The sequence below is a fragment of the Pinus tabuliformis genome, chromosome 4_1, assembly GCF_031772625.1.
Source record: "Pinus tabuliformis cultivar Carrire ecotype Pingquan chromosome 4_1, CPIR1, whole genome shotgun sequence".
NCBI classification, from domain to species: domain Eukaryota; kingdom Viridiplantae; phylum Streptophyta; class Pinopsida; order Pinales; family Pinaceae; genus Pinus; species Pinus tabuliformis.
In genome coordinates, this window is record NC_142303.1 from 664,179,542 (window position 1) to 664,251,630 (window position 72,089).

The following is a 72,089-nucleotide window of genomic DNA, read 5'->3' on the forward strand; positions in this document are numbered from 1 at the left end:
TCAGGATTATGAGCACACCATGATTGCCCCTCTCCAATGTGACCATCACATTGAGCAGCATGTTTCTTGCACTCCTTCCTTCCTTCAGTCTTCTTTGCCCTCCCACCATGACCTTGTGGCATCCACAAAGCATAATATTACGAACAATGACCATGATAGGGAGTTCCTGAGTTTGGTCATACATTCATCCATTTTGTGTCTAAAAGAAAGGATCTTGATCTCTAAAAAGGTGTCCTTCCCATCATCCAAGAATCATTTCTATGTCATATGGATATCATACTTTCCTCCTCCCACCCGCATCATCCTCCATGTGATTGTGTCTATGTTTGATTTGGGTTTTACCACATGAGTAATAATTTAGGCAAACATATTTATATTGATCTAATGATATGTTGGTTGCACTAGCTCTATGATTACATTTAGAATTTACCTGAAATGATATGCATGTTAGGGCAGGGTGCATTAAATAATTATTTTCTCATTAGAAATAACATCATATGATATTATCATGCTAGATTAGATGCATTTAGATTAAATTGTTTTCTTGTTGATTTTATTGCCTAATATTAAGCACAGGTGATCATAGGAAATGACAAAAAGATGCTTCCCTATCTGCTTGGTATTTCATATGTGCATGTAACAGGTCTGCAGCCCCAAGAGATTGTTGGTGCTCCCATGACCTCCCCATTCGAGTATGTTTGTGCACTCTTCTGAGAGATCATGTCGCAATAGGAGCTAGATGTTACCCACCACATATGCGTAGTATCCATAGGAGATTTTTTTTCTTCTAGATGGTGCTTAACCGACAGCAAGAAACCCCTTGTAGCCGCTAGATAGCTCGATGTGCCACTATCTCTGCCACCCGAGCCAACCATATGCTCCCTTGCCCATCTGTTATGATCGTATGTTTGAAGTTTGGCCTACAAACCCCGAAGGTATGAATTTTCATTGTGTAGTTGGGTATTTTTGTTACTTATCATGGACAATTTTGGGCATGGATTGGTGGGGGGATTTGGCAGAAAGAGTGGGCTTGGTTTGTACTCTTGTCTCCTCTATCCAATTTGATGGTTAACCTTGTATCTTAGTCTCATGGGATCTCCTTTATTAGCTACTAACTTTAGGGGTGGCACTACATGGGAAACCTCAATTTTGGTTGTGTGGTCCTGCTTCCCAACACCATATACATCACTCCACTTCTTCTTGTTATAACATCGTTCACCATATTTACCATCTGGGTGCACATTTGTCCATTGGGTCCACAAGGAGTTAGCTTCCCCCTCCCCTTGTCCACACTTTGGGTTGGGCCTGGAACAATGCCTTGGAGTTTGATGTAGCTAGAAAGAAAAGGAAAAGCATAATTTGGCCACTCTCAACATAAAATTTACCATAAAATTCAAAAGATGGCTAGAACATACAAATTTAGCATGTGAAAAAAAGCCAAGCATGAGCTCTAACCCTATCATCATGGCCATCACCCGGTTCGTAGGATCCCTCAGATTGACCTCTTACATCATTAAGGAACCCATGATTGTCCAAACCCCTTTTGGGCAATAAACTGCCCCACCTTAAGGGGTTATTCACGGCCATATATTACATATCATGCTCTCATCCCCTGGATCCCCAAGCGGTGATAAAAGAAAAATCAATAAAAGGAAAAAGGCATATGAAGAATGTTGTAAAAAAAAAAAGTGGGGGTAACGTATGTACCACAATTTCTCCCTCCTACATTTATATACCCAGGCATGGGCTTCCCTTATTTTAGCTACCCTTGTACTATGGCATGTGGCTTATAGCCTTCCCCTAATACCCCACTCCTTTCCATCATTATTTCACATACCACCTTCCATTTGATGGATGTACCATGGACATGTCACCCCCTTAGAGGCTTAAGCCACCTAATAAGGTCCTTAGTTAATCTTCTTCTTGAACTTGGAAACACTTGTATGTTCTGAAGCTCATTATGGAAGGGAATGCTACTATGAAATTTACACTTGGTACAATTATATTTGTAATCTCATTTACTCAATTGCACTAATGTTTGGTTGTACCAGAAGTTGAGGAGATGCATTGGATCTTATACAGGATTGCAGGTGGGTCTTCATTTAGGACTTGGTCTCCCTATACGGGGTCCAAGCCCTTTAGAGGGTCATATTGGCATTTGTAGGGTGAGCGTTGAGAACCACAGGTCTCCAACATAGAGGAGATGAGTTACAATAATGTAAGCATCATTTTGAACTAGTTTTTGTTCAGAACAATCCTTTATTTGAGTTCAAGACAAACTCCCATGAATTGAAAAATGCAACTAGTATCAATATTCATAATTGTGTTTGAGTCACAATGTAATGTATTTGTCAAAAAAAAGAAAAGTAAAATTGATTATAAAATTAATTGACTTATTAAAGCATGGGTTTCATGCTTGGATCAATGATTTTTAGGTTATATCCTCCATTGTAGGTTTTTAGGGTTTATGCCAAGAGTCCTTGTCCTTGTCATCATGTAAAAGACCCTTCTTGGGATTTATCTATTAAGAAAGAAATTTATTTCAATGTAAATTAGGTCATTTAGGTCTCCTCCACCAAGTCAGCCTCATCCAGGGAATTCAACCTCATGGAAGTAGTATAAATAGAGGGATCTCGATTCATTTGGAAACACACTCACTCAAGTTTGATCTGTAGTAGCTGGAAGCTGTAAAAGGATGCAAAATTAAAGCAAGGAGGAGGAAATCCTAGTGAAGGAGCAAGAAGTCTTTATCAAGAAAAAAAAGTCGAATTTTTTCTCGTTGTCTCACAAATGTGAAGGAGCTGAAGCTGCAGAGGGCCAAAGTTGCAGACTTGAAGCTAGGCTGAAATTCTAAAGCAGTAAGGCCAAAATTCTGCCTTTGATACAATGTTGTTGTAGTTGATATTTGAATTTTCAAAGGACAGTTTGAGGGCTGACTTGTTGGAGGAGGAAGGTTATTTGTCTGGTCCAAGGTCTTGGTCTATCCCAATTTAAATTTTTTAGTGGAAGTGTTTGACTAGGTTTTCCCCTATAGAGGGGTTTTATCCCTAGCTAAGTGCCTACATCTGGTGTTGTTGATCTTCATGTTTTGATTTTATGATTGCTTGATGAAAATAAGATAAAAGAAGAACATAAAAAGTCAATAAGACTATAAGAATATCACAAGTAATTATTAACATAAGATAATCTTTCTACCTTTCTTATTTTCTAGCATGGAATCAGAGCTAAGGTGAAGGAGGAAAGAAAAAGGAAGCTTGAAGGTCTATTGAAAGAAGGGTTAAGGAGGAAGGAACAAAAGAAGATCATCGAGGAAAGGATCATATAATAAGAAAAGCCTACTATCTATATCAAGTGAAGGAGATAATATAAATTCTATGGAAATATCAATGAAGATAGAAAATAAGCTAGAAGGAGCCTCCAACTATAGGACATGGAAGAAGAGGATATATCTTATTCTTGCTAAGCATAAAGATTTGGATTTTATTCGACGAAAAGTATCCTACAGATGATGCAGGAAAGGAGAAGTACCTGGAAACCAACATCTTGGCCATGAATCTAATAGTATATGGACTGAAGCAAAATCTAATCCCATATATATCTAATATAGATTCTGCACAAGAAATGTATGAATCCCTCTCAAAGTTATTTACCATTAAGAACATTGGTCATATAATTAATCTCAAGAATGAAATAATAATAATAATAATAAAGATGATGAAATATGATATTTCTTCATCATATTTTGTAAGAATATCTAGAATAAGAGATGAACTCCAAGATATTGATGAAGTTGTGATATAGAAAGAACTCGTGATTGCTTCCCTTCTAGGTCTACCAAAATATTGGAGCTCTTTTGCATTAGGAATTAGTAGTTTGAAGGCACACCAACCATTGAACAAATGTGGAATGTGCGCAATCAATAAGAAGCCCACATATCATTAGTAAGTGAAAAAAAGGAGGATGAAGAAAACAACACTTCAAATGCCTACTTTTCTCATCATAAGAGGAAGGGAGTTTACAAAAAGTTCAAAGGACCAAAGAAGAAGGTTTATATATCAAATATTGAATGCTACAATTGTCATAAGATGGGACACTACAAAAGTCAATGTCCTAAAATTCAAGGAATAAGAAGAGAGAAAGAGAACATGCAATTGTTGCCAATGAAGCTCAACCTAAGAAGAACAAGATACAAGAATCTGAAGTCAAATACTTATACTATTGAATCTTCTCTTACATATCCTTCTAGTTCTACTAATTTAAGTTTTGCAATGTTTTCTTTTATGTTTTGATTTCTAGAGTTTGTAGATCTAATATATCTTGTTAGAACTTGTTGGATTGTTTAAGTTGTAGGTATCCCTAAAAAAGACTAGATTAAGATGTAGACTTCACACCAAAACATAAATATATTGTGCTTTGTTTCATCTTTAATGCTTTGTTTCCTCCTCACATCAAAATTGTTTGTATTATATACTCATAACATTTTTTTTATTTTTTACTTGGTAGGAAAGCTTGCAGAATACACAAAGGTTATGGAGGAAAATTCAAAGGATAGACTTGAGTCATGAAAGAATTTTTTTTGCAAAGGAATCCCTTCGAAATGATACTCTACAAGTTTTGTTAAAGAAAAACTCAAGGTATGTCATAGACTACAAGATTTTTTGCAAGGTTGTCTTCTTCTTTTTTCCGTGGAGAAAAATCCATAATTTTCATTAATTTCATAAAATTACATGTTGTAGATGCTAAAATCATATTCAGAAGTGTGGGCAAAGCCACTTAGAAAACAATACTCCAAAAGAAGTATTCCAAAAAATCCCACAGACTGGGCAGCAAGCAAATGGGTATGTATACCCCAGCAAGTCTGCAGAAACAAACAGACTTGTAGAGGATACCCAAACCCATTACAAAAAACAGCAAATAAAAACTCCTGATGAGGGAAAACGAGAACAGTAAGCTCTAGATCTGGCCGCCCAGACAAGTACGAGAGGCACGAAATGAGGAAGAGAGCAACCAGGGAAGCCACTCCTCCCCCGCCACCTCAAACTCTCCTCCTGAATCAAACGAAACCAGAGGTAGAAACAAAACTGCCCCATACTTCCTCAGCAGCCTGCAGAAACCCCATAGAACCCAACCATGATGAAGCGACATGAAACAATGCAGAGACAGTCGCCTCCACATCCCAGTTCCCTCAACACTCCAAATAACCACAGTGGATAAGCCAGCGAGCGACCAAAAACAGCACCATCTGCCGTAGCATAGGAACCCATCTGGTCCCAACCAGAGTAGAGGCGAGCCCAGGGGCAGAGGCGGCTAGGGTAGCCACCTCGCCCCCGCGCAGTGAAAACCTAAAGACCAAAAATTCCCCGCTCCCGCTCCGCAGCTTAGATCAGAAACGCTAAAGGCCTTTTGCTTTGCTTGTCTGCCAAAGTAGAATGACACAAATGGGATTCAAGCTGTAGACTTCCGAAATCAACAAAACACAGACTCTCTTCTCAGCCTCCCGACTCTATACTCATTGCAAGTTGTCCCAATACTCTCTGTTGTTCTCAGAGCCAAAGACAAGTGGTCCTCCAACCTGGGTTCTCAGAGCCAAAGACGAGAAAAGGACTTTAGTGCTACACTTTGGTGAATGATTGTTTATTAGCGCATCGCAAGGGTTCAGATCTGCGTTAATGGGGAAGCGGGGGCCAAAGATGTAGCTCTGCCTTAGGCTGTGCTGGAAAACCTCAAAGATTTCGGCCAGGACTTTGCAAGGTTGTCTTCATACAAAAGGTATGATCATTATTCTTTTGAAATTTTCTTTACACTACTAACATCTTTATGTCTAAGGTTTTGAATCAAAAAGATTCTTGTTAGGGTGATTAATCATTAGATTAAATCTACCCCCATTATTCAATCTCTTGTCATTATATTATTGTTTTGAAACCTTAACCTTTAGGGTTCACTGTAAAGCCCTATCCTCTTGTTGCTAAGGGTATGGAAATGTTAATAATGAAACCCTAGTCTACTTAAGGGTTATTGATAAATCCTAGAACATATGATGAAATCCTATTCTTTTGAAGTTTAGGATTTTGATAAATGTCATGGTAAAAACCTTAGTCCTTTAGGGTTTGCTTCTAATGTCTAGGTTATATAATGAAACCCTAGATTTTTAGGGTTTGGTGAATTAAGGTTTATGAACAAAACCCTTATAATAGCTAAAGTAAGATCCTAGGAATGAATCCCTAGGTGTATATTCTTCTGTATGATCGAAACCCTTTGCCGCTTAAAATTGTTGTATATCTACCTTTGATGTTTCAATGTTTGTATATTGGGTTTACATAGTAGATATTGATATTAAATGCTAGTGCATGATAATGAAATCCTAGATATGTATATGCGAGCATGCTAAGTTGATTGTTGATTAATGAAATATAGGGTTTGTAACAAAACCCTAGTAGAATGCGTTATGAACTCTAGTACATAATATTGAAGCCATAGACATATATTGTTATGATTGGATTGATCTCTTGATTAAATTGTTGAGTCCTTTCTGGTCAACATAACCTTCCCCAAACGACTTCCTCTGGTTCAATTCCAGTGAGGAGAGCTTTCCTTGGCTCTTCCTTTGGAATGGTCACTATCACTGAAAGGCTAGGATGTGTTTTCCTTGTCTTGGACTTGTCACTTGAATACTCTCATGTCTCTTCCTTTCTGACATAGCCCAATCCTGCATATTGAGGTAATTCCACCAGTTGGATAGGATTCACAATTCCTTGGGCCATTAACACCTAGGCCCTTCCCTTAATACCCCATATTCTTCATTAGCTTCAAACCAATGCCTGTACTGTGATTTTCAAAAGCACCAAAATAATCATCATAATCAAAACATGAAAGTAAAGAATTACTGACACTTTTTATGTCAACTGCTGATTTTGGAGTGGGTGATGATGGATTTGATAAGCCTTCGCTGCACTTCAAATTTTCCAATGCCTTTTTCTATGGCTTGTAGGTGAAGTTGCAAGCCCTGTTGAGTTTGGTAGCTAGAGGTACTCCAATCCTTAGTGTTTGGTATTTTGGAGGAAGGGGCACCAAAAAAGTGGTTTATGTGCTTAGAACTCAAGCTGTGTGCTTTGCACCCAATATTATGGGTGTGAAACCACAAGGAGTTTCATTTATTTGAAAATTAGAGGATGTAGGGGACATTTAGAGCATTAAGAGATGTCAAGTAGCTTTGGAGTTATTAATTTATTTTAATGTTGGTGAGTTTGCACAAAGAAAGAGTCAATTCGACTTTGACCACTTTGTTGGCACCGATGGATTAGCATATAAATATAAGGTATGATGAGGCTCATTTGGCATCCAAGGTGCGACAAAACATAAGGAGTTTACCTCTGAATTGGACACAGGGATTTGGAGCTCAACAAAAGGAGTAAAATAACACTTTGTATAGGGTTATTGTCTGTGTTTATTGAGAATACTCAAATCAGGTGAAGGGTTGAGTATTTGAGAGAGTTTTGGGATGATTTATGTGCCAATTTTATGGTGTTATTTCTCTAAAATCAGGCTGAGTCCTATTGTTGTATAGGAAAGAAGGTTGAGCCTATAGTTCAGTCTGGAGAGGGTCATAAGGTCTAAAATAGGTGTTGGAAGAGGCCTACCAATTAGTAAAGCGAAGGAACTTGGCGAAGAAGGAATGCCACAACTCTAGAAGGGATTTTTGTAGCAAATTTGGGGGGTTGATGTGCATTGCAGGTGTGCCCTAACTAGGCCAAGTTCCAACATCAGAGTCACAATTCCATGAAGGTGTGTGATTTGGTATTCTCAAGTTGCTTTGTTACTAGTGGATAGGTCCAGATTGGATAGATTGGTATTGGACATTTGTGGACTATTGGAGGGCAGTGATAAAGTGGTCCAAGAATGTCTGAAGTGTAGAAATAGGAAGGAATCTAGGTCTAATACAAGTGGTACAGAGGAAGAAACGTTCAAGGTTCGATCAACTAAGAATAGCAAAGTAAACAACCCAAATTAAATATGAAAAGAAGGATGTTTGACAGTGATAGGTGGCAACCCTGAGACCAAGGCTTCCAAGACTAGTAACTCAACCCAAGCTAAGGAAACATCAGAACCAACCAAAAACAAATAATGAAAGTAAACCCACAAGCACCATGGCTAGCTAGAAAATGGAAAGGCTAGGCAATCCACTCTCAATCCCAACCATCCTCCATGCCAATGATAAATCACAACCAAGAAACCACATGCATGTGCCATGCATGCCAAAACTAGTGAAGGAAACATACATGCAACTTAGTACCTGCAAGCAAATCTGATGTAGTTGATGATCTCGATGCCTTCTTGTGCTTTCCTTCTCTTCCTTTGCCTTCTTGCTCCAAGAATCCAAATATGCCACACCCTCCAACAGTGCTCCAAGCAAACTCTAAGTCTCCAAGAGTATGGGAGAGAGAGAGAGAGAGAATATTGAGAGAGAGCTCCAACACTAGACTGACCAAGTCTTGCCCACTGATCCTCATAAGCCTTTTTATTAATGAGGCCTCCATTTTCTTCATTTTCCATTATTTTCCTTCAATTTCCTCCTCACATGCAACCTGTGATGTTTCACCTTCCTTTTCTCGTAATTTCCATTATTTTCATAAATAAAATGCCAATAAATGCCTCATGCCTTTCCAAAGTCTTTGCCATTGCCTTTGCCAATTTCCTTAGCCATAATAAACCGAATCAACACCCATTAGGATGTTTCCCCCACCATTCAGCTTGGAATACGTGTCCCATCATCATGGCCTTATATATTTTTACATGGATTTTTAAATAGGGCTATTACAGGTTCGGGGGAAACGCCCACAAAAACAAATTTTAGAGAAAATTTGTCTTGTAAAATATTGTAATTTCGTAGTCAATTTTGGTTGTTCATTAGACGGAAGATATAACAATAGAAGTTAAGTTGATTTAGGGATTTTTTCGTTAGAAGGCAACCCTCATTTTTTATGAGGGAATTGTATTGTGGCTATGCATTATTCTGTGTGAGGAAAATAGAGAATACAATGTGAGAGGGAAGAGAAAGTTACAATGTATTTGTTGTAGGTTGTATCCCTTCACTTTGCCGGATAATATAAAATGAGGGACTAGTTATTTCTCCATGGATGTGAACCAAATTGGGTGAACCACATATATCCGTGTCTATCTTGCTTTATTGTTTTCTGTGTTTGTGTTCCAACAATATTTTATGTGTTCCACTTCTCTATTATTTCAATTTTGACAGAGGGTTGATAATATAGATTTAATTAAAATGAGCCTGCCTAAAAGGTTTAATCAATGCATTCCCCGTTGTTGAAGAGTCCTCTTCATTTTGTCTATAGTCTTTGACCAGACCTCAGTCTTCATATTTTTCTTGGACATTAGCATTCCAAAATATTTGAAATGTGTCCACTCCAATTTTCAAGGAACCTCGAAGATTTTTGAGATGTGTTGGAGGATTCTAGAGGAGTATTCCAACCATAAATACTGCTCTTTAGCATGTTGAGTAGGCCTCCTGGTGCTTCAAGGAACTCATCCAAGGTGGTTTTGGATCTTCTATCCGCAATGGGAGAAGCTCATCTTATTAATAAGGTGTCTTCAGCAAACTGAGAACATTTCATACTCTTAACTCCTCTGTTGTACAACATGAGTTGGGAGCTAGTCGTAGGGACATGTAGAGCCCCTTAGGACAAGAAGAAAGAAAAAATGGGGTAGATGGGAGCAAATCCTGAAAGAGATATAAAATTCCAAGTGAACATACAATGAAATGAGGTATTATACTAGATATTCCAGAGAAGAGGACCAACACCCATGAGCAGCAGCTTGAAGACACTCATAAAAGGCATTATCATCATCATCATCATCATAGAATAAGGAAAAAAGAATATGTACCAAAGAAATTTAAGAAATTTAAGCCTCCTACATTTGATCATGAAGTAAAGGAAGCATAAGATGTTGAATCATGGTTGTTGGGGACGAAAATGTTCTTCATAATTCATAATTTCTTTAAGAATATGAAAGCAAGGGTGGCAACCTTCAACTTGAAAGGAAAGGTCGATATCTACTGTGAGAATCTAAATAATGTATATGGCATAAGAAAAGAGAAGTTATCATGGAAAGAATTTGAGGAACAACTTAGGGATAAATACCTACCTGAAAGTTATTTTGACAACAAGGCAAAGAAGTTCTATGAACTCAAAATGCGACAGATGTTTGATGATAGTATGTCACTAAATTCCTAGAGCTACTTCTGTATATTCCCTACCTAAAGGAAGAAAAGGTAAAATTCCAAATATTTATCAGTGGTTTGCCACAGTCCTTCAAAGATAGGATTGAATTTGATGAGTCGCGTACCTTGGAGGACGTAGTCATAAATATAAAGCACGGTTATGAACAATCTAGGTACAAGCCAGAGCTTAAGACTGATCTGAATGAAAAATGAAATTTTGGAACAGGAGGAAATAGGCAAGGAAATTTGCGACATCAGCCTGGGAAGAAAGTAAGAAGCTTCACCACCAACAAAGATAAAACTCAACAGAAGTAACACAAATTATGAATGCTTCTTTATTTAGGCTAATGAAGGGTATGGGTCTCGAAAGAAGCTCATAGTATGTTGGAAATGTTGGGAGAACCATTTGTGTAGAGACTACCCCTAGATACAAAAAAATCAACCGGGACTGCACATTGTGCAAGAAGCACAAACAATGGAGGACGTAGCTCGAAACATGCCTAGGACCTAAGAAGTTGTGGAAACAGGCACGTTGGTCACCTAGCATCAAATCACATGGTATGTGATTTGGCAGCCACGTGGGCGTCATGTGGTAGGTTAAGTTGACGTGGCTCAATATGATTGACCAAGACTTTAATTGACCATATCTCTCAATATAATAGTCGGATTTTGATAAGTCTTATATCACTGGAAAGGTATTGATGAGACAAACACAATGATGCTATCTATTTTACGTTTTCAATAAGTCATAAAATACTGAAAAATTTAGACCCCATTTCCATAATAGGACATTGGAGGTCAGGTTAGTTCAGTAATTGCTTCCTACTAACTTTGCTCGAGGTTGGGGTTAGAAGGGGATATGGTACCCCCCCCCCCCCCCCAACTTATTGTTCCAGGTGTATACACCATTAATTGTTGGAACATCTATGGTATACATGTCTCTTATGGTGTCCTAGAAGAGGATAAAGTCACTATCCAATTTGTGAATCCCTCCCTTTTTTCCTCTAAAGATACAATCAAATTGAAATCACCTGCTATGATGCAAGGTTCATTAATGCATAGTCTGTGGTTATGAGCTACAATATTCAAAAAAAATTCTTATCACTAGCCTGATGAAGCCCATAGACTGCTACCAAGAAACACGATCCTTTGGATCCAATAGGATATAGGGCTGCCAAAATGCGAGGTGTTGTGTTCTAGTATTGGAACTCTATGTCGTTGGGATTCAATAGGATTGATAATTCCCCTGCTAATCCAATGGTGTCTAGAAATTAAACTTGGCATCCCTTCCAGATTAACAAATAGAGGGTTTCCATGTTTTCATTAGTGCATTTTATTTCCTATAAGATTACAATGTTGGTATTTTCCTTTTAAATACAACTTTTAAGGAGAGGGGTGAAGAGAATGTCTCCGAAAGCAATTGAAACTTACTCGAGTTAGCCAAGAAGTTTCCCGCTTGTTGAATGAGCTCTTTGTTGATTTTTATAGTGGAATAGATACAAGCACAATATTTATGAAAACTAATAATTACTTCTATAATGTTTATCTTCTTTTAATTTTTCCAATATATCGTTAAGTAATTATACATATGAAATTAAACCATAAAATAGTAGGACAATAAAGATCACGATGCACAAAGAGAGTAAAATATTTAGCTTGGGAAAACCCACTTCTGGGAATATCCCAACAACTTTTTCAATAGAAAATTCTTCTTTTAAACAAGAGACACACTTAGACTTCTAGTCAACAACTAGGTCAAATTGAAGTTCAACAATTCTATGGTCAAACCTAGTCAATACCCTCCAATTCAAGCCTTCGATATGATCCAATGAGTCAGCCCTATTGTTTTGCTCGGGGCCAAATTTCAGCCTTGCATCCCACTCATAATTTTGGCCTTGCAATCTGCCTAAAAATTTTTTCCTTACAACTGCAACTGCCTAAGAAAATATGCAAATTGGAGAGAGATATTTCCTCCATGGTCCTCCTTAACTAGGGGGTAATTAATAGTGATTGTCTTGGATGTTCTCAAGCTCACAAATTTCTCTATGAAAAGGTTATAACAAATTATCATCATCATCGACATCATCATTAACCTAGTCAACAATTCTAACATAAGGAAAATCATCAGCCACAATTGGTCGCTACCACTGACCCATAAATCTTGGTCAGTACTCCTGACATATGGCACAACATTTAGCATCAACTAGTCACCATAACTTCGGTCAGTACCATTAACCCATAATCTTGGTTGGTACTCCTGACCTAGATTAGTCTTGGTTCACCAACCCAGTCAATCCCTTTGACTTGTGGTGAAACTCTAAAGACCATACTCTACATGAGAAATTGGTCCTGATGCTAAATGAGCTCCTCATCCTATCTAGAGAAACTGAGCCTGATATTGAAAGCCACACACCCAACTGAGTGATTATGGGCTTCTAGGAACATTCTCCCCAACTGGTCAACATCTTTGACATAGAGAGAACGATTTTCCTTTGTTAAACCATTCTCCCCAACTGATCAAAATATTTGACACAGGGAGAATGACCATCCATGATGCTATCAGATAAACACTCTCTCTTAACGAGAGAGGAAATGTCCACAAGCCCAAGCTTCTCCCTTTAGTTTATTCCTCATTTTCCATTCTTTCGTACACATTTCCAAGTTCTTTTTGAATGTCATTTTTCTCCTGCATTGGCTTTCTATAAATCAATTTTGCCAAGCAATTTCGAGTTGCTTTAATGAGCTTCAACTTTGTCTTCTATACATAGTCAAGAGATCCATTAATTTTAGGCTGCTAAGGAAGATGTATTAGATGTTTTGCCTCTTCATTGATGGACCAAAGGGGATTATATCAAAATGTTAGTGGTCCCAGATTTATGCTTTCACCAAAACTTAAGATAATGGGCTTGTGATCACATGCAACTACTAAAATGTTTTTAGACGAAGTCGTTCCAACACCTATGATGAAGCTTGCATGGATTAAGAATTGGTCCAGCCTTTATTTTATATTTCCTAGCCCTATCTCACTATTGCTCAAAGTAAACTTTCCATTCTTTAGTTTAATATCCATTAAGTTGTGTTAGGCTATTATGGTCTCAAACTTATCCCTGATTGGATTTGGAAGATATAAACCACCTTGATTTTCCCTAATGTTCATTACTAAATTGATATCACCACCTAATATGCCATGTTTATTGCCTTTTACTTCTAGTTTGGTTGCTAGTGAGCTCCAACATTAGTCTTTGTATTCATAATGTGCAGGGGCATAAATGTTATATATTGTGAGGCATTTCCTAGTGTCTTTATTATGAACATTGGCCTTGATCCAATCTTGATCCCTGTAAATATCTTATAGATCCATGATTGTTTGGTTCCAAATAGTGAAAACACCTCCTAATGCTCCTCTTGCACTAATTGTTGCTTCTTTGAAACTATCAATGTCATTTCTTCCTTGCTAAGCTTGGCATCCTAGAGTAGAATGATTACCAAGATTTCTGATATGATTAGGTATTTTAATACATTTGTTTTGGATGCATTCCCAAGACCTCTACAATTCCAGGAAATAAAATTCATAATTTACCTTGTGAGGGGGTAGCAGAGCCCTTACCACTCCTTGCCTGGGTTTGTATTTCCTTCATTATTGTTCCTTTATCTAAATATGTGTCCAATTGTTTTTAAACTCTCATTTCCATATAATTTTGTGTTGTGTCATCTTAAATCTCTTTGTTTGACTGTCTTCCATATTTCTTTTGAATAATTTTTGGAGATGCCAAACCCTCTTTAGCTTTAGTTCTAGTTATAATCCATGCAAAGGATGTCGCAAAAATATTTAAAGGTGCACAAACTGATTAAGATGGGAGGGTGGAAGGATTTATAGGAGTGAGATCAAAAGTTGGAGGATTTGATAATAGAGGGGAGGATGACATAATGGAATGGTCTAAATCAACAGAGTGAATATTAGGTTGGATTGCATTAGGTTGATCTATGAGGGCCTCCTCCTCTTCATGTTCATGAGTGGTAGCATGGGGTTCATTTTGTTCTAGATCAATGTGCATATTGGCCAGGGATTCAATGGAGTTGATGGAAGAGGATTGAGAGATCCAATTTTGAGGTAAGGGATTAACCAGTGGAGGGTAAGCAAACAGATGGAGAGGACCTGACATAAGGATGCATGGATTGTTTATAGGATTTGTTGGTATTATTGGAACTTTTGTATTTGATAGTTCCCAATATGCTTCTTGAGCCCCTTGTGATTCTTCTAATTATTGCTTTGGGAAATTGTTAGTAAACTTATTGTATTCATGACATACCTTACATTTGAATGGAAGTTGTTCATAGTCTATCTACTGGATATGCGTCCAACATTCTACTTTAATATTCACTGACTCTGGTAACCCTTTGGCTAAAATCGACTTCTACGCAGACCCATGTGCATGCCATGTGAATTCTCCTTTGGTTCACTTCTATCAATGTAATTTCCAATTGCATTGCTAAGGGCTCTTACCGAATCATCTCCCCAACAATGAAGAGGGAGCTGGGGAACGCGAACCCAAACCGGGACTGCACTAGGTATGTTAAGTTCAAGATTGAAGTCTGGAGTCCATCGATTTAAATAAACGCCCCTTGAATCCATGAAGTATGGTCCATTGCTGTAAAGATCGAATCATGATCTTCTTCGAACTTGAAGTAAGAGGTGAAATAACCTCTGCCACATAATTAAACTAAGATTTGGCCTTGAATTTTTGGAGCCCAGTTGCCCTTTATCCATTTATGCATTGTTTTTCACGAGGCCAAAATCTCGTGAAATGTCTAACCAATCCTCGTTTAGCAAGAGAGAGGGCTAGTTTGCGAGGAATTGTGGGAGGCAGATATATCTCAGGAATTGAGTCTAGACTCTTAACAAACATGGAAACTGAAGGGCGCTCCCGTGGAGGTCCAAGTGCGGTGATGAAGTTAAAGAAAGCACAAGCAGCCAGATTAGGTGGAGGTAGAGGAGAAGGAGCATGGGTTTACATTTAACTATGATGTAAAAAGTAATAATATTACTAGCAATGTTATTACATAATTTTTAGTTTTTCTTTATTGTAATATACTTTTAAGGATATTACATAGTTCATAGAAACTTGTGATATTTGTAGTGATGAATTTTTCTAGTGAAATACCCATGAAAAACTAGATACCAATTTGCTTTGGATTCCCCCTCCCCGCCCCAACCATCCCCCTTCTCTAATGGAGGCATTTGGTGCTAAGATTCTTCCCAAAATTTTGTTGGTTTCCCATCCCATCTATCCCATAAACTATACATTTAAATCAAGTCAAAGTGCTTCCTTTTATTGCCATAGATGTAAGATCCCACAACCATTGATTCCATGAAAATCAGATCCTCTTCTTTAATTCTGAAAGTCTACTTGCTTCTCTAAACTTGAGCCTAGTTTCCCATTTCTTTATTCAACCAAATATATTTTTATGTATAAATGTGAAAAAAAGCACATGTGAGTTGATGCTTTGATATTATTTTCGTTTTTGGGGGGTTTATCTATAATATGTATTAAAACAAGCATGGTAATAAAGACCAAATAAATCAAATTGTACTTACATATTCACATTGACAATTGAACTAATTCATATACAAATCACAAAAACACAATGGTACAATGCTTCAACACTAATAAAATAGAAATGCCATTAATAAAAATAAAATAAAATAAAATATTGTATAATATACATAGAACTAGAAATCAAAAGAGGTAAATTGTTCTATAATGGCATTAATATGATTAATATTAAGATTAAGTAAATCAGTTTGCATTGCTGCCTATCAACTTTTCTCTACAATTATAATACTATAAGAGGAGGCATAGGAAGTGCCAAAGAATATGAAGACAAATTATTTATTAGACTACACCAAATTTCTCTATGATCTTATCTTATTTAAGTAATTGTTGTAATGTCCAACTGTAACTTAGCACTGAGAACATGTGTAATGGTATACATCATTATGTGATTGAATGTTAGTGTCATTGGGTCATTATGCACTAATTGTGTGATTGATTTATTATTGCAAATATCGCACAAAGTTTCTACCCACAATTTATGGATGTTAGTGTGAATGGGTTGTAGTGCAATAATGAGGCTACTAAAGTGTTGGTGCAACTATGTTGCAACGCTTTTACCCACGAATATGTGGAACTATATAGAAGCTTTTTGTTCTTGACCACGATACGAAATTTGCACAACATGTTGATATAGTTTTTATAAAGTAAGACATAATTTTGTGTTGTTTGATAATTCTACCATCGTAATACCCTAAATCATTAGATCATTCTTAACAATTAAATCTTAATAGTGACTATTTAAGGATTTTAACCATTTCACCAAAATTATACCATAAATATTAGCTTGTAAATTTCAAGAATGAAATAATGGAATGAGGGTATTATTATTATTATTTTAAATTTTGAGAGTTTAGACTCCTTGATGTTGAAATCTTAGTTCCATTATTGAAATGGTTTTCTAATAATTGATATAATATCACGGTTATATTCAAACATTTAAGCATAAAAATCTACATAGACATCAAGGTTTCCAAGTGGAAATGACATTTGTTGTCTCTTGGTGGTGTATGAACTCACTTTTCCAATAAAAATATCAAAACAATATTGTTATTGGCTTCATTTTTGGGGCCAAAAGAAGAAATTGTCAAAACTCTAGGATGCCAAAATAATTCACAAGAAGTTTCTACACAAACTATACATATAACTTCTTGAGAAGTATAATAGAAAACTCCTCATTGATGTGGAAAGTGTGGTAAAAAAAAATGCAAGATATGTCCTTCTAGTTGGTACAAATTTATCAAGTGGTGCAGTGACCATTATAAATGTAGTATTTACCCCCTAGGAAAGGCTAATGGATTTTAGGGTTCCTAAACACCATAGATCTAGTAGATTTGAAGAACTTTGAGTTATTTAATATGCTTTTAAGAAAGAGTTGTATGTAGCCAAATCACACAATTGGTTTTATGTTTGGCTAGTTGATCCATTACCAATCTTCATGGTTTTAGCTAAGGATGCTTAAATTGTTCCATTGTTCAAATATGTGTACTAGATCTCAGTCTCTCCAACACACTAAGAATATTCAATTTTCCAATTAGAGATGGATTAGGTAATTTTTAAGCTTTAGAGGATATCGACGTCGTTATAAATTTGTTTTGGTATTCATCCATCTATGTTGATCTATGTTCGAGTTTTTAATTCTTGGCTCGAGGATGTTTTTTATATACATATAATTTTATGACAACAAAAAAATTCAGTAAATTATAAGTTTAAGATTATTAATTTTTACAACGATACACAAAAACAAACCTACTTGGACTCCAATTGTTGATTCTACAAGATTTCAATTACTAAATCTATGGGTTCTCGTCACCATCAAATCTTTGATTGCATACTACTTGATTACTTAGCCATTATAATAGGAAAATATGGCATCTTGATTGATTGTGTTAGAATAACTTAGGTTGATATTTTGGATCCACAATATGTGATCCATCTTTAAGATGCACACGCCTGCGAGAGAGAGAGAGAGAGAGAGAGAGAGAAAAGTGAGATGTTGCTAGTTGAAATTGGAGGAATCTCTCGCTTTCGCATTTCTAATTTATCTCTCTCTCTCTCTCTCTCTCTCTCTCTCTCACACACACACACACACACACACACACACACACATATGTTATTCTCACATATTGTTCATCTGAAACCATCTAAAATATCCAACACAACATCATGTTTATTTGTCGGAAAATCAATAAAATGGGGAAAAACATAATCACCATTTTTTTTTTCCACAATAAAACATTAGCATGATATAATGTACTACAATATATCACGTGTAAGTTTTGTCAAGGTATCACACCATCACCTATATTGTTTTTATGTTCATGTTAACATGAAGAGTAATTAACATGCTAACATCAACATGGTAGTAGATTTGCATTCACGTTTGAGATTCACCTTTGTTAATCCTATTTAAACAAAACATGAACACATTTTATAAAAACCATACATATTATTTTGTAGTCATTAGATTAAAATATGAATATCTAGATCCTATTTTTTCGAGGAAAGAATTGAGCCTCCCTCTCAAGCCGAGGGCTAGAGTGAGTTTTTGGTACTAGGCCAGCCCATAGGTATACGCACTTAAGCGTTCACAACGCTCGAAGCCAATAGAACAATATTCATAGGCATGAAGCCATTACAACAATATTGATCAATGCATTATATCTCTTCATGTCACTAGTAGGGATTTGAACATGGGTGGGGAAGATAATAGTCATTCCCCCTAACCACCCAAGATAGCCCCAATTGAAAAATGAATATCTAGATCTACAAAACCACTTTCAATACTTTCTTTAACTTGCATTCACCCAAAAGTTTGAATTAATAATCAATATTTTATTTATATTATTGAGTATAAAGTAAAATACAAGTTTATAATGCCACGTTTGAAACTTCTTTATCTTACATTCACTCACAAGTTTAAATCAACTAGAAAACAACCAATTTTTTATCAATCATTTATAAAAGTTGAGTGGGCCTCATGGTAAGAACATGTATTTCCTCCTAGGAGGACACTAGTTCAAATCCAAAATGGGGTGGGGTATGTACACCTTTGTAGACTCTAGCAATCAAATTTCTACGTGGAGGAGGTCCTTACTGTCACATACATAAATTTGGTGTTTTGTTCAACCATGACATTAAAATTAAGTTACTATTATTATTTATTATATTGAAAAGCTAATAAAAATTATGATTCTAAAATATAACATAGTTTTATCATACTCAAAGGTTAAGTTTTTTGTTTGAAGTTCGACATTATATTACTTCGAAAGAGGAATACAATCAACATTGCTTGGTGATCGGTGCTACCTGCAAGGAAACCAGCCCATTAACACCAATTTAAAGTCTTTAAATTGCATATACTGCGTTTGACCAGAGACAGTATTGAACATATTTTTTTGTAAAATTACAAAATGGCCATAGCATTGACTTTCGACCACAGAATGTGATCGGTGCTACCCTGCAAGGAAACCAGCCCATGAACACCAATTTAAAGTCTTTAAATTGCATATACTGCGTTTGACCAGAGACAGTATTGAACATATTTTTTTTTTGTAAAATTACAAAATGGCCATAGCATTGACTTTCGACCACAGAACTAGCATATACCGAGAAAATCATATCAGAACAAATAGACAAAGAGATGTTTAGGAAAATCAATGAGCTTGTTGGAGGATAGAAGACATGTCATTATCCATAGGCCACAACCGGTGTTGCGAGGGTGGTCTGCGAACAAAGAGTCACTGCTACAGACTCTGCCAAGACCCCAAGACATGGTCACGATCCATGCTTTGACCCTAGATTTCACCCAATAGATGCTACTTACAATGGCCATGCTGCAATCACTAATCACAATCCACGTTATGTACCTAAGTTGTAAGCCCTAAGCTGCGACCATGAACCTCTTCCACGGGACGTGCACAATTTGTATACCACTAATAACACCAATGATCATCTTCAGACCGTGGTGAGCCTTCCAATTTGTTTAATATGTAACCACGTGACATGGTAGTTAAGAGAATTCACCCTAGGGAAGCCTAGATTGCGAAGAGAGCGACGAACCAAAAGAGGGAGATACCCTGTTTCGAGAATTGAAAATAGGCTTGATCCTCCGACAAAGACAAAAGAGTCTACTACAAAACAAAATTTAGTGAGCGCAGAATGCCCAAGAGAAACCACAGTGCTGGACTTGAGTGCTAAGGGGATGGCCAAGCAGTTGTCCCTAAAACTTAATGAATTTTCCCAATTGTAATTACACCCGCCATCAGTCAGATATTCCGGACATGAAAGTAAAATCTGAGTGCAAGGTCTGTCTCCCACGGTGACCAAAAGAAGTTGACCGGACTTAGAGAACCCCATGTTTAGTGGACAACTAATCCAATCCTCCAAATGGGAGAGAAACACAATATTCCCAACGTCGACGCTGAGGCTGATTGACAAAGGACGGAAACTATTATTGGCATGGTTGCGGAAGCCCTCCATTTCCTTATTATATTGAAACCCTTTGTTGATCTCCATGTGGGTGACTCCTTGTAAATCCTTCCCACATGCGCCAGCATTAAATCGCCATGAATTAATTTGATTCTGGTTGATCGAATATTGATGTACCCATGATGAACCAAATATTGATGTACTCGTCGACGAGAGTGAGGAGAGATTGAGGCATGAGTGTATTAGTACTTGTGTATGCCAAGGTTCGTGTTGACGCATGTCAATCCAACTGGAGCCTTTGCCACTTGAAGCAGTCTCTTCATTGAGACTCCCTAGCATTTGTACCCGCAATGGGGGTAGATTCCCGGCTGGCAATTTATTTGCATGAAGATCTTAGATGCAAAGGAATTTACTAGGACCACTTCATTTGCAATTCCATAAAACGAGAATCTGGTGCATGATTTTCCATGAGATCGGCGATTTTATTACCTATGCAACGAACATGGGAGAAAATTGGAGCTTTAATCCTATTAATGATCTCTATGACCCTCTGTAGATGAGATTTAAGCCGCAAATTTGAGAAAGCCCTGGATAGAGGCATTTCATTCTGAACCTTTTTAAGAATAGATATGAGCAGTAAAGAGTCTCCTTCAACAGTAAGTTGATGGTAATTCAACTTGAGGGAATTTTTGAGATCATGTTTTAGACCCCATAGTTTTACTTCATTGTTGGTTAGAGTAATTAACAAGCCTACATAAATAAGAATAATACAACCTTCACTGTTGTGGAGAGAACCACCATCACTAGCAGGATCGGGGTTTCCTCTTGATGCCCCATCTAAGTTGAGTTTTAAAAATCTAGTTGGGGGAGGGGACCAGGGTAAAGGGTTGGAAACCGAGGGACAAGGAGTAATGCTAGAGGAAATAGGAGTATGTTGATGGATGTTCAAAGATTGGAGAATTTTTTTTTCTTTGGGAGGACTGTCCCAGTCCTGAGAGTTCCAATGAATATAAGTGATTGTTTCTCCTAGTTGAACAGTAATTAGGTTCCAGGCTCTATCAATCGAAGGGGCTTGATTTTTGAAGAGTTGAGCATTATGTTCTTTCCAGGGGATCAAAAGAGTGAAACCAAGAGTAAGCTGCCAGATTTTATTAAGGATGGGACTGTTATAAGGTGGGGTATTCTAGATTTCGATGTTGATGGGGATAAACTAAGGGTGAAGGCTTGATCCTTGAAATGCTTGCAGTAAATGATCCCATATATTCATGGCAAAGGTACATTCAAGAAATATATGCTTTAAATTCTTCTCTTGGAAGCTACAAATAGGACACACTAAAGGGCCTATAAATCCTCTCTTTTGCACATACTCCCATATTAGCATTTTATTTTTGTGAAGTAACTAAAGAAAGAGGGTCACCTTCAGCCAATGTTTTAATTTCCATAAATCTTCCACACCGGATCGGCTTCCATATGACAGACCTATGTTACCAGAAACGAGAAACGGGAAACGAAACGAGAAACGACAATGGTACGAGAAACAGAGTTTGGAGGTTTCGCACTCAAGAAATGAGGAGAGAGAAAATGAAAATAAAACGAAACGAGAAACGACAATGGTACGAGAAACAGAGTTTGGAGGTTTCGCACTCAAGAAATGAGGAGAGAGAAAATGAAAATAAAAATGAAAAATGCAGACTTAGTTTCAATTTTCAATATAGTTTCAACTAATTTTCTAGCCCAAATTTTATTTTAAAACTAAATAATTTGAATACCAAACTTATGCTTAGCAAATTAACTATTAAGTATATACATTCTTATGCTTCCTAGTCAATTAAGTGTATACATTCTTATGCATTTTGGGCTTTCGGCTAATTATTGTTTCCTTAAAAAAAAAACCAAATAATCTATATATATATATATATATATATATATATATATAAACAATAAATAGATTTGCAATTAAATGTGAAATTCTTGAGCCAGATATAAAATAGTGTTTAAACTATGAATTTTAACACTATACATGTTATAGGCCTCTAGGTTATTGAATGAATACATGCATGAAATCTACGATAAAGAGTGAAAATATAGAGCTGAGAACGACCTGCAAAAGAGCCAACTACGACCTATAAAAGATTTCCCGTAAAATATATGCACTGGTTAACTAAAACGACCGTAGAAAAAGGCGTTTCCATCTCGTCTCGTTTCTTACATGTTTTTTACCGGGAACGGTGACAACCGTCCCGTTTCTGGTAACATAGTGCAGACAGACAGAGATCAAGAGCTTGCATGCCTTCTTTTTATTATAGTTCCCATATTTTCCATATCCCCATCTTAAAATATCAGGCCTATAATAGACAAATATGTTACGGTTAACCAAGATATGCTCGAGAAGTTGACGTTCATCGTCTTGAGCCTGCTAGTGAATAGGGGAGAGGATTTTCCAAGAGCGTCATTGAGATTTTGAAGAGGAATGATCCTCCCAAAAATGAGCCACAACATAAAGACCTTGAGAAGAATGAAAATTTTTTATATGGAGAGAGTGAGGAATAGAAAAAAGACGAGGCCACTAGTTTCAAGAGTCTTCCCAGAAAAGAGTCGTTTTACAATTCTTAACTTCCCAAAAACAATGGTCTTGAATTAAATATTTGTTGTTGTAAGTAGCTTGCCAAAGGTGGGAACCTATAAGATTCTCTTCCATTCGAACATGTTGGAATTCGAGAACACCAGGAGAGTACTTGTTTGTCCACATCCTAACCCAAAGAGTAGTAGGGTTCTTAACCCATCGCCACCAAACTTTTGCACTTAAATATTTACTGAGAAGTTCAGGGTCCCATAGTCCAAGTCTTCCTTGAGTTTTGGGAAGGAAGAGAGTGTCCCAAGCTACCAGAGCCCATTAAACGTTGGATACTACTGATTTTATTGACAATGGATTTTGGAGCAACCAACGCAGAAAGTAGGTATACAAGCATAGATTGCACAACGAATTTTAGAAGAGCGAAGCGACCTGCAATGTTTAAGGACCGAAAGGTCCAATTAGATAATTTGGCCTCGAACTTTAGAAGAAGGTATTCCTAGACTAAGCATCTTAGGGGATTGAGTGTAAGAGGGGTACCTAGGTATTTGGCTGGAAGGGGGCTCTTTTGAAAACCCAAGAAGTGATAGATGTTTATCTAAACAATAGGAGGGGTATTTAAGAAGAATATTTGAGATTTTCCTTTGTTGATTTCAGTACTAGAGGTGAAGGAGAAGGTGTCCAAAAATTCCTTGAATGCCTTAGCTTCATTGATAGAGGGAGTTCCCATTAATAGTGCATCATCCACAAATTGATGATGGGAAGTGCTTTGATCTTGAGATCCTAAGGAGAGGACTTTGATCTGATGAGAGAAGAGGGCATGAGTGATGGCATGGCTAAGGCCTTCTACAATGAGGAGGAAGATATAAGGAGAGAGAGGGTCCCCTTGCCTAATACCTTTAGAAGAAGCGAAGGTGGGAGATGGAGAGCCATTAATAAGCATGGAAAAGAAGGCTTTTGAAATGAGGGCCATAACCCATGAGATCAGCATTTCGTGAATGCCAAAAGCAGTAAGAGTGTGGTATGTGTATTTGCAACTGATTTTATCAAAGGATTTCAACATGTCAAGTTTTAGGATCATACCTAGATTTTTAGTTGAGCGGAGGGAGTGCAATTTCTCTTGGATGAGGATGATGTTATCCATAATTTGTCTTCTTTCAACATAGCCCATTTGCTCATGAAAGATGATGTTTGGGAGAAAAGGCTTAAGGTGATTGGTTATTGTTTTGGAGATGATCTCGTAGATCACATTGCATAAAGAAATGGGACGGAAGTCTGAAGGTGTTCAGGATTTGCTGGATTTAGGCATGAGGGAGATGAAAGTGACATCAAAGGTAGAAAGAAGAGAGGCAGAGGTTCTTGAGTCTTCAACAACTTTCCAGATATCATTACCTGAGATGGACCAACATGCTTGATAGAATTCTGATGTGAATCCATCTAGACCGGGAGCTTTATTCCTTGGCATGCTCATGGCCATCGATTCTACTTCCTGCGTGGGAATCAGTTTTAAGAGCGTGACATTATGTTCAACAGTGATTAGCTTGGGAAAATGCTGAGTAATTTTCGTAATCGTAGGGATTCTATAATGAATCGGCTCAGATAAGAGATTGTTGAAATGTCCATATATGAGACCATTCATTTCGCCGTGATCCTCCACCCACTAATTGTTGTGTCCTAGAAGCTGATGGATTTGATTTTGATGCATGTAGTTGATCTTAGATCTATGAAAAAACTTAGTGTTTCATTCTCCCTCTTTTAACCATTTGATTCTCGATTTTTGCTTATAGAGAATATCTTATTGTGCAAATATTTCTTGTAGTTGTTGCCAAAAGTTGCTTTCTTGTTCCTTTAGTTGGGATGTGTTTCCCTCTGATACTATACTTCGTTGGACTTTTTCCATTTGGGCCTCGAGTGCAAGCTTTTCCTTAAATATGTTACTAAATTCTTGCTTGTTCCATTCTCTAATCTTATTGTTTAATAAATTTCATCCTTTGCTGGAATCGATACACAGATTTTCCTGACATTGAGGTTGAATCTTACCACCACGATGTCATATTGTTGAGGAAATTAGGATGTCGCAGCCAAAAAGCTTCAAAGCGAAACAGTTTGTTTCTTCGGGATGTTGACCAGTCTAATTGCAAAGTGATGGGCCAGTGATCAGAGCCATAACTTGGGAGAATAGAAGCATCTAGCTTGAGACCAGATAATAAAAGCTCCTCTGAGGTTAGGAATAGATCCAGTCGTGAAGCAATCTGGTGTGTTGCTCCTCGTCTGTTATTCCAGGTGGAGGTACCATTTCAAGTCTGGACATCCACCAATTTGCATGCATCAATAAAGGAGTTAAAATAATTTGTCGCCTCCTCCAATTTTTTAATCCCACCTTTATTTTCCTGCAGGGATCTAATTATATTGAAATCCCCAGCCATAATTCAAGGCGCGGAGAAAACATTTGGTGGACTAAATAATGGTTGGAGATAAAGGGCCTCTTTTCCTGAGGAAGAATCTGCCCATATACATTTGAGAGAAAACTGAATTGAGAAGAGCCAATTGGTTGGAAAAAAATCGTGAGAATTATTGGGAAAGCGAATCAATCTCAGAGAGAAATTGTGGTCAGATTCCAAAGAATGGCTAGACCTCCATATGTGTCCGAGGCACACTGGGGCAGGAAGTCACAATTGTTTTAGATCGAAGGGATGATCTGAGAGAGGGCTTGATGAGAACATTTGGTTTATTTCAATAAGAGAATGTCTAGTTGATTCACGGTGATTTGATTTTTGAGGACCCGATATTTGGATTTGTCGTTTAATCCTCTCGCATTTCGTGAGATGATCTTGATCATTGGGAAGATGGTTGAGGAGGGAAGAGGGTTTTCATTGGGCAACTCGTCCTAAATTAACTAGAAATTCTCCATGACCTTGCAAGAGCTGACTGTTGGATTTTCGACCCTTTTTCTTGGGTTCTTTGAAATTTGAGAGAAATTCCTAAGTGGAATTTCATTTTATTCATTGCATTTAAAAGGATGATGATGAGGAGGTAGTAGTACCTGAATTATTGGCTTGTTGGAGAAGCACATCTTGGTGTCGTAGGAAGGATCTAGCTACTAGTTGTATATGGTCCTCTAGGATTGATGTCGGATATTTGTGTTGCCAGCCTTCTGCAATTTGATGCAGATCCATTGCTTGCAGCTCTGGATCGTGAAGTTCTTCTTGCTCCATTGGGGACGGAGGCTCTTCATTGCCGGAATTTCTTTGGCCTTATGATATGGAGAGATGGTTGTGTCATTCTTGGTTGGGTCGACAGTGGGTTCCTCTGCTTCATCAGATTGCAGAACAAAGAATTTGTTGGCATTCTGAATGTTAGAAGGGTTTGAATATTCACCCTTCTTTTTATCAATCCATTTCTGGCCTAAGACAATTTTGAAGCCTTCTCCTACAGGTTGGGTGGTTGCATTGGTGCTATCTGCTTCTAACGATGTGGGTTTCTTGAGACAGTCCTTGAAGAGATGTCCATAGGCATGGAAATGACGACATCTGAATGGGATTTTCTCATAATCATTTGCTTGCTCCCAAACCACATATGTGTAGCTGAGATGAATGTTGTCTCGGAGGGTATTTGTGAGATCCATGTAGACACACAATCGGGAATAGGAGGTATAACACCTTGTCTTCGTGACATCTGATAGCATCACAAACTGACCCAGTTTGTTTCTGATGTGGGTTAAAATTTCTATATCCAAATATTCGTGCAATAAGGAATATAATCGGATATTCGTGCAATAAGGAATATAATCGGATCCAAACCAGAATATAGGAAAAATCCTCTTTCTCAAGGTTGAATATCGGAACCCATGGCTTCATAAAGAGACCAACAGAGTTCATGAAATAAGGCCCTATTTGCAGAATATTGTCCCTGTCTTCAACATAGCTGAATATAACTATAAAGAAGCCCCTTGAGCCTAATTTTAATTTCGCTTCGCCTCTAATGGCCCAATTTCTCCTTAACCAATTTAGCAGAGTCTTTTAGAGGGCCAAGGGCCAATAAATTTGCAGATCAATGTTTGCTCCATTCGTCCAATAGTGGATCCAAGTTTTTCCGTAGGGATCTCGAGAAGAGGAATGTCTTGAGCTTGAGGATGACATGGGCCATTGTTTTGCGTTGTTTTGGCAAATTTTTCCTGAGTAGATCCATTGGTTGGCTTGTGGAGGGATCCGGCTTGTGCCACAGAGCCTCACTGCGGAGGGGAGGAGTGAAGAGCACCAATTCGAGCAGATGGATGTGTTGAATGGTTGGCTACAACCGATTTGAATGAGCGACCTCCATTAGCCCCCTAGGGGGGTGCCATTTGGGATGTGACAGGATCTGCAGAACATTCCAAAACCAGTTAGATCAGATAATTTTATGAACCTTTGGATATTGATGACAGTGAAGCACTTCACCTTATGGTGATGGTTCATAGTCAAAGGTTAAGTTGGAATTTAGACTTTTTACTAGTTTTTCATTTCCTGAACTATACATGTTGCTTCACATTTTGGAAATATTTTTCTTTCATGAGAGATAGGTGGTTTTTTGTTTTTGTTTTTTTTGTGGGTTGTGGAGCATAATGATAAGATGGGCTTGTCATGCCATTTCTTATTTTTTTAATTATATTAGTTTTAAATAATTGTATTTTATGTATTTTTAGATATGTATATGCTTTTTGCATAAATAGAAAGACTCTACATATTCTTGGGTTTGAACCTGGGTTGTATGTATGGTGGTGCCCCATACCAAACCTTAAATCACAATATGACATATCAAAATAATCTTATATTATGTCATGATTATTATTTTATTATTTTTGGGAGAGTAATCTTGTCGGGGAAAGGGATGCTTCTTCACATTTGTGGATGGTGTCTCCAATGAACCTATGGCATAGGCTAGCCCACCCAACCTATATGAATTTTAACCAAGCATTTATTAGCAAAAAACTAGACAAGTGCCCAATGAAATTGGTGACAACCAATTCAAACAAAAGACATCTAACCAACAATTTATCATTTTGAAAAGATTCTCAAGCAAGAATGACACCTTCCTTCATGGATGCTCTCTTGCACATTGACTCTTTTCTCCCTAAGATGTTGAGAAGTGGCTACACCACTTTGGGTTTTGATTAGTCAAAACCTTGACCTTTATTTATCACATAAAAACTTAGTGATATAAGCATTTATTTTTCCCCTGTGCACTTACAAATTTGTCTTCCTTGTGTTGATATTTTTCCATTTACACCACCTGTAAGTAGTTATACCACTTTGGACTTTGAACAATTGGTACCTTGCCTCACTATATTACTCAATGACTTAGTTGTATGTGGATTGATCTTTCTCCCATGTAATTGAAATAGCCAAACCTTGACAGTCTACATGGTTGCACTGATTATAATTCAAAGATTATAAAAACCATAAGCATATTATTCCAACTAAATATGCACATGCCATTGACAATGAAACCAAGCATTAACATATATTTCAAAGAAATGGGAGGAATACGTGAAAAAACAGTTTTAGTTCTTATCATATAGCAACTACTATGCTTGTACTAATAGAGGGATGAAGCAAGACAAAGAAATTAATATATACTTATCTTTCAAAACTTCACATTCTAAGTGCCAAAGTGGCATCTTCAACAACATCTTCTCATTTAAATAAATGCTCATTTGGCAAGGTTATCGATTTCCAATATTGTTCTCGTGATGTTTATCTTTAACTTTTTCTCCTCCACTTGGGGCGCCAGTTATTAGGGTAATAATATTTGTTTCCTTGTGCACAAATAATGTGTTCATCCTCTTTTGCACACTAAAACTCCATATAACCTTAATGACTCCAAGGCGATTTTTTCCCCAATTATTGCACATTTTGGTTAGCTTTGCTCAAATTATTTTTTATAATCCATCTCTTCATATATTTTTTTTTAAACAAACAATGGTAGAAATTTTATTTTATGAAAGGATGCAACGAGGGTTTGCTAGCCTTAACTTTCAAACAAAAATGTTAGCTCATTCTTTGCCATGTACATAGAGTTCTTGAGTCTTCAAGAATTTCATCCTAGTTGTTCTTACTAGTATATGTTTTGTAAAAAAATCATAAGATACAAACTACATTGCAATACATAACATTTAATGAAATACATGATAGCATTGTGCCTCTTCCAGTCCCAAATTGGTTGGATTTGATTCTTGGTTACCAATGTCCATGTCTTCAAGCATTTGGTGCATAATTCTCTCTTCTATGATGGATGTATAGAATTAACGACATCTTAAAATGTGACTGATTTCTTTTGCTCAAATTGTGGACCAAATTCCCGAGCATCTTACACTCCACTTCTAAAGAATCGATTTGTAGTTTTTTCCATGCTAAATTTGACATAATTATCGACTTATAAGTTGAACAATAGTGTTCATTCTCATGAAGCTTTGTGGTGACTAAGAAATTGGAGGTTTTATTATAGTGGATGGACCCTTACGGCCTAGGTTTTATTACAACCTAGGAAGGTATCTCTAAATGTCTTAAGCCTTCTTGTAATCCATGAAATTGGTAAAGAATGGGCCTACTAGTATTTCTCATAAAAGAAGTTAGATTTGGACACCAGAAATACATTGTTTCTTACCCAATAAACCAAGAGGAAAACTCAAACCAAAGGACCCAAAGAAAAACATATTGGAGTCACCAGAACCACCCAAAAAAAAAATACCACTCACAAATAGGAAAATCATCCACACTATGGATGACACATGAATAGAGTAGACCTTCAATCTTAAAGACACAACCATTTCTCATTGCCAAGCAAAAAATTCAATGTATGTGAGCCAATATCCAATAACTAGAGCATGGAAACCTAAGCCATACTCCCTTAAGCTTAAACTCTAGAGAATCATCCACGTATAAGGGTAAAATCCTACCAAAATGTTATCATTACTCCCATTTATAGAATGTACAGCCATGACCAATTCCATTATCCCACCACAATGACATCCACATAAAATGTTCATAGAGCATGACAAACTTAAGAGTGTGCACATGAAAGTGTGATAAAAAATTCTCGTTGGATCCCTTCACCTCATATGCATTCTATCTATCTTGATTGTGCACCATGTGGTTAAAAAATGTGACGGTACAAGTATGATTTCATAATGAGAAATACTTTAATTATTGTGAGGGTAAAAATCATGATTTGATAATGAGATAGACTAAGGGATGGGTTGAAAATATAACATCCCTCTTTTCCTCAGTATCCCTTCTTGAAGTTGTGAGTTCTAATTGGCTTAATTTTTTGTTTGATAGTTTTGACCTTGATCCCAAAGCCCTTGGGGTTAAGCCTTGCTAGTGGGTTGTGGGGCTAGATTCCCTTCAAGGTCGATCAGCCCAGATTTTTCCGTGGACATAGTGACCACCCGTTGACTAAGGTGTCCATGAACCACAGCAAAAAAGAACAAGATAGTTTTGACCTTGAGGAACTTGGAAGATAAATATCTCCTGGAAACAACTAGCTTCCCTACAATATCGAGCTATAATGGAGGTGATCCTATTATCAGATGGGAGGGATTTGAAAATCATTAGATTGATTATTAAACTAAAATCCCCAATAACTAGTAGACTCCTTATTCCAAGTTAAAATGCAAGGCGTGGGCCCTAAAGAAGAGTGCTACCTTCAACCCAATTATTCAAATATTTTCTAAGACCCCATGCAAAGTTTCATTCTAGGATTCCTCAAGGATGAATAATGATCCTCCCCCCCCCACATGCAACCCCTCCATCTTTTAGTATAGTTAAAGACATATTTATAAGCTTTTGGTCAATTGTTAAGAACTAACAAACATGTCATATAAACCCACAGGAGATTCATTCAATGAACCTCTCACATATCACATGTGTTCATGGCATACTAAACAATACTCGTAATTGAATACATATTGGAAAATACCTCTAAAAATCAAATTATTTAACCTCCTACCGATATGAACCCAATACACCTTCCAAATTTAAAAAACCCCTACTTTCACTAGATATTGTGCCCCTACATTTTTTATAGCCCTTTATAGTTTTTCATTAACTTTGAGCTTCATTTCTTATACCTACCAATATAAAAATCCTTTACCCCCTAATATATGCTCAATATGTTATATCATTTTTTCCTTAATATATATCCCTCAATATGAACCCACGTGGTATGGTATTGCTCCCCAGTGAAGCCCCCATGTATGAACCTTGATGTTTTCATATCAAGGTTCTATGGCAAGTATATTTTATGGCATGTTTGTTTGGCGCTTATGAATTGTTTATAAGAGAAAGATAATTTTATAGCGAAATTACCTTTTCTTCTTCTTCTTCTTCTTTTTTCTAGCAAATAAGTGCTCGAGGAAAGCCCCCAATGTACTTCTCCTCATTTGGAGGATGGTACCCAAGGTAGACATCCTGTAAGGTTCTCTAGAAAACGTATTTTATGGCATGTTTGTTTGGCGCTTATGACTTGTTAAAGATTTTGTAAGAGAAATATAATTTTGTAGTGAAATTACCTCTTATTCTTCTTCTTCTTGTTTCTAGGAAATGGGTGCTCGAGGGAAGCCCCCAATGCACTTCTCCCAATTTAGAGGATGGTATCCAAGGTAGACATCCTCTAAGGGAGATCCTATAGTCTTCATTGATCAATTAGCCTAAGAGAAACGTGTCACAATTGTGGGATTTGAAATTGGGTAGATATAGTAATAACTTTTCCTTGCCCAACAACTTGAGCTAAACCCACTTGATAAAATGACCTCATTTTTTACCATAAATTGATATGAATCTCGTAGAAATTTCAGGTACTAGAATTTATTTATAAATAATAAAAAATCATTGCATGGTAGAACAATGCGCTTAGAGGTTTTTCCCAATCCTAAACTGACCAAAATAATAAAAAAAATTTAAATAAATGATAACTTTGAATTTTTTATTATCAAGTATTACAAAAATTTATTACAAAATTAAATAAGCCCACTTTTATATGAACAATTTTTATATACTTTTAATTTTACACATTTTTAATAAATTAATATATTATAATTATATATTTTTTAATATTTTTTAAACCAGATAAAATTTAATTTATAATATTTCGTTATTATAGAAAATATTTATTAAATCCATTTTTTATGTCAGCGAGTGACATATATGATATGCGTTGTAGTAATAGTTTGATCGTACAAATAAAATTTAGAAAAATTATAATGCTCTTTGCAAAGTCCACTTTAGTTTTAAATTTTTATGTGATGGCTGACATCGACTCTGCTCATTACCGCTCCAGTCCCATAGGATAGACATCAGCCATTCTGCTACTATTCAATGGTAGGAGATATGTAATATACCAACCATCTCGGCGTATCAACCATTCAATGTCGTGAAATTCTCACAAAACTCGAATACCTACAGCAACAACACCATGGAATGTTGGCAATGCTCATACGAATATGATGACGGGGATCACTCAAACCTTAACGCAGCCTCTACAGCTACTCAACTACTCTCTCTATCTAATTTCTTTTGGTACTAAAAAGGAGCCACCCCACCTTGTTAAACTACAATATTTTCTCCTCCGAAGTATGTGTTCAGGAAAAGAGGCCCAGTTGGTCTGATTCAGTGGAAACTACACAAATCTGGATAAAGTGTGTTTAATGCCTGATGTGATTTGTTCTCATTAATCATTTTTGTCAGAGGCCAAAGTAAGAACAACGCGGATGAGATTCTTTGTAGCAATTTTTAGGCTTCAGATAACTTCTACTAGCCTGCCTTGAATAATCTGAATCAACAGCCACAATTTCTTCAGAGGCAAGATTGGCAAGATTGTGTATTATGGTTTGAAGGCTTGAAACAAGCTCCTCATTTAGGATCTTCCTCAGCTACCCATGTTGTTTGAGAGCAGCGGGAAACATCAAGTTTTTCAAGTAATTGAGGAAAAAAGAATTGGCAATGCAAGAAGATGTAGGCAGAGGCAATGAGAAGCTTTCACTTTACTTTTTCAAGATTATTCAATATAGTTCGTGTCATGCAACTCAAATCCGAGTGAAAAAATTATCATTAAACCCTTCAAACCACCCAAACTATATATCATTTACAGTTCGCTGTGACTACTAAAGACAACTTTATAATTCTGCCCGTCATAGCACCTAGTAAGTTGTTGTCATTTAATACTTCACTAAATGTGGGTACCAAGGATATTTATCACTATCAAAACATTCTCGAGATAATTTAATTAAGTGAAAGAAAGCAAGACGAAGCAATTCAAGAAGATCATGCCCGTCGTAGGACTTAGGAAGTTGCTGTCATTTGATGCTTCACTAAATGTGGGTACCAAGGATATTTATCACTGTCAAAACATTCCCTAGATAATTTAATTAAGTGAAAGAAAGCAAGACGAATCAATTCAAGAAGATCCTCTCAAAGATGTCAGGAATTTTTTAGGAAGAAATCACTCGTGAATTTGTTGCTATTATGACTAGTGGGAGTTTGCAGGGAAGTGAGGCAATAGCCCTTGCTACACGACATGTTATGGAGAGACATGGTAGGTTAATTGTTACAATGTGCCATAGTTGGTAACCTGAAGTCAAGCGAGTCCACATTGCATGGTGGTACAATTCCGTGTATTGTTACAAGAACTGTGATATATACAATTATGTGTTTTACCGGTATATATTATGAAGTTTTAATGGAAAGGTGAAATCATAAACCTCTTAGGGATCACTATTGAAACATAAACTTTCTAATAAGATTGTCAAATTCATTCCGCTTAGCCTGCATTATGCTTTTATTATTTAAACATTTTTCTTTTATCTGGCTTGTAATGTCTTAATTATTTATTCAAAATGGACATTGATAATGCATGTGTGTATGTTGGCATTTACTTACAAAAATATAATAAGAAATATGCAATATCAAATGGTTTAAAAATAGTCAAATAATTAGAAATGATGAGTTTTAGTTGAGGATTATCATTTTGTAATTAGAAATGATGAGTTTTAGTTTTGGTGAGGATAGTAATGAGATGGAATGGCGGGTGGTTAGATGACTTCCTTCACACATACCTCCCCAAGCACAAGGTGGCGAGGTTGTTTAATGCTCTCAAGTATTGGCACTTGAATAAATACATAGGCATGATCTATAGGTTTTATGTGGATATCCCATAATGGCTTGGTCAAATTAACATATGCTCCATAGGATCCTTTAGTCAGGGCCTCATCATCCGGGTGGTAGCACAGGAGTCATTCCTGGGTAGGAAACTTGTTGCAGTTGGCATAATCTCTCCTTCGGACGTTGTAGTCGTGAGTATGTTCAAATTGTTATTTTTGTGAATGCCTCGCACTGTGTGTTTTGTTGGTATCTCATAACTCTGTTGTTGGATGTCTTTGGGGCATTCCTTTGGCTTAAAATAGAACCCTCCTGTAAAGTATGGGATGCAAGGGCCGATTTTTTCATTGGTTTGTTTGGCATTTTGTGGCCCTTAATTAAAACGTTTTCTATCTATTTTAGTAACTTGTCACCCTTAGCGTGCATGCAACCTAGGAATTTGCTCTTAATCACGTTTTAATCTCTTGCATAAGGGTAATTGTTCCTTATTCTTCTTAGAAGGACCCTCTAATTGGTTTGATATGGGAGGGTTTGCAAGGGTATTCCCGAGCTTCGCTATTGTCTCCCATTTATGGATTTATTATGACCTCTAGAACACTACTATTGGATTATCTGATCAAACCCATGTCATTTGGGTGGGGAAGCTCAGTTTCACTATTCTACCATTTATTGTTCTACTTTATATTGTTGTCTAACTCTTATAGGATCATTTCTTCACTAAGTCCGCTGGGCCATCTTCCAGCTAGCTGGTCTGCACCCTGGTCGAGGTCTCCAGTGGTGGCAGTTTTTTTGTCCGAGAATTATTGTCAACCTTATCCTTGTGACTCACAACAACATTAGATGGCTCAGCCTTCCTAGAATAGGGGGAGAAATGCAAGGGTTGGTCATGGTTGTAACGAGGTCCAGCATCGTGGTCATGGAAGACATCAATCTCAATCTCGACCAACCAAAAATTGAGGTTGTAGAAATAACAATGACTTAAACCTAGAAGAAGCCCAATCTTATGAGACTAAACACATCCTTTGGCCCAAACAATATAAACTTTGAAACTGGAACTATAAACTCAAAACGGGAACTCTGGCCAAAGAAACCCCGAAAAAACATAAAAAACAGTGCTAAAAATGAAAAGTGTTGATGCTGGAATAACACCTTTTCTTTTCTTGGGTAAATTTTCAACATGTTTTAAAAATGGCAATGAAAACCAATTTTTTGCGCAAAAATTATCCAAAAAAACCCTCAAAACTAAAAGAGTTAATTCTGGAAGAACACTTTTTTTTTCAAAGGTAAAATTTCAATATTTCGAAATAATGGCATGAAATATTATATCATGACCCCGAAAAACATTAAATTTTAAAAAATAATGAAAACATAAAATTAAAAAAAATTAAAACAATGAAAAAACACAAAAAAAAAAGTAAAAAAAAAAACAAAACATAGATTAAAATATATACTAAAAGAAAAACATAAAATAAAAATTAAAAACGAAGGAAAATAAAAAAATAAAAATAAAAAATCAATCATAAAAATGTAAAAAGAACAAAATTACTGATAAGAATTAAAAAACTAAAAATAAAAAATAAAAAATTATAAACAATTAAATAGTAAAAAAAATATATTAAAAAAATGGGGAAAAAAGAGTTATCTTGTAAACCAAAAAAATATATATATGGAAAAGAAAAAAAAAAAAAACATTTTAAATAAACAAAAAATTAAGTAGGTGAAAATAGAAAAATTTAAAAAAAAAAAATTAAGAAAAAACCAAAAAATTAAAAATTAGAATTAAAAACAAACTAGATCTAAAAAAAATTAAAAACTACTAAAATTAAGATTAAAATGTTGATTACTTAAAAAACAAATATAAAAATATATATAAAAGACAAAATAATAATAATAATAATAATAATATTTAAAAAATTATCTCACAAACCATAAAAGAACTTGGAAAACAAAAAGACAAATTTATATATATATATATATATATATATATATATATATTTTAAGTAAGTAAAAAAAAAACATTAGAAAAAACTAGGGAAAAAAAATAAAAAATTAAAACAAACTATTTAAAAAAAAAAACAAAAATAGAAATTAACTAAAAAAATTTAAAAACTAGTAAAATTAATATTAAAAAAACAAAAATAAATTCAAATTATATATATAAAAAAAAAACCAAAAAAATGCGTATTTTTTATTAAAAAAAATGTAATTATTTTTTATTAAACATAGATATTTTATTTAAAAAAAAATAATAAAATTTAATTTTTTTTTTAAACCATCTTTTTTATTATTAAAAACAATTTTTATTTTTTTTTTAATTTAAAAATAAAATTATTCAACCTACCTTTTATATTAAAAAATAAATAAATAAAAATTAAACCTACATTTTATATTTAAAAAAAAATAAAAAATATATATTAAAAAAAAAATTACATTTTTTTAAACAATATATATATATATATATATATATATATATATATATATATATATAAATTTTTTTATTAAAAAAATATTATAAATTTTTTTTAACCATTTTTTTTCTTAAATTAAAATTTAAAAAATTATTAAAAAAAAATTAAAATTTAAAAAATTAACATTTCTTTGTTTTTTATTAAAAAAAGTGGCCCTCCGCCCCCCGGCCGCCCGTGGTGGCACTGCCGTGGGCGGAGGGGCCTCCACACGGACGCCCGTGGTGGCGCTGCCGTGGGTGGAGGGGCTTCCACACGGAGGCCCCTCAGCCCACGGCAGCACCACCACGGGCGGCCGGGGGGTGGAGGGCCACCAAAATTATTATTTTTTTAAATAAAAAACAAAGAAATGTTAATTTTTTAAATTTTTAAATTTTTTTTTAATAATTTTTTAAATTTTTAATTCAAAAAATAATAATAATAAAATAAAATTGGTTTTAAAAAAAATTAAACTATTTTATATTATAACAAAAAAATTGTTTTAAAAAAAATTGTTTAAAAAAAAATTGTAAATTTTAATTTTTTTTTTAATAAAAAACCATTGTTTAGAAAAAAATGTAAATTATTTTTTTTTTTTTAATATAAAATATAGGTTTAATTTTTTTATTTTTATTTTTTAAATATAAAAGGTAGGTTGAATAATTTTATTTTTAAATAAAAATATAAATAAAATTTGTTTTTAATAATAAAAAAGATGGTTTAAAAAAAATAATTTTTTTTTAAATAAAATATCTATGTTTAATTAATATATATATATATATATATATATTAAACATAGATATTTTATTTAAAATTTTTTTTTTTTTTTTTAAACCATCTTTTTTATTATTAAAAACAAATTTTATTTATATTTTTATTTAAAAATAAAATTATTCAACCTACCTTTTATATTTAAAAAATAAAAATAAAAAAATTAAACCTATATTTTATATTAAAAAAAAAAAATTATATATAAACATAGATATTTTATTTATATATATATATATATATATATATATATATATATTTCCAAATTCTTTTATAGTTTGTGACATAAATTTTGTAACAATTTTTGTTTTTTTTTTAATACTAATTTTACTAATTTTTTTTATTTCTTTTAACTAGTTTGTTTTTAATTTTTTCTCCTAGTTTTTGCTAATGTTTTTTTTTTTTTTTTTTCAATTTTTACTGACTTATATATATATATATATTAGTTTTGTTTTTTTTTTCCAAATTGTTTTATGGTTTATAAGATATTTTCTTTTAACATTTTTTATTTTTTATTTTTGTCTTTTTTTATATATAATTTTATATTTGTTTTTTAGAAACAATTATTTCATTTGGAGTGAAAATTTAATTAACGATGTATAAATATGTAAAATATCGAAAATGCAAAATATCGATATTCTTCTTTAAATATGCAAATCAATAAAAACCTTACTACAAAAAAAATAAAAATAAAAATAAAAATAAAAACAAAAAAATATGAAGAAGAAGACCACTTCCAAAATAATTATTTACATTTCATACATTAGAAAAGTTAAAGTCAAAAAATAGGTCTTTTAAAAAAAGGGTCTGATGCAGAATAACCACTTTTTTAAATCAGCATGAAAATCACTACCATTCTAAAACTTAATGTATATAAAATAAAAATAAAAAAAATTAAAGTGCCAAAAACTATGCTCTAAAAAAAACATGTGTGTTCTGCATCACCCCTTTTCAAAATCGGGTCACTTTTTTACTATCTCTACAAAATGGGTAACAGTATCAGTTCCCGTTTCAAAGTTTACATTGTTCCCACCAAATTATCTTGGGGTGGGATAATGAATTGAAGCAACACGCAAAGGCCAATGTCCGGAGTTAGATGAATGGAAATATCTCGTGCCAGACCTGGGCCATTCTAGAGGTCGATACACCCTGTTTCAGCAGATCCTCTATCTTTATTGGATAATGAAAAATCTCTTGGAAAAACCTTTGACTACCACCTCTACAGGAACTTCGAAGTGAGTTATACAAATACAAGAAATCCAGAGGGAATTCCAGCTCATTCAATGCCAGATTCAACAGCAAAATTTTCGTCTAAGTCATATTTAGAAGCATATTCCCTACCTTCCACAAAATGAATTGCCAGGATCCAGTACCAAAGACCTGATGCTAATAGAATCTTATGATGATTAACAATTTCCTTAGCATAGTTTGGATATTTAATTTTGCTATGTATAAATGAATGGTATGCAACTTTTTTGTTTGTTATAAACATACAGTAAATATGACACTAAAATACAAACAAGTTTATATAGCCTTGCTAAAAATTCTCGTACTTTTCAGATTTTGGATGGCTTATAATGTTGTGAGATGGCTAACAGACCTGGTTTTCCAATGGGAAGGTTGACGTCATTTGGTCATGGATGATGTTTATGTAACATGTGACTGTTTTTGAAATGGAATAGAAAGGAACTGCCAAGCTTACAAAAAAAATATTATATCATATTTATTTTCTACAAAATGTCATTTTATGACATCTTTGTAGTAGGTTTAATAATTTATCTTAAAAATAAATTATGCGCTTTATTTTAATCCTAACTAAATTATGGGTCATATTAAAATATTCTTAATACACACACACACACACACACACACACACACACATATATATATATATATATATCTGTGTGTGTGTGTGTGTGTGTGTGTGTACACATATACATATACATATACATATATGAAAAAAAGGGGTATGTTTGGCATTATAAAAAACTTGTTTGAAGGTCAGAACCTTATACAATGTATGCCATAAATTCTTCGGCTATTGTTCAAAATTCCCACAACATTACATAATGTGTATTCCCTAGACTACATACTACAGTTCTAAAAATATTGATTCTCCAAAAAACACGATTAAATATTTCATATTGATATAACATAGCAAAAAAACTAAGGATTTTGAAAACTAGAGATCCTCCATGGAAGGAGCGACCTAGACTCCATTTGCTTCCCTATTGAGATGCTCATGGATCTTTCTTGGGTCACCAACAACGACACTATTATCCTCCTCCATCTAGTAACTCTGCAATCAAGAACTGCTCCTAGTCTCCTTCATTCACTGGGTTGTGCACCGCTACATCATTCTCTTCTAGAACCCTCCCTAAATTATCAGCCTAAAACTCAAGAATTTCGAATGCTAGTTGTAGGTGATATCGTTTTAACTCCAATAGACCCAACCGATGAAAGAGAAGCTCATTACAAGCCATGGATTCTACCATGAACATGTTATCATTGCATGAAATTAGGGTAATTATAAAATCCACAAACCCTGCCATCCTGGCCATCAGAACATTGATCTCTTCCTTTGTTTCTCCTAAGTGTGTTCCATATCTATCAATGTGTACTTAAATTCCTGACACAACAATATGAGGAATTGAATGGCTCTTTCACTACTTACATGGTTGCCCAAATGCTCCATATATACTACCAAGCCATCCTTCCTGATTGCATTCCAGTAACATGCAACATTGATGTCTGCAGTGTTCACCAAGGCCACTTGCGTCAAATTGGTTAAGTGGAATGCACAAACCCAACCAATTTCGATGTAGTACCCACCGCTAAACTAAAATTTTGATGTAAAGAGTGAGAATTCACGCATTTGAACTGCCCCATATAAAAAATCCTCTTTTTTCAAATTGTTTGGTGCCTGTTTCAATCTCATGTTGTCGCTCCAGGTGGCCATAATAACACAAATCTCCATATCACAATGACACCACTCCATTATCTTAATTAATTTAGTGCTCAGGTCAAAAATATCTAGCATTAATGTAGCGATTTTACTCCCTTTCATATGCTTAATGCACCACGGTAAACAAATCAATTTTGATTGCTTGCACATCATTAAGGAATCACCTTAAGTGTTGGGTCCTCATTTTCCACCCTTAATTCTCCTAGTTTTAATTGAACCCATTGATTGGCCATGGTATCCACCTCTCCATTGAGGTTCCTCCTTATATGATAAAATTTTATTTTATCAAAATGGTCTACCAACAACTTGATTCATGGAAAACTAGAGGTATAATGTTGGGTCCCTATAATACTAGTGATTACCCCATTACTATTGTAGTTATACCCCTTATTAATATTTTTGTGCCCCTATTGCCCCCATATTGTTATTACTGTGCCCCATAGAATCCCTCTATTGTTATTTTTGTGGCTTTATATTATTATTGTTAGGTCGGCTGAATTATATTGTGACTCCTTAGACTCCTATATACAGAAAGGAGGTTTTGTCATTTGTATCATCCAAGAATTGTTCATTTATGTAATGTAAAAGAGGTTTCCCCCTCGAAGAGGCTGAATTTTAAGGCGTTGATCTATCTTTTCTATCTTTTCTTGAGATGGTTTCTTAACATTTGGTATCAGAGCTATGGATTCTAGGGTTTCACTGCTCCAAACAGGTCATCGTGGCATTTTTGCTATAACTTTTTTCTGCGACGTTTCAGAAGTTGCAAAAAAAACCCATTTGAGAAGAAATCGCGCTGAACCTCGGGTCCGAATTTCAGAGCTTTTCGTGCTATATTTGTGGAGATTTGATCTGAGGAAGTTGGTATTTTTGCAGACTCCTGAATTACATTCCAAATAGGTGACCTGGGGAAAATCGTCATAACGTTCTCTCTGGGGATCGGATTGAAATTTCATAAGAAGGTACAGAAAGAGGACGGACTTTAGTTTCTTGTATGCATTTTTCAGATCCAAGGGTCGAAACAGTGACTCGTGGCACGTCGCACAAGTTCACTCTACTGAACTAGTCTATAATCAAGTCACTGTGGGAGATTTCACATAACTCTTCCTTGGAGAATCCAATTTGGGTCAGACTTGTGGCATTGGAAAGAGGACACGGAGGGCTACTGCAGGTCACAAATTCAGGACTAGATGATCGGAAAGTACAGAGATAGATCAGAGGCAATATCGAGCTCCTACAAAGTGAAAAAAAGGTGTGTAGATTTTCTTAAATTTTTGCTTAAGCTTGGTTTGAAAAATTATTTTGAAGGAATTCAAAGGGAATAATAAAGCATTATTATCGGTAACTGATGCCCCCAGGAAAGAAAATGCAAACACCTAGTAAGAAACCTAAAAGCTCTAGCATTACTCATGAAGAAGAAGAAATGCTATATGATATATCAAAATTACAAGAACAAGTGCAACAAGTGTCACTTGCACAAAAAGCAACAGAATCTAAGATGGATGGTTTAAGGAAAGATGTAGAAGCTAAGATGGATGGTTTAAAGAAACGTGTAGAAGCTAAGATGGATTGTTTAAAGGAAGGCGTAGAAGCTAAGATGGATGGCATGGAAGCTAAGGTGAATGGCATGGACGCTAAAATTGATGGCATGGATGATAAGATGGAAGAATTGAAGATAAATATGAATAATTTGCTACAAGAAATGGTCACTAAGGGTGAAAGGGTACTAAAGGAAACTCATGATGAGAACAAAAGAAATGTTAATCATGATTCCATAGACTCTAATGTTGGATCGAAGACTCACCATATTCCAAAAATTGATATGAGGAAGTTTGATGTCAGGGATCCCGCCACATGGATATTACAGATGGAGCAATTCTTCGATCTCAATAATGTGCAAAACACACAAAAGGTACATATGACAACTTTATATTTGGAACCAAATCAGTTTGTATGGTATCAATGGCTTTGCTCTCGTAAACAATTTATCACTTGGGCAATTTTTACAGAAGAATTGATAGCACATTATGAGGATACAAAAGCCAACACTTTTTTTAGCCAATTGATAAGTCTCAAACAAAAAGGTGCAATAATGGAGCACATTGAGGAGTTCCAAAAATTGAACATAAGGGTAAAAGATATTCCAGAGGAGCATAGGATTGATGTGTTCATAGGGTCTTTAAAGGATAATATCCAACATGATGTTCGCCTTTGGGAACCTGATTCATTAGAGAAGGCATTCAGGTTAGAAAGAAAAATGGAAAGAAAAATTATGGCAACCAGGAAGCATACCAATCACAACTATAAAGACGGAAGTGTTGTTGCCCCTAGTCTTCCACAACCTATAAGTTTGACACCACAACAATTGGAATAAAAAAGAGAAAAAGGGCTTTGTTACAGTTATGATAGAAAATATACTAAAGGTCATAAATGTGCTGAGAAGAAATTATTCTACATAGATTGTGAAGAGGAAGAAAAAAAGGAGCAAGAAAAGTCAAAAGAAGAGGATATACTCCAGGAACGAAGCCTAAATGAAGAACAAATAAATCCGACCACATCTTGTAATGCATTGGCGGGAATTACCACTCGTCAAACCATCAAGATAGAAGGACAAATCAAGAAGAAAAAGGTAATAATGTTGATTGATTCAGGAAGCACCCACAATTTTATTCATTGTAAGGTAGCAAAAGAATTGAATTGCTTCCTATATCTAGCACCAGAGTGTCAAGTGATGATTGCAAATGGAGGAACAATAAATTGCTCTGGAAAGTGCCATAATATCAAGCTATCCATGGGAGAATATGTATTGACTAGCCCAATGATTTCCATTCTAATGGGAGGTGTTGATGTTGTACTAGGAGTCCAATGGCTACAATCCTTGGGTACAATAGCTTTTAATTTTCAAGAACTTTTCATCAAATTTTCTACGGAAGGAAATTTGAATTAAGGGGTATTGTAGGGAAACCAGGAAAGATAATCAACTCTAATGGTATGAAAAAGCTTCTAAAAAAGGAGCAAAGAGGTGTAATTGCACAATTATGTTTGCTAGATGTTTCCACATCAGAATCATCTATTTCTCCAGATCTCCAAAAAGTCTTAGACAATCATTCCAAGGTATTTGAGACTCCCAAAGGTCTCCCACCTATGCGTGATCATGATCATGCTATTCATCTAATTCTAGGAAGTGTTCCTCCAAACATCAGGCCGTACAGATATCCCTATGTCCAAAAGAGTGAAATTGAACGTATGGTTGCAAAAATGCTAGAGGCTGGTATAATTCAACTGAGTCAAAGTTCTTTCCGTGCTCCAGTAGTATCGGTGCACAAGAAGGATGGATCATGGTGCATGTGTCCGGATTATAGGGAGCTCAACAAGCTCACTATTAAAGATAAGTTCCCCATTCCTGTCATTGATGAATTACTGGATGAATTGCATGGATCAATTTACTTCACCAAGTTGGATCTTCGTTCAGGATATCATCAAATCAGAATGAAGACTAAAGACATTCCGAAAATAGCATTTAGAACTCATGAGGGTCATTATGAATTTTTGGTCATGCCTTTTGGCCTTACCAATGCACCTTCAACATTTCAAGGTTTGATGAATTCAATTTTCAAACCATTCCTTAGAAAATTTGGGTTAGTATTTTTTGATGATATACTAATCTACAACAAGTCTTGGAAGGATTGACAGGGTGCTACAACTATTGGAGGAGAAACAATTATATGCAAAAAGATCCAAATGTTTCTTTGGAGTCCAAGAGGTGGAATATCTGGGTCATATTGTATCTCATGAAGGAGTTAAGGTAGACCCTAGCAAAATTAAAGCCATTAAGGAATGGAAAATCCCCACATCCATAAAGCATCTGCCAGGTTTTCTTGCGTTGACAGGGTATTATCGAAAGTTTGTTAAGAATTATGGGAGAACAGCAGCACCTCTAACAACATTATTGAAGAAAGATGCATTTTCATGGACTCCGGAAGCAACAAAGGCCTTTGAACATCTTAAACAGGCAATGTGCCAAGCACCGGTCTTAGCTAAACCGGACTTCACAAAACCTTTATTGGGGAATGTGATGCTTCAGGAAATGGAATTGGTGTTGTTCTAATGCAAGATGAAAGACCCATTGCTTTTGAAAGTCGTCCAATCAAGGGAAAGTTTTTAAGCAAAGCTATTTATGAGAAGGAACTCGGCATTTAATCACCTGTTGGATTACTATCTTGGAGTCTTCAAAGATTGTAAAGTGTCTAAGCCCTATGGAGTAGGCCAATTCCAAACCTTGCCATAATGTTACGTACTCTGCCTGATTGTTTATTGATACATCGAGGCCCCACGCGATTTCAACTCTCTTTCTTTATTGAGGCGAAAAACAACCTCTCGTCCTCCTGCCTCCCCAAAAATTTAGTTAATATTTAACTAATAAATGAAATTGTTTATTATACTCAAAATAAATTGTGTTTTATTCTAATCTCAAATGAGTAATTGGTCATATTAAATTTTAGTTAATACTTATAGATTATGGCATAACCTAACTAATAGATGAAATGATTTTTTTTATCTGAATTAGATGATACAATTTCAAGCAAGATTGTGATTTTTTATTGTTTAATATACATTTTTGAATGCATATCCTCAAGGCATCTTGATTAAAATTAACCCAAAAAATGTTGAGAAACAAATCATTTCGTATATTAATTAAACTATGTTATGGATTACTATGAAAAACACCTATTTAATTTCATTATTTTAATGTATGCTAACATAATTCAGAATATTGTTTATTAGTCTAATATATCGTATTTTTTCCCTTGAAAATGTATTTTTGAAAATATCTGTATTAAATTCGTAAACCTCACCTTTTAGCGGGAGCAGCCTTCACGAGAGGAACCAGCTAGCCAGCAGGAGGAAGCCCGGAGGCAAAGAGACATAGCCAACCTCGAGACTGAGTGAAGCTCCAGAGCCATGGCCTCAGGAGGGGGTCGCGAAAACGAAACTACCTTGCCACTAGACCTAGCCGCATTCTGGGATCTGGTTGGAGCTTGCAATAAAAGGCCAGCATCCAAAAATCAACAGAAGTTCGTGGAAAAAATGGCAACTATCCCCAAAGTTGCTCTGCCTATTGAAGATCCTTGCAAAGCGGCACTAAACCTAGCAAAAAGAGGACTTAATGGCCAGTTCACAGGCTTATGGCCCTCGCAAAAAGAGGTTGAAGCTTGGGTTCAAAGGAACTGGCGTCCACTAGTCAAAGAAGGAATAAAAATCCATTTTGTTGGCAAAGGCTTCTTTGTATTTGTATTTGAAGCAGCGGAAGATAGAAACCTAAAATTTAGAAACGGCCCATACTTCATGGGGCCTCAAGGACTATATCTGAACCAAATGACTCCAGACTTCGACCCGAACCAATATGTGCCCTTGGTCGTCCCGGTCTGGGTGATATTGCCCCACCTTCCTCTCCATTGTTGGAACCCTAAATCCTTGGAAACCATAGGCAACAAGCTAGGTAAATACATTGACCAAGTAGAAAGAAGAGACCAGTACTCATGTGCTCGAATTTTTGTAGAAGTAGACCTGGAGGAAGGTCTCCCTAAAGCCATTAAACTCACGGTGGCTGATTGGTCACACATACAAGTGCTAGATTACAAGAAACTACCATTTAAATGCAGACACTGCCATGGCTACGAATACTTTGCCAAGTATTGTAAAAAGAAATCAGATGAGGTAGTTGAGAAAGGGAAGGGAGATTAATGGACTTAGGTCTAGAAACCAGGACCATCTCAGCAGAGCAACAGGAACAAAGGGAAAGTCTCCTCCACTAGGAGGGTTGCTCCTCCAGAACCCCAAGTAGAAGGAAGCTCAGTCCCTCCAATAGCAGACATATCAACCAATCCCTTTGATATTCTCAGCACACCAGAAGAACCCCAAGATCCAACAGATAAAGAGAATGAACAACAGGGAAACAACATGGAAGAAAACAATATGCAAGAGGAACCAATCCAAACCCCAAAAGGTGTCTCTAGTTCCCCAACCTATGCAGATATGACAAGAAAGAAGACCCCTGACACATCGGGATCCTCAGAAGATGAAACAACTGAGAGGCCCTTGAAAAGAGTGGGGAGGAAATCTCACAGAGAGGCCAGAGAAGAAGAAGCAGAGAGACAAAAAATGCAAGGAAGTCAGGCCACTACAGAGATGACTATCAGAAAAAATACTAGAACCAGGCCTCCCAAGGGAGGAGCTACCCCAACCCCTACTAGTAAATAATGTGATTAGTCTCTTGGAATTGCAGAGGACTGGAGAACCCATCAAAAGCTGAAGTCGTCAAGAGCCTATTAAAGTCAAAACTTCCCAAGATCGTCATGCTCCAAGAGACTAAAATAGAAGGAGAAGCCCTTCTAGAACTTAGCAAAGAAAAATGGAAAACAAAAGTCGAAAAAATGGTAAGTGCTAGAGGTACATGCGGCGGGTTAGTTACTCTCTGTGAGGGTGACAAATTCCAGCTTGAGAGCTCCTTTCAGATGCAGCACTGGATTTACACCAAACTCCAACACCTTCCAAGTAAGTGACGCAGGAAAACCATCGTATACCCACAGTATGCATATAAAACGCATATATTCTATTTTCCCCAGGAATTTTAAACTCTCTGCCGAGTCAAACCTTCTTTAAAGAATGGTTTAAGGCCCCCTTAATTACTTCACATGCAGAACTATTCCATAAACTGGCCCAGTCTTTCCATTAATTAATTATTTCTATCGGGACGTTGTTCAACCCTCATAAACCTTCATTAAACTTTTATCCAGTCCTTAAGCCCGTACATATATAATCAATCCCCACTCTTTATAACTATGCTTATATTTGGACTTACCACATAAAAACCTTTTATCGGCGTTATTTCTATTATAAACCTTTTATAATAGAAATCCACATAAAACATGTGTAAACATACCTTTTCACATTCCTTCATTACTTAGCACATTTCTCAAGGCCTAGCTTTATCGCAATCGCAATCCTTCACAGGTCACACTAACATACATTCCTCCTTCGCATTCGATATGCGATAACATATCCAGACTTCAAATACAATAAACCTATGTCCATTACCTTCTCGGTTCCATTCTCATCGCATATGGCAATACTTATCGGGTCCACTCACATCGCACCTTCGCATATCGCACTTGTTAAGGGCACGGTACTCCTACCTTGGAATGTTGCGATGCGATCTAATCACCGATCGCATCGGACTTCGCATATCGCACTTCCTTAAAGCCCAAGGTCCATCCACTCACCATTGAGATATTGCGATGTAGGATTTATTAATGATTCACTATCGTTGATCAAAACACCCGATCCAATGGTTAACGATGATATCGCTTATCGCAAATCGCAATCACTTAAGGCCGCTTCACTCACTCCCGAATTATGTTGCGATGCGATATTAATTATCCCGTTCTCTGCGACTTAATCCTGCCCGTTGATCGTAAATATCCAACGGCTTCTGTGCATTGATTCTTTACTCCTTCATTCTTCTCTTCACTTGGTTTTACACCATTCCTTCAGTGGTTTCTTTGTGAAAAAATACCCAATTTGGCATATAATCTTCTTCCCTTGGGTACCTCCCTTTGTACCCCATATTATCCCCCCCTAGGTATATAACATAGCCATTAGAGAAATAGTTGTTAATTAGTTGAAAAATAGTCATTAATTATTTAATAATTTAGTTACAAACTAGCTGTTGTATATTATTTTATTATTTATTAAAAAATTTACTATTAAATAATATCAAGTTCTATATGATCTAAAATAATTAATTGTTTGTTAGGGTAAGACCAATCTAGTGGTCCCATTTTTGGAGAATACTAGACATTATTAAATGTCTAATTATGAAATTAATTATTTACTAATAGTAATATTATCTATAAATAATTAGAAATGTTAATATAAATTAATTATTTATGCTAATATAGATTGGTTATTAATCCATATTATTATTAAATAATAATATATGAGGTTTATGAGGTGTAATAGAAATTAATATAAGTTAAATTAGGTTAAAGGCAAAAAGCTTGGACTAAATTTGGGATAAATTATAATTCAATATTAAAATTATTAGATGAAAACCTAATTATTCTAGATGAAATTAAAGGTTTACTAGAAAAAAGGATTGGTGATTAGATTAATTAAGACTAAGAAATTTAGAGGAGAACTAACTTTCCTAAGAAAAATCTAAAGGATAACAATGAATGAATCAGGATAATAAAAGCTCACCACCACGAAGTTAAAGAGACAAGGTGGAAAAAGGGGGGAGGGGGGCTAAGGGCGGGAAAAGGGTGGGGGGGGACAAACAGACAGAGGAAGAGTCAAGAAGAGAGAGCTGGAATCAAGCTTTTACTCAATTTCCAACCATCATCCCTATTAAGGTTTTTTGCGCACCTTTCAATTTCAATTGCTTCTCTGAGTTTCCTGTGGTGGAAATGATCCACCCTAGCAATGACTTTGGATTCTTCAATGCAGACATGGTGCTTTGATTTCTCTGCATGCTCGGCAAGGGCTGATGTGTGGGAGCGATTGTGTCTAATGTCAGCAGCATGCTCACCAATTCTCAGCTTAATGGATCTTCCTGTTTCTCCAATGTAGGGGACCCCACAGGAGTAGGGAATAAGGTAAAATCCTTTCAAATATTTAGGGTCGATGGGGTCCTTAACAGATCTAAGGGAGTTTTTATGGTTTGGAGAGGTTTGAAAGAAGAGGAGACATTCATCTTTTTAAGAATGTGGGCAATCCTGTCAGTGGTCCCTTGGATATAAGGGAGATGAACCTTAGAGATAGGATCAACTCAGGCGGGTTTAGCTTTAGGCGCTTTGTTGGCTTTGAGAAAGGCCTTGAGGCTCTCAGGTTTGCTATATCCATTATTTTTAAAAACCTCAAGGAGATGAGACTTCTCTTGATCAAGGTGGCTTTCATCAGAGATTCTTAGAGCACGAGTGGCAAGAGTGCTGAGAACACCAAATTTTTTAGCAGGGAAGTGATGAGAACGAGCATGGAGATATTGCTCTATGTGGGTCTTTTTCTGAAAAACTTGGTGACAGATGGAACCATCATCCTTCCTAGAAAGGAGAATGTCGAGAAAGGGAAGGCAACCATTCTCCTCAATTTCCATAGTGAACTTGATGGATTCTGATTGCAAATTAAGGTGGTTAAGAAACAGATCGAGTTTCTCATGACCATGAGGCCAGATGACACAGGTGTCATCAACAAATCTCTTCCATTTTTTAGGGCGAAGCTGAGCGGAGGCTAGGGCTTTGGTCTCAAAATATTCCATAAACAAGTTTGCTACGATAGGGGATCCCATTGCAACACCGCAAGTTTGCTCATAGAACTCACCTTGGAAATTAAACAATGTTGAGGTGAGGCAAAGGCCAACTAACTTGGCAGTGTCTTTATCAGAAATGTGATTGATGATATCAATGGCCTCTTGGATGGGGATTTTGGTGTATAAGGACATGACGTCAAAACTGACCAACAAATCTTCAGGCTCTAATTTGATATCTCTCCATTCTTGAATAAAAGAGGCTGAGTCTTTTATGAAGGAATTAGTACGACCCACAAGAGGTTTGAGATTTTGAGCAAGGAATTTTGCAAGAAGATAGGTAGGTGTGCCTATTGTGTTAACAATAGGTCTTAAGGGAGCCCCAGGTTAATTAATCTGGGAAGCCATAAATTTTGGGGGTAAGGGGATTGATTTCAATGAGCTTCTCAGAGAGAGGAAGAAGAGAAGAATCTGTGTTAATAGTGGATCCAATATCTTTAGAGATGGATTTAATGGGGTTCTTCTTGAGCTTGATGTAACTCCAACTATTAGAAATGTGGTCCACCATTTTGTGGATATAATCAGACTTATCAAGAATGACAATAGCTCCACCTTTGTCCACTCTAAGGACAACAATGTCTGGGTTGTCTCTAAGGGACTTAAGGGTGAGAAACTCAACTTTGCTCAGGTTTTTCTTAGGAGGCTTAGCCTTCCTAAGAACAACAACATAATCATGTCTGATAGTCTCCTTGACGAAGTCCGAAAGGTGTTTGATCCCATATTCGATGCTACAAATAATGTCATCAATGGGAATCTTACTAGGGGCAAGGGCAAAATTGAGACCCTTATTGAGGAGGCTGAAGACAGAGGGATCAAAAGACCTACTAGAAATATTGACCACATTCTTAAAACCTAACAGAGACTTATTATTATTATTATTATTATTATTATTAACTTTCTCCTTATTAATATTAATATCTTTATTCTTGTTATTATTATTATTATTCTTAATGTCTTCTTCTTCTTTTTTGATATCTAGTGGAATTGGTAACGGCGGTGGTATCGCACTTGCGTTACACGGGGTCGAATCCCACCAGCTACCACTATAACTGCTAGGAGGAATCGCCCAACCCGCAAGAACGGGCCTTAGGTTAAGATGAGACTTGAACTCATGACCTGGACAGCGGCACAAACGACTTAGCAGACCGTCCGCTGGCCACGAGACCAAACCCCTGCGAGCGTTATTCTTAATGTCTTAATTATTAATGTTATTGTTATTATTATTATTATTTTGTAAGCTTGGTAGGACTCTCAGATTTTCATGTCCATTACACACCTTGCTACGGGGGAAGGGTAGCCCAAGATTTGAACCCAAGACTCCCAGTTTGGTGAGACTTCATTTCCACGACCACTGCCACTTGAGCTACCCCATGCGGACAATCTTATTGTTGTTGTTATTATTATTAATGTCTTTATTATTATTATTATTATTATTCGAAAAAGTAAAATTGATAAAGTTATTATTAGGAATCAACTCATGCACAACTCTACTTCTAGCCCACAAACTCGAATTCATTGATTTAACTAAGTGAATTGGTCATGTCACTCCTACTAACAACAACTCAAGTTCCTTCTGATGTGGAATTTCAAATTTCTCCATTTAACTAAGGCACAAGTCAAATGAAGCCTTTCCTTGCTGCAATTTAACACTGCTCATACAAGGAATCAATGCAGAGCCCAAACTAAAGCATCTTCCTGTCATCTACACTCCCTATCTAGTCAGAATTTGTATATCCCTGCAAATGTACATCATTGTTTAAGTCATATCTCGAACCATAATTTACAGTACCACTTAGATATCTCAATATGTGCTTTGTTGTAATCTAATGTTCATGTCTCAGTTCCATTTGGAACTTGCTCAACATGTTTACTACAAAGCAAATGTTCGCCCCATGGTATTAACCAAATACATCAATGAGCCAATAAATTGTTGGTACATGGTTGAATCTACCAAATTAGATTCAAAGTCTCTCAATTTCTTCAAGTTAGCCACCGTGGGAGTTGGCATGGATTTATAGTCCATCATGCCAAACTATTGAAGGATATCAATAACATACTTTCCTTAACCAAGGAAAATTTCACTAGGATTTTTCCATGCTTCCAATCCTAAATAATAATGCATCAAGCCAAGATCCTTCATGTCAAACTCAAAATCCAAATGTATCTTACACTGAATAATGAGAGGCTCAACCCCTGTCAAAAATAATCATCAACATATAGTAGTAAAATCACGGGTGCATTCTCCACAACCTGGAAATAGAGATTTGGATTAACATCACTCTTAGAAAATCCAAGTCTCTTTAGATAGTTATCAATTTGAGCATACCAATCTCATGGATCTTGCTTGATTCCATACAAGACTTTCTTCAACCTGCAAATGTGAGACTCCTTCCCATATGGCTCGAAACTTGGAGGTTGCTCTATGTACACCTCTTCCTCAATTACACCATTGAGGAAAATAGTCTTTACATCCATCTGATGTAAAATCTAACCCAAATAAGTAGTAAGAGAAATAATAGATCTAATAGAGGTGTATGTGGCGATTAGGGCACATGTCTCATCATAGTCCTCTCCCTCTTTCTGGGAGAAACCTCTAGCCATAAAACCTTGTATTTTCTGATACTTCCATTCATTTTTTGCTTGATCTTATATATCCATTTGGAAGTCACCGCTAACTTCCCTTCAGATCTCAACGCAATATGTGGATTGATATTCTTCAACCATAACATCCTTCCATACTTGTTGGCTAACAACTTCTTCATAAGTGGAAGGTTTTGCATTAATGAGATTGGTCATAAAGTTGCATAACTAGAGAACCTTTTAGGTTTCTTAATTTCTTTGGATATTCCATATGGAGCTACATGTCCTTCTACTTCTTCCAAGGTAGATCTAAGCCATGCTAGTATTTTACTAGTCTTAAGAACAACAACTAGTTCAAAAGTTTCACAAGGCCCTTCTGGAACTTTAGAATTTTATGTAGATCTTGAATGATCTTCCTAAGAATCCTCATGTTCTTATTCATCGTTGGAGTCCCTAGAAACTTCTTTAGACTTCTAATATGCAACCTTCTCATCAAAGGTTACATTCCAACTGGCCTCAACCAATCGCAACCCTGGAATATAGATTCTATAAGCCTTTGATGATTCACTATAACCAACAAATATTCCTTTCTTTCTTGAAGGTTATAGCTTCTTCCTCTTATCCTTTGGAATGTGAATGTAAACTAGGAAACCAAATATTCTCAAATGCCTAGCCTTTGGCTTTTATTCAATGAATGCTTCTTCAGGAGTCATATCTTCCATAATTCAATGAGGACTTCTATTTTGAATGTATACAGCTGTTAAGGATGCTTCTCCCCGTAAGAATATAGGAAATTCTTGATCATGCATCATAACCTTGACAAATTCTTCAATGGACATGTTCTTTCTTTTTGCCACTCCATTTTGTTGAGGTTTATAGGGGACAATTAGCTCCCTCTTAATCTCAGCTTCTTTACAGAAGGAAACAAGTTGATCCAGACTTATACATGAATGCAAAAAAATACATATATAACCATACACATAGAGATCCAATAGAAATAAAACTTCATTTCATTAATATCAAAGAACTGAAATATGCTTAAATACAGAATGGAAATAAGCTAGCTCGAGAAATGGTAACTTATCTCTAAGAAGAGATGTGGTGACTACATGCCTCTGAACTATGTTACAATGAGGCTCAAGGGCCCTTTTATTATTGAACAACAAAGGGAAAACCCTAAACAACCAAAACCCTAATCCTAAGAGATAAAACGACAAAAGTTTGTGAGCCTCATTGGGGTTAGCTATGCAACTAACTTATCGGGGTCGTAATTTGGCCATATGATCTTCCTTTGGCACATATGATACCTTGTTGGAAGATCTTTCCAAGTACTACAATATTTTCCATAGGAGATAACTTTGGGCCTGCGGCGAACCTAAAAAAAATGTCGTTTAGGGGGTCAAAACTACTAAAAATAGTAAATGTTGTTATAAACAAGGAAACTGATGAAAGAAACCAAAGGTCTAGGTGGAATAGGTGGGTGGCCACCAATATCCACATGGATCACAAGCTATTTTAAAGTGTATTCTCCTCCATTGTCAGACCTTAAAATCTTGATCTTCCTTCCTATGAAGTTCTCTACTTCAACCTTGAATTCTTGAAACTTAGTGAAGATTTCATCATTGGTCTTCATGAGATAGATCCACGTCTTATGAGAGAAGTAATTAATAAACGTTACATAGTATAACGAACCTCCAAGTGATATCATTGACATAAGACCACATACATTAAAATGAATCATATCCAAGATTTCTTTGGATCTACTATCATTACTTTGAAATGACTTCTTGATATTCTTTTTAAGTGCAAAACCTTTACATACACCTTCATGTTCTATATGCAATTCAGGCACACCTAAAACTATTTGACTCAAAGCATGTAAGACTCTATAATGAAGGTGAGCATATCTCCTATGCCATAATTCACATCGATTGATTTCATCATGTACTAAAGCTTGATTTGGTTGACCTAAGATTTTATACAATCTTCCTTCATGAATTCCAATAGCTCTAGCATAATTTATAATAGAGCCCTTGGGCCATACAAGTAGTCTACCATCAACAAGTGATACTATATATCCTTTATCTTCCAAACATGCAATAGAGACTCAATTCTTTCTCAAACGTGGCAAATATCGCACATTGTTGAGATGAACATTGTCACAAGATTCTAGCTCAATGGGTGTCTTTCCAATTATTTTGAATGCATAACTATGGTTTTCTCCAAGATCTACCCTTTTTGATAATATTCTTTCCATCATGCTACTATATTAACATGATATCCTATCATATGCCTTGAAGCACCATTATCCATAAGCTACACATCATAATCATCTGCAGTAAAACCTGTTATAGTAGAGAAATAAAAGAAACCTTTGTCACCTTTGGATTTCTTTGGATGTTCATCAATGTTAGTTTCTGAAGCATGTTTTTTTTCTCTCCTCTTTCTATTATTCGCTCCTTTAGACATTGGCTCATATAATGACCAAATTTGTGACAATGATAGCATTGAATATTTGACATATCCTTCTTTCCTTATGGAGTAGGTCTTCCTTTTGATTTTCTATTTTGGAAACCAAACTTATTTCCTTCATTCTTCTTCTTGAAACGTGTTGCAAATGCTTAAGAGTCTTTGTCCTTTCGTCTCTTGATATAAGCCTTGCTTCTTATTGAGCACAAGAAGTTTGTAGTTCTTCAAAATAGGGAACTTCCTTCTTGCTACTTTTAACGGTTGCAAATGTATCCCATGATCTAGGTAGTCCATTAAGTGTTGTAGTCACAAGTTCCTTCTTAGAGATGACTTCGTCATTTTCTTGAAGTTTGTATCTTAGTTGAGAGATTCTTATGAAACATGAAGCCACAATTTCATCATTTTTCATCCTTACATCACAAAGCTCATTCTCCAGATTCATGACCTAACCAATGTTGTTGACTGTAAATAGATCGGTTAGGGTATCATACATTGCCTTTGAATTTTCAAGCTTTGAAATGTAAGGGATTATGAGATCTCTAATGGAATCCACAATAAGGCTCATGGACGTAATGTCATCTTCCTTGAAATTCTATTTTCCTACATTATTTGTTGGTTCTACACCCATACCCTTCATGATATCCAAATATTTATTATTTGCAAGAATAAGGTCAATCCTAGTTTTCCAAGCTCTGAAGTTTGAAGCCCCTTATAACTTGTTCTCTGACTTCATAGAGGAAACCATGGATGTATATTAATAATCAAGAAGGTCTTAACAATAGTGATCTCAATGTAGGCCAATGGATACAAGCATAATATTTTTGAAAACTGATAATTACTTTTAATGATGTTGCTATTCTTTTAATTTATCAGTATATCATTAAGAAATTATATTTTAGAAATTCGGTAATACCCTCCTCCCACATCCACCCAAGTAATCGTTCCAACCAGGTTAAACATAAGACGAGAGGCTACTATGTTTAGATTTGACCTTCTATGTGACCTTAAGGAAGTGGAATCGACAGAACATCACACACAATCATCCAACATCATCAAAATAACCCTCAAGATACAAGTCAACCACTCAGACAACCTGTCCCTGGGTTCCACTGTTGTTCTGGATATCTTAGGCCATATTCAATCACATGCTATGGGCAAGAGAGTGACCAACAACCTAAAGTCGCTCTCACAGGTTTTCCTGCTAACAACCAAAGACCAAAATTTCCAGTTCTGTGCCAGTGACCCCGATATTTAAGCCACTTTTTCAGGCCGAGAGGCAGGGCACTGCCCAGAATGGAGTGATAGATTGAAATCATTAAAAATACAAGGAAACAATGATGCAAAAGAAATAATATGAACAAGACCATAACCAAACCCCTACTAGCCATGCCAAGCATTTCATCAAACATATCATCAACATGTAACGGACATGTGTAAACAATATAATTAAGTGTAGGGATCTCATACTTATCTGAGAATCACTATGAACCATTGTTCCCTCATGTCATTTGTTGCATTATCATCTATTAGGCCATAGATACACTATCCATTCATTTACAAGTAAAAACATGCTAAGAGCCATACATAGTTGTTGTCATAAAATATACATATAACCAGAATAATAGGAACAGAATCACCATAAACATATCAGCCATCAAATCCACATATACACCAATATATATACACATGAAAATAGGGGGAATGAATTCCTCATTAATGAATGCGATAAACCAATCAGAGATGGGACTACCACGTTCCGCCCGACCATATAATGGCTGAGCCAAATCTCTCTCAATCCATTCACCCCCATGCCATATTCCAAGCATGAATGTGGGACTCAAACCAAAGGAACCAACCAGGGCATACCGAGGACAAACCACTTCACCATCATCAATAGAAATCAGTCTTTACAGTAATCCATCATGTATCACTAGGCCAACACAATGGACACATCGTAATAGGCTTTACCGTGATCTCCACCCAATCATTAGGCCAAACAAGCATGGATGCCACCGAATTTCTCCACCTACACCATGAGGAATTTCCTGTCTCCTAGTCTTTCAAGCTTTACTGCAATCCAAACTCAAATCACTAGGCCCTAAACTGAGACCCACTCTCAAAGCTTTACCGCATATCCCAAACCTGGGATTACTAGGCCCAATGGAGAGAAAACCACCTCTTGGCTTTACCGTAAATCCTACCATTCACCAACAAGGATTCCTAGGCCCACCGTGGCAACATAATCATGGCTTTACCGCAACCCACACTCTTGCTCAGGGGTAACTAGGCAAGTGGCTTTATCGTGATCCACAGTTTGGTTCAGGGACCATTAGACCATGTGCTATATCATTCAGGGATCTACCCCACTCAGCTTCGAATTCATCTAGCAATCCACCTCAACCAAAACATGAGAACCCATCACACCATGGCTATCTAGAAATGGAAAGGCTAGGCTAAAAACACTGTTACACCTGGAAAAACCCATGCCATGATAGAAAATAACCACATGCATTCTAAGTCTAGCAATAAAAATACACATGCACATCGATACTTGTAATAAAGTTTGTTGTAGCTGCTTGATCCTGCCTTTCCCTACTTGATCTTTGCTTCCTCTTGCCTTCTTTTCCTTTCTTGCTCCAATGCCAAAATGCTCCAAGAAACTCTAAGTGTCCAAGAGTAAGAGAAAGAGAGATAGAATAAGGAGAGAGCTCTAAAATGCAACCGACAAAAGGTTACCAACTTATCCTCAGAAACCTTTTTATGAGTGAGGCCTCTATTTTCTTCATTTTCCTCCTCACATGCAACTTGTGACCTTTCATCTTCCTTTTCTCCTAATTTCCATTATTTTCATAAATAAATGTGCCAAAAATGTCATTTTACCTTTCCAAAGCCTTAGCCATTGCCCTTGCCAATTTCCTTAGCCATAAACAACCAATGAACACTCCCTAGGATGTCTTGCCCAACATTCAGCGTGGAATAAGTGTCCCATCAACCGTGGTTATTGTTTTTAACTTTTATTACATGGAATTTTCACTAGGGATGTTACAAAACCCTCCCCCTTAGGGAACACCATCCTCGGTGTTCAATCACACATGTACCTCAACAACCTGCTGAAAGAAGACATACTGCTCATGGAGATTTATAACACATCTCAATGCAGTATTTACAATGAAACATTTGCTCAAAACAAAACATCATGATAACATACGGAATAGTGGAGCTTTATAACACAACTCATTACAATATTTACAATGATCATCTTGCTTAGTGCCAATCCACATGACGTCATAACATCATGATAACATAACCACATGATATCATAGTAACATAACAACATAACACCCATACTACATAATGGAGCTTTATAACATAGCTCATGGTGGTATTTACATTCATATACATATGTACATATAGCAACATCATCCAAATATATACCAAAACACATACCAAATTGTTTAGATAATCTTCGGCAAAATCACATAACCAATCTTTTGTCGACGCATTTCGAGCCAACCAGTGTGGTTCATCGTCAGGAGAAGTTGAAGAACCAATCCGGCTTAGCTGATTAAATAGAGTGTGCAGAGACTCCAACGGCTATAATGCAAACGGCTAATTTTGACCTAATGATCCTAGTCAAACCACTAATTTAATTATTAACATTCCTATAAATAGCTAAAACAGGTAAATAAAGGAATTCATTTGTTAATTTAAATAAATGTATATGTATATCTAAAATTAAATATAATTCATTATTATTAGCTCATATATTAAGAGAATTCATTTGATAATTTGAGTATATCCAAAATTGAATAATATAATATCCCTATTTATTATTTAAATATAATGGTCATTAATAAATTATATCTCGTATAATAGTTCATATTTATTAAATAATCTATAATTATTATTAATCTAATATTATTTAAATACAAATAAATGGTATTAAATTACTATTACTCTTAGAATTTAGTTACATTAGGTAATTGTGTGTTTATTTAATAATAATTATTTAATGGTCCATTGGTAAGTTAGATCTTCTCTATGTTAAGCAGTGCCTGAGGAGAGCCGCGAACTAGGGTTTATGCGATCCAGCGCTTGAGACAGGGCTGGAATACCACAGATTCAGACTAGCAGCATTGTTTCAAAAGGGGCAATTGCTGTCGGACTGGATGGGAGCAGAGGGGTCCAGTGGGACCCCAACGTTTAAGCAGATTGTCATGCAGAAACAGCAATAAAAAATGAAAGGAGTCAGAATAGAGGGAATGAACAGCAAGATGCAGAATAGCAGAAAAAACAAGGAAAAGACACCAATGATGCCTGACAAGACAGAAAACACCTCAGAAGTCAGGAATAAAGAGAAGCAGAACCGAGCAGACACAAAAGACAAAACGGCCGCAAAGTTTCAACCCTCAGAAAACGAGGAGGAACGACCAAAAGAAGACAAAGAGCCAAAAAACAAAAGCGAGGTCCAACCGGAGAAGGAGGGGGAGTCCAGCGCGAACCCCAATAGGACCCCTATGACCAGCAATGCATGTAAGCCCAAGAAAAAAGACAACCTACGGGTGACAATCACTGACCCTGAAATCCAGGCCTACAGGGAGCACATGGCTGAACATGCCATCATTTGTAAATTTATGGGAGTCTGGCCGTCTGAGAGGACTCTGTGCCAATGGATAAGACAGCAGTGGAAGCCGAAAGGAGATGTGCAGTTACATCTGGGGGCTAAAGGATTTTTCACAGTAGTCTTTACAAGTCTAGAAGATAAAGACAGAGTTTTCGAAGGTGGCCCTTATTTTCTAGCAGCAGCAGGCTTGTATATGAGACCTTGGAAGCCAAACTTCGTCCCGGAAAAGGAATCTTTCACTCAAGTACCGGTTTGGATCAGACTTTTCTCTCTCCCAATAGATTATTGGGGATTGAATGCCTTAAAGCAAATAGGGGATAAGCTAGGCACCTTTGTTAAAGCATCGGAGGCAACCATGCAGAAAAGATATACCTCCTACGCTAGAATCTGTGTGGAACTGGATGTGTCCGGCGCACTACATGAAGGTTTGTGGCTCGAGTACAGGGATGAGGAATACTTTCAGGCTTTAGACTATGAGAAAATACCCTTCAGGTGTCGGAAATGCCACGAGCATGGGCATCTGATAAGGGACTGTCCACTGAATAGAAAGGAGGCAGAAGACGAGAAAATACAAAACAACAAAGACAAGAACAACTTCACCAAACCAAAGAACAGACAGCGCGCCAATAGAAGAAGGACTAATAAAGGTAGCACAGAAAGAAACTACTTCAGTAACCCCTTTGAGATCCTAGATCTGGAGACTGACTCGGAGGAAAAGCAGAATATACCTAATGTGGAGGCAGGGCAAGAAGGACAGGAAGAACCTACAGGGAAAGGAACCGCGGAAGGAGAATTCAATGGTGAAATCCACATGCAGGATAGAACAGCAGAAACGGACGAAGAAACAGAGATGCTAACAAGTGAAGCGGGGAGTGAGGATCTGGAGCTCGAAGAGACCCTAGCTATGGAAGGATTGGACCTTACGGCGATTGTAGAAAGCTGGAGGGCCAAAGGGATTGAAGCAGTACCGGAGGAAGAAATCAGGAAGGTCAATGACCTCTTCATTGCACGGTAGAATGCAGTAATAGAGAAACAGAAGAGAAAGTTAGGCATAATCAAAGGAAGCAACCCACACTACAAAGAAATACTGGGAAAAACCTCTGGCTCGAGGCACAAACGCCGTAGAGGCCGCAAGTCAAGCGGAGAACGTCTGCAGGAGCTTGGAGAGATGTTGTTCAACGCAGGTAAGATTAGGCAGCTAAGTGATTATCCGTCCTTCCAAACAATTGTTTAAATATGAAGATTGTATCATGGAACGCAAGGGGGATCAACAGCCAGGCCAAACAGAGGATTCTGAAGCGGCAGATGCAAAAATACAACCCGGATATGTTGTTTCTACAAGAGACCAAATGTAATAGAGTCATCATAGATCGGCTACGAGTTAAGTTGGGAAGAAATTTTGAAGTCCTAGAGATCGAAAGCCAAGGGCGAGAAGGAGGCTTAGCTACTTTCTGGGACACAAGGAGATACCAGATTCTATCAGCTGAAGCAAGAAAAAACTACTTAGCACTGGAAGTGCAACCTACAGGTAATTCTATATCTTTCCTATGCATCAATGTCTATAGTCCTCAGAAGTTAGAAGACAAGATTAGTTTCCTAGCGTCTTTATCCAAATTTATAGAAAGGCACCCTGATGCTAAATACATATTGGGGGGAGATTTCAACATGATCACCTCCCTCCTGGAGAAAAAAGGAGGCCTCAGAAAACTAAACAGGGATGCGGAGGTTTTCATAAGTTTCATTGATAATGCAAGAATGGTAGATGTATACCCTAAGAGTGGTAAATTTACATGGAACAACAGAAGGGGGGGTGAAAGGATAATATCTTCTAGACTGGATCGTTTCTTAGTCTCGGAAAGCTTAATTTTAGATGGAACAGTAGTTGAGTCGAACATCCTCCCAAGTGGAGGGTCAGACCACTAGCCGATCTCACTAGCTGTCGAGCTTCAGGGTACCCCCAGGAACAAACCCTTCAGGTTCGAAAAGTTCTGGATAGAACACCCCAACTTCCTCACAATGGTGGAAAAATGGTGGTCAGAACCTTTAGATGAAGAACGATCCAAAATGTTCAATCTTCAAAAGAAACTAAAAAACATCAAACTGAGATTAAAGGATTGGAATAAAACCGTATTCGGAAATATCTTTAAGGAGAAAGCTATCATCGAAAAAAAGCTGGAACAAATTCACAAGGATGGTGCGGCAGGCTGCAGAAATGAAGAAACCTGTGAACAAGAAAAATAGCTTACTCAACAATGGCACAATAGATGCAAGCAGGAAGAGTCACTATGGAAGCAGAAATCAAGAATCCTTTGGTTGAAGGAAGGGGAGCAAAATAATAAGTTCTTCCATAGATCAGCCATGGACTACAGAAGTGCTAACAAAATCCTAGAACTAAAAAACAGTGAGGGAGAACTCCTTAGAAATCACAACGAGATATCAGCCTCCCTATCGGATCACTTCAGCTTCATAGCGCAAGAACCAGGGATCAACAAAGATGAAACCATCAAAGAAATCACCAATGTCATACCTAAATCCATAACAGAGGATCAAAACTGGGCCCTAAGAAGAACAATCACTATGGAAGAAGTCGAGGAAGCAGTTAGAAGCATGCCCAGCGACAAAGCTCCTGGACCGGATGGATTTACCATCAACTTCTATAAAGCCTGCTGGAGCATTGTAAAGCAAGACATATGGGATATCGTGGAAGACTCAAGACAATCCAAAACGATCCTAAAATCTCTAAACTCAACTTTCATTGCTCTTATACCCAAAGTGGAGGAAGCTAACACACCAGAAAAATTCAGACCCATAGCCCTTTGCAATGTCATCTACAAGATCATCTCTAAGGTCATAGCCAATAGGCTGAAGGCGATCCTCCCTGGCATCATCTCGCAAGAACAGTCTGGCTACGTGGAAGGTAGAAAAATTCTAGACAATATTTTGCTTGCACAGGAGATGATTCACTCACTTCATTCGCAGAAAGAAGCCGGAATGCTCATGCAGTTAGATCTTTCCAAAGCTTATGACAAGGTAAGTTGGTCTTACCTGGAAGCAGTTTTAGAAGCTTTTGGTTTCAGTATACAATGGATCAAATGGGTTTTAGCCCTCATAAAATCTCCTAGATACTCTATCCTTGTGAATGGTGCCCCTTCTGCTCCCTTCAGCCCCTCCAGAGGCATCAGACAGGGGGACCCCTTGTCCCCATTCTTGTTTGTCATTCTAATGGAAGGCCTAAGCAGATTAATTGCCAAGAAAAAAGCAGAGGGTCAAATTAGAGGTCTGCAACCTATCAGATCCATTCCAGCCACAACTCATCAACAGTTTGTGGATGATACCATGTTACATGGTACTCCAACAGTAAAAGAAGCTTTAGCTTACAGAGACATTCTCAATCTTTTTAGCAAAGCTTCGGGAATGGAGATTAATTTTTCCAAATCTACCATTTTCTTCTTCAACACGCATCAGGCTATCCAATCTCATCTGTCTAGGCTTCTGGGGTTTAAAATTGGCTCCTTACCTTCAAGATATCTTGGTGCCCCTCTAACTCTCAAACCTTGGCAAAAGGTTCATTGGGAGAAAGTCCTAGCCAGTATGGAAAGGAAGTGCAAACATTGGACTCACAGGGCTCTGAATTTTGCAGGTAGATTAATACTAACAAAAGCGGTCTTGCAGGCTATCCCTCAGTATATGCTATCAATTCTTCCTGCTCCAAAAGGAATCTTAAATCAAATGAGAATCATCCAGCGCTCCTTTTTATGGAGTGGAAACAGTGAAAAGAAAAAATGGTCTTTGGTTGCTTGGCAGAAGCTGTGTAAACCTAAGGATAGGGGGGGTCTAAATTTGGTTGATCCCTCAGTGGTAAATAGAATCTGCGGGGCCAAAATATGGTGGAAATGGGTCTCTGACACAAGCCTACCTTGGGCCATTCATTGGAAGGAAAAGTATATGCCGAATAGCACCACTCTAGAACTAATAAGAATGCAGGACGCTCCCAACGGATCGCCAATATGGAACCATGCCAAAGACAATAGAAGTATTGTTCAAGATTATAGCTTCTGGGAGATACGAAATGGAACTCAAGCACTCTTCTGGGAGGATGCCTGGCAGCAGTCCCCGAAACTGGATACCCCTCAACTTCTGCCCTTGAAGCAAAACAATCAAAATGAGGGCAAATTCAGAGTCAATCAATACTGGAACACAACCAGTGAAGACCCAGATTGGCGAGAATGGACAGTCTTCAACTCTACCCACAATAAAGACATTCAGGAAACCATTCATGCTTTAAATCAACAAATCCTCAAAAGAAAAATCTGAATTGCTGCTGAAAATGACAAGCTTAGATGGGGTCCGAAAGGCAACGGGGATTTCTCCCTGAAAGAAGCCAGAAGTATCATAGAGAGGGAAGAGCAGCCTGATATAGTGCCCTGGACCGATAAAGTATGGGACAGTCTTCAATGGCCGAAGGTTAGAACTTTTCTATGGCTTCTTATGCAGAAGAAAACTTTAACTTGGGAAAACTTATTGAAAAAAGGGTTCAAGGGACCTTCTAGGTGTCCTATGTGCATGGAGGCGGCGGAAACAATGAATCATCTTTTTAATTCCTGTGAGTGGGCTTCCCAGCTTTGGCACTGGATGGAAGAAGTTCTTGGAGCTTCTGATCGGAACAGAGACTCCATTCAGGGAACCATCATCAACTGGAGGAGAAACTTTTCTAGAATTCGAAGAGTTGAAAGTATATGGAAGTGCGCCCCAGGCTTTATTTTATGGACAATATGGAAAGAGCGTAATCGAAGGATATTTCAGGAGGAAGTCAGAAACATAGAATTTGCAAAAGATTCAATCACAATTAACATCAAACAACTCATACAGACAAAATGCAAAGAAGAACCGAATGAAAAACCTTCGGATCAAGACTTACGCATATTGAAGAGTTTTCAATTGGAGGCCTCCAACAACCAACCGACTGGGGGAAATAGGTCACAACCTTCATCGCAACTCCTCAGATGGCAATGCCCGCCAGAGGGAGGCCTAAAATTGAATTTTGACGGGGCATCGAGGGGCAACCCAGGTACAGCAGGTATCGGAGGCGCAATTCGCAATCAGGCTGGTGACATTGTTCATATCTACTGCAGGGCGCTTGGAGAAAGCACAAACAATGAAGCAGAGTTTGCTGCGCTTGAGCAAGGTTTGAAAATTCTAAGAACAATTCGACAAGGGAATGTCATAGTTGAGGGGGATTCATCCTTGGCTATCACGGCGGCCAAACGCTTACAAGCAGGCACAAGAGCCAGTAAAGCCACCAAACATTGGAGGCTGGCTAAGGCTACTGAGAGTATAGCGGAGCTGATAGCAGAAATGAGAGGCATGGTTTTCCAAACAGTAAGAAGAAAAGCGAATGGGTTGGCAGACTTTTTGGCAAACCATGGTGTTGACAACCCGAACAAAATTGTGGACAGCTGTTGGCAGGAGGTAGACTGCCCAATCCTCAAGGTGACATGTGCACAGCTGGCAGAGAAGGATTTAATCCAAGCCGATCCAACCTAGCAGGTGACGGTTTCGGGTTACGTTACCGGAAGTTGGATGTTACCGGTAAAAGCAGCAATAATAACCAAGGCAACGGAATGACAGGACATCTCTGGCGGTGGAATTCCTAGCGGCGGCAGGCCAGCCAGACGAGAGATCATTACAGATCGAGCCACAGAGCATATAGCATCAGCAATAACAAAATTAAGACACATGGAAGGGTTCCGTATGGGAAGGCATCAATAACATTTATGGTGATCTCAAAAGAGGCGGGTTGGCTCGAGGCACTGCAAAGGAAGACCAGACATGCAGGCAAACAGGGTATTTCAAACACCACTATTAACCATAGCATCAGATCAAACGTACAGGACACTTGGCATAATTTCAATTGGATTATGAGCAGCCACTTTCATTCCAATTCGACCTGCAACGGCCTTGCTTGTGCGAACCTCAATCAAATTTATTGCAACAGTACTCCCACTTCCAGCGGGATTAAGACAAACCTCAGGAGGGTTCACAAACGAAAACACTATAAAGCAGGGGGCAGACACCCTGTTTTCTCCACAGTTTCTCATCATAGTGTCAAGCACACATCCGTGAACGACAATTGCATTAGCTGGGAGGAGCACAGAGAGTTAGATATGGACGTGGGAGTTTGTCGTTGTGCTGCTGCAAATCGGGACCTTCGAGAGGCAAAGAGAGGCTATGAAACCCGAACGGAAACTAAGAACAAACGAAAAGTTGCTGAAATGGAAGCCAAAGCTAAGCAGGAGGAAGAGGGGCGCACGGAGGAGGAGATTGCAGAGGAGGTGGATTGGATGAAGGATCCGGGCACTCCCTTGAAGAGGGCAACTCAGTTTGTTAGAACAAAGGAAGAGAGTTGGCGAACCAAGACTCTCATCGCCAAAGCTCTGGAATCGATCGAGAAGGATAAGCAGCAAATTGTGACTGAGGTGAACCTCACGGAGGCTCAACTGGCAAAAATAATCGACTACAACAGTTCGCTGGACAGCCGAATCACAACTGTGCATGAGGTTGTTTAGACAGTCAACAGGAAGCTCACTCTGCTCATCAGGCTCCTGAGGGATACTGTAAACCCAGCTCCCGTGACTCCGCAGCCAGCCACAACTGAGGTGCAGGAGAACGAACCAATTGAAGCCCTGCAAGCTAGGGTGGACAAACATGTTCGGGAGATGGGTCTGGACACTATCAGTCAAATGGGCAAGTTCATCTAGGGTAGTCCCTTCTGTTGTTTCCTTCGTCTTTATCTATGTTTCGGCCTCAGTCTATCTATGTTAATGTCATGAACTGTAATGTCTCGGTAATCTCGGTTTTTAGGCACAAGTTTAGCTCGGGCCACCCTGCGCGGTGTGCATTTTGCAGTCTCTTTTTTCTGAATTCTCTGAGCAGGTGATAAGTTATGGTCTATTGTACATCCCTGCTTTCGATCTGCTTATGTGGACTTTTTGTACTATATTTTGTGATATAATATAAACATCTGACTTACACAAAAAAAAAGTTAGATCTTCTCTGTTTGTTTTTTCAAAATATATCATTTTTATTTATTATTTAAATATAATGGTCCATTCAAAATTAAAATAATAAGTTATATACAATAATATATGTTTATTAAATAATCTATATTTACTTAATAATTTATAATTCCAATATTATCAAAAAACAAACAAATAGAATTCTTGTTAAATCATTATTATTCTTAGAATTTAGTTACATTAGGTAAATACCATAATTGAGGGTTGTTAAATTCCATGTTTATTAATAATAGTATAACTGATATTATTGTTATATCATATATTTATTTATAATACTTTCTTATTTATCCTTTAAATCTAATGGTCATTTGGTAAACTAGATCTCCTCTTATAATTAAATTAATAATTTATATTCATTAAATAATCAATATTTATTCAATAAACTATTATTCCAATAAAATTATTAAAGTTAATTATGTCATTAGGTAAATATATTATTACTTATAAGGTTTAAAAAGGGTTTTTTAGACATTAGGTATAGTAGAATTAAATATAAGCATAACTAATTGAAATTATGGAAACAAAAAATCTAATCTAATTATAATATACCCAATAGTATCATAAACGGGATAAGGTTAATACAATAATTAGCCCGAAATTAATTAATAACTTATTAATAAATCAAACACTCCATAATAATAGGACTAATCCGCCAAAAACGAAACTTAAGGAGGGGGAAGACAGAAACCCTAAGACCTAACAAAAGGGGAATGAGGAGGCTAGGAAGACAAGGTTGGGACCCAGCAACTGCTAATCTTCCAGCCATCATCCCTATTAAGATTGTTCGGCCTTTTCTCAATCTCCAGGGCCTCTCTAACTTTGCGATGGTGAAATTGCGCAACTTTGGCAATGACTTGAGCCTCCTCTATACATACATGATGCATAGTCTTCCCCGCATGCTCAGCCAGGGCTGAGGACTTAGTCCTACCATGTCTTAAGTCAGCCGAATGCTCGCTAATCCGTTGATTGATAGAGCGACCAGTCTCACCAATATAAGGGGTCCCACAGGAACAGAGAATGACATAGATGCCCTTCATGTCCTTAGGGTCAATCGGGTCTTTCACAGACCTGAGGGAGCCACGGATAGTGTTGAGAGGTCTAAAAGTTGCGAGCACATCGTACTTCCTCAGAATCCTCGCAATCCTGTCTGTGGTCCCCTGGATGTAAGGAAGGTTCACACCCATGATATGATCTTTAGGAACCCTTCGGATTGAAGGCTCCTTCTTGGCCCTGAGGAAGGCTTTTTGACCGAGGTGATTATCTAAACAATGTTATGGATCACAGAAGTCTAAATTCCTTAAACATACCAAATTATATACCAAATCATATATCAAAACATATACTAAACACCATATCTAAGCATATATCAAAACATATACTAAACACCATATCTAAGCATATATCAAAACATCATATCAAAGAATATATCAAACCACCATAAAGCATATACCAAACCACTATGTCAAAGTTGCTTTGCCTCAATTGGAAAATAAGGAAGGATACATAGCCCACATCTGATCTGCCATCTCCCATGTAGCTTCATCGGGCCCAAAGTGCTTCCATTGCACTTTAACTTGCTCGATTGCTCGGTTTTAGAGCATGAGCACCTTTTTATGCAATATACACTGAGGCTTTGGCTGAAATTCGCCATCTAGTTCCACCTGCAATACAAACCAGTCAATCAAATGATCAACATCCTTAACACACTTCTTAAACAAAGATACATGGAAAACATCATGGAGTTTAACTGTCGAAGGCAGTGCAAGTCGATAGGCTACTGGCCCAATCCTTTCAATGATACTAAAGGGTCCAAAAAATCGTGGTGTCAGCTTAGCACATGATCCAACCTACAAGGAGCTCTTCTTCGGTTTGATGCGCACGTACACTTGTTCCCCAACCTGGAACTCCTTAAACAACCTATTTCTATCTGCATAAATCTTCTTCCTATCTTGTGCTACCTTTAGATTCTTCTTGATCACATGAATCTCCTGTTCCATGACTGCCAACATATCTGGTCCAATCAATACCTTACTAACCAGATCACTCCAACAGATGGGAGTGTTACAACTCCGCCCATACAATGCATCAAAAGGATTCATCCTCAATGACTCCTGATAATCATTTTTGTACACGAACTCTACCAAAGGGAGATACTCTTCCCACTTCCTTTTTTGATGCATCACATACATCTTCAATTTCCAATATCTTTTTGACCCTCTCTTCCTGCCCATCTGTCTGTGGATGATAAGTTGTACTGAAGGTCAACTTTGTGCCCAAACCTGCAAATAACTCCTTCCAAAACTTGGAAGTGAACTTCATATCCCAGTCTGACACAATCTTCTTTGGAGCATTGTGTAGTCTAACTACATCTTTGATGAATACATGTGCCACATCACTAGCTTAGAATGTAGACTTCATTGGAATGAAATGTGTAACCTTTGTTAACCTATCCACAATGACCAGAATGGAATCATGTTGTTTCACTGTCTTCGACAACCCTATGATGAAATACATGGAAATAACCTCCCATTTCCATTAGGGAATCACAATCGACTATAGAAGTCCACATGGATGTTTACACTCTGGTTTCACTCACTAACAATCAAAGCACCTCACCACAAACTTTGATACATCCCTCTTCAAATTTGGCCAATAGTAAAATCACTTCACCACTGTCAGTGTCTTCTGATAACCTGGGTGACCTGAATAAGGTTTCGCATTAAACTCCCTTAATATCACCTTCTTGAGCTCACTGTTGATTGGTACATATATCCTGTCTCAAAACCTCACCAATCCATCTGCTGTAAGATGATAATTCATACCTTGTGCACCTGCACCTGTACTAGTACCATTACTTGTGCATGTACCTATACTGCCACCTATACTTGCACCTACACCTACACTTGCACCTGTACCTGTACATGTAATATCACATGTACCCGTACCATCACCCTGTTGCAATCTATTCACAATATCTATATACTTGACAACCTACTGACCTGCCTACAAGATCCTATCCTGTAAGTTTGTCCCATAGGGGCTTGTGGTTGTGAAGTGATGTACATGTACCCATTTGCTGAGAGCATCTACCACCCTGTTCTCTTTACCTTTGATGTACCTGATTTCAAAATCAAAATCGTTGCTTGTGGCCAACCATCTAGCCTGCCCGACATTCAGATTTAGCTGGTCAAACAAATACCTCAACCCAATGTGATCACTCATAAGTACAAACCTCCTGCCAAGAAGATAGTGCCTCCACATCTTCAATGCATGTATGATCACTTCTAACTCAAGATCATGTGTTAGGTAGTTCTGCTCGTGCTCATTTAGTTTTTGAGACTCATAACATACCACATGTCCATCCTGCATAAGGACTCCACCAAGCCCTCTCTTGCAAGCGTCTGTACATACCACAAAATCTTTACACAGATATGCAATTTGTAGAATTGGTGCATGTGTCAACAACTGCTTAAGCTGCTCAAAGTTAGCCTCACACTCCTTTTTCCATTCAAACTTCTTACCTTTCCTTTTCAATTATGTGATGGGATAATCAATCTGTGAAAAGTTCCTAATGAACCTCATATAATAGCCTTCCAGACCCATGAAAGATTTCACGTCATCCACACTCTTAGGAGCTACCCACTCCATGATGGATCTTATCTTCTTTGGATCCACTGTAATGCCCTTCTTAGAGACAACATGCCCCAAGTAATGTACCTCATTCTGAAAGAAAATACGCTTGTTGAGCTTAGAATACAACTGATGCTCCTTCAACAACCTCAACACTACTGCTAAATCCTCGACATGCTCTTCCTCATTTTTAGAATATACTAGTATATCATCAACGAACACAATAACAAACTTATCCATATATGGATGAAACACGCTATTCATCAAGCACATGAATGTAGTTGGAGCATTAGTTAAGCCAAATGTAACAACAACAAACTCATAATGCCCATACCTAGTCCTAAATGTGGGCTTATATATGTCCTCCTCTTTGATGTGTACCTGATGATATCTGGATCTCATATCAATCTTTGAGAACACTACTACTCCCTTCAGCTGATCGAACAAGCCATCAGTCCTCGACAAAGGGTACCTGTTCTTGATAGTCACTTTGTTCAGCTGCCTATAATAAATGCATAATCTAAGAGTACCATCTTTCTTCTTCATGAACCATACCAATGTGCCCCAAGGTGATACACTTGGCCTAATGATCCGGATTTAAACAGGAATGCAACAAATTACAGAGATAACCATATACACAAAGATGCAGCGGAAATAATACTTCATTTCATTAATGGAAAATACTGAAATATGCTTACAAACAGAAATGGCAATGAACTAGCTAGGGCGATGGTAGCTTATCTCTGAGAAGAGATGTGATGGCTACATGCCTCTGAACTGTTCTAAAAATTGTATTACAATGAGGCTCGAAGGCCTATTTATTGTTAAGAAACAATGGAAAACCCTTCACATCCTGAAACCTAACCCTAGAAGATGAAATGCCAAATTGTGGGCCCCGTTTGGGTAAATTGGTACATCAATTCCCGGGGTCGTAACTTTGGCATACGATCTCCGTTTGACGCGTGCGATAGCTCGTTATAAAGATCTATCCGAGAACTACCACTTTGGGAAGGGAAACATCGGTCCATGGACCCATGTTGCCCCCAGATTCCCAAAAGAACGTCGTTTAGGGCCTCAAAACGGCTCCGGAAGTTCAGGACCCAAAAAACTGCTAAAAATAGTAAGTTGTGCTACAATTAAGGAAACTGAAAATGCTGAGAAAGACAATGGTGGGGGTCCAGGTGGACTTGGCAGGTGGCCACCAATATCCACCTGGATCATTCCTCCCCCCTTAGGAAGAAATGGTCCCCATTGCGTTGAGCTCCTCCATGAGATGAGGAAACTTCTGCTGAACTTGTTCCCTGGTGAGCCACTTGCCCTGCTGAAGGAGTTGGCCCACTTTGACAACTCGATACAGTTGGATATTCTGTTGGCGAGTGTTCTTGATCTGTGTGTCCATGATCCGATCAGTTGCAGCTTGTTCCATGCAATCTGGATTTAATTCTGTGGGTTTGAGTTGTTCTGCAATGTCGGATGTGTCTAGCAATGGTGGAAAGTATGGCCGAAGGCGGTCCACATTAAATACTGGGTGCAGGCCAAGGAATGGGGGAATGCTGAGCTCAAATGCATTGTCTCCCATAGCCTTAGTAATGGTGTAAGGACCATATCGGAGTGGTCTCAATTTCCGATAGGCTCCAGTAAGGCGTTCCTTTTGCAAATGCAACCAGACTTTGTCGCCCACCTGAAACTTGTGTGGCACCCGATGTTGATCATGTCGCTGCTTGTACTTGGCATTTGATTTCTCAAGAATGTCATGGACCTGCTGGCGAATATGTTGGATGCGCTCAATGAAGCTGGTGGCCTTATCTGTTTCGGACTGGACATGAGCTGAATTCATGTGAGTAGCTGCAAGTGGCATGGCCACATCAATGGGGCATAGTGGCTGGAATCCCAAACCCACCTGAAAAGGGCTATGGCCAGTGGAGCTGTGAAGAGCTCGGTTGTAGCTGTGCTGAACGTAGGGGAGGCTCTCGTCCCATGTGCGTGGATGCTTTGAGTTATACATGCGCAGAATGTGCACAATCATCCTATTGACAACCTCTGTCTGGCCATCAGTTTGAGGATGGAAGGCTGTGGACTTCGTGAGTTTGGTGTCCAGCATTGACCAGAGACTGGACCAAAAGGTGCTGAGAAACCGACTGTCCCGATCTGAGATGATAGACTGTGGGATCCCAAAGTGCACCCACAC